Source organism: Lytechinus pictus, chromosome 5 (genome assembly GCF_037042905.1).
Source record: "Lytechinus pictus isolate F3 Inbred chromosome 5, Lp3.0, whole genome shotgun sequence".
NCBI lineage: Eukaryota > Metazoa > Echinodermata > Echinoidea > Temnopleuroida > Toxopneustidae > Lytechinus > Lytechinus pictus.
The window spans coordinates 8,663,067-8,734,305 of record NC_087249.1 but is presented as its reverse complement, the minus strand read 5'-3'; the positions used below and the strand labels follow the sequence as shown (position 1 = coordinate 8,734,305).

The window sequence follows — 71,239 nt, the reverse complement described above, 5'->3', positions numbered from 1 at the left end:
AATTTTCAGCCTGAAGTGATTTTTTTTATCAGTTAAACCCTTTCTCTATCTTTTCATCAATTTCTTTCTAGAAATGACTTGATGTCAAAACAACTCTTTTAGTAAACATTTTATTCCATTCCATCCATTCCTCGATTTCTATAATTTTCTATTGATGACTTGCTGTCATACTTTTATAGTTCTTTGCTTCAGCTTTGAGTATTGTAATCAGTCATTGTAAACATCTTTAACGATTTTCTTTCCCTCTTTCACAAAAAGAAAAAGAAAAAAAAAAAAAAAACCTAAAAGACAAGTGAAGGTCTTTCAATCGAAGAAAAAAAAAAAAAAAAAAAAAAAAAAAAACATACTTCCTCACACACACTCGCACACCCACCCACACACCCTCACACACACACACACGCAAACAGTTCAAACGCTTCTTTTGGGATGGACATATATAAATTTAGAAATAAGTTCCGGATATTTTTTTCTTTTCTTTTAACTCCATCATAGATTTCGCTAACCACAAGACTGTAGGTCTATGCCAAAAATGGCTAAAAGGGTTGCAATTATCGGTGCTGGAGCTAATGGGCTGGCTGCCATTAAGTGTTGTCTGGACGAGGGTCTCGAACCAGTGTGCTTCGAGAAATCGGGTGATATTGGAGGCTTATGGTGCTATCGAGAGGAGCGGCATGATCACGCTAGTGTTTTCAAGTCGACAGTAATCAACACTTGCAAAGAGATCACATGTTACAGGTGAGGTTTGATACGACTTACATCACTTTATTTGCCTAAGGCCCAAATCATTTTCCGACCTTTAACTCTCATCGAGAACATTTCGAAATGTTCTAGAATGAGGAGTGAAGAGTTACAAATACCGTCGTCAGTAATTGGGGTCCTGTCAATGTAAGAACATAAAACTGTTTAAAAATGTAATTAAAATGCTCTTAATTCCTAGCTTCTGCTTTATCGGAATTCCTGGGCTCTAGACATGCATCCCTGGCGACGCCATGTGGAGCCATTTTCCACTCAGTTGTTTCCCTCGCATGTTTATTATCATAATGGTCTGAATTAATATGAATGTTGATTGTTCATCCCAACATTGTATCAGTGCTCTGGAAAATTGCTTGACTTGATTTAGCTTAAGCCGTTTTAATATTACGCTAATTCATAATTTTTCTTCGATTCTGTACCTTCAATCCAGTGACTTCCCCATTCCAGACGACTTCCCAAACTTCATGCACAATAAACTAATGTTCAAGTACCTTCAACTCTTCTGTGACCGATTTCATCTCCGGAAGTACATTCACTTTCACACTAAAGTGGACTCTGTCGTTTTTGGGGATGACTACAAAGAAACGGGCCGATGGAAAGTTACAACAAATCATCAAGATGCTTGCAACAGGTCCGTTACTGAAATCTACGACGCTGTTCTTGTATGCACAGGACAATACTCTACACCATATATCCCAGAGTTTGTAGGTGAGAGGGTGATGTAAAATATTTGCCTCTGGGTGATGTAATTTTCAACTATTTTCTCAAACAATTAATGTTACCCGTGCTAATTGTATTGAACGAACTATAACACACAATCCATATTTGCAAAGGTCGCGTGATTTAGTGGTTAGAGCATTGGACTCAATTGATTGCAAGGTTGTAAATTTTAAATCCCAGCTCGGCTATACGTTCTCCATTTAAACTAAACGCCTCTAGCCTCTAGCCTCTAGCTATGACTGATTAAGGTAGGGTGGTGACTTATGTGTCATACAATATACGCCGGCTCGGACTGAGTCCAACTCTGTAAATGTGACTAGAAGCCGGCATCACGTCGGCTTCACTCCCGTAGTTGGTACGTGTAACACCAAGACTGGCTTGACCACAGAAATAGCGAACAATAAATATAGGTATAATAACAAACTGTGCACATGGTGCAAGAACAACATGTTGACATGAACGTCATGTGACTCGTGTCACGTGAATAGACAACGTGAAACCAGCGTCAGTGTAGACATTGCAGGCCTTAGACCATGTGTAAAAGGGGATGATGATATCGAGGAGGCTGCAAATAATTGCAGGTCATAAAGGCGGCTTCTAAGCTGACCTACAATGTTTCCTATGTCATTGGGTATGTCTTGGCGTTGATGCGGCGGAAAGCTGCTTTGCGGAGTTACTCAGGAGTTACTTTAACAGAAACAGATCTAAGGCCCCTGATCGATACACATGCGTCGGGTTGGAAGCCAGCTGCGATGCCGGCTTTGCGGCTGCCTTCACACCTGCAATTTGAAGCTGCCTCCAGATCACTATTCTCTTGTACATGAATTTTGATGTAAACATTTTTATTGCTCTTTCACGATTAGTTAGTTATTTCTAGTTCAATGGTCAAGTCGGCTTAAGTCCACACTAACCAATTGCAGGACTGAAGCCGATGTGACGCTAGCTTTAAAACACATCGAGAGATGGACTCAGTCCGGGGTCAGTCACCCACCCTAACATCAATATAACATGATAAACTTGAAGTCAATTTCCCCAAAGTGTCACCCCGCTACTGATCAACTGGGGGTGCGTGTCTCAAAACGATTTAAGTGTGACTTGAAGTCGCACTTAAATTCCCAGTAATGCTTGGTATATTAAAGGTCAAGTCCACCTCAGAAAAATGTTGATTTGAATCAATAGAGAAAAATCAGACGAGCACAATGCTGAAAATTTCATCAAAATCGGATGTAAAATAAGAAAGTTATGACATTTCAAAGTTTCGCTTATTTTTAACAAAATAGTTGTATGAACGAGCCAGTTACATCCAAATGAGAGAGTCGATGACATCACTCACTCACTATTTCTTTTGTTTTTTATTGTTTGAATTATACAATATTTCAATTTTTACGGATTTGACGATTAGGACCTCCTTGCCTGAAGCACAAAATGTTAAAATAATGGAATTCCACGTGTTCAGGGAGGAATGAAACTTCATTTCACATGACAATGACGAGAAAATCAAAATATTTCATATTTCATATAATAAAAAACAAAAGAAATAGTGAGTGAGTGACATCATCGACTCTCTCATTTGGATGTAACTGGCTCGTTCACATAACTATTTTGTTAGAAATAAGCTTAACTTTAAAATGTCATAACTTTCTTATTTTACATCTGATTTTGATGAAATTTTCAGTGTTATGCTGGTTGATTTTTTCTCTTTTTATTCAAATCACGTTTTTGTTGGGGTGGACTTGTCCTTTAAAAACGTATCACTTTATTCATACTCAGAGGACGAAGACACACATAGTTGCGGCTATGCGTATGTCACGTCGGCACTTAAGTATGACTTAAATCACACTTAAATCACAATTAAATCTTTTTGAGAAACACGCCATAAGTATAATATACACAATATGGTATAACATATCATTTTTATGGTTTGTGTTTTGATAATCATATTCAAGGAATAAACGAGTTCAAGGGTCGAGTTCTTCACACGCATGATTACTCGACACCCGGAAATTTTGAGAACAAGCGCGTCTTGATAATTGGAGTGGGTAACTCTGGTTGTGATGCTGCAGTGGAATTGAGCCAACATGCATCAGAGGTGAGTAGGCCTATTTATATTATGATAAATGTTCAAGCCCAACCGACTAACCATAACAAGCCCAACCAACCAATGCAAGCCCATCCAGCCAACCAAAACAATGGACCTACAAAAAGATGGATTGAATAAGTTCACTAATGTGTGACTGTCATTGTCATCTGAATGATATTCTCTTAATATTTGTTTACATTGATCCCATTGCGGCTCGAATAATAACACATTTTATTGCACAAAAATCGTCTGCTTCTCAATGTTTACCGCTCTAAATCTGAATCATAAAGGCCTATTTTGATACAGGACATCAGCTGTCAAAGACAAAGGCCATGCCTTCAATCTGCAAACTTACGCACATGCATAATTAACTCAATAGCATTAAGAGATAAACGATCTCTACACGCTGTGTGTCATGTATATCTGGGCCCCGTCTTACAAAGAGTTGCGATTGATCCGATCATTCGCAACTATGGACGGCCAACAAAGTCAACATGTCTTATGCATGTTCAAAATATTTTCTAGCTATGATGTATATTCATGCATTAATTGTTTTCTTAAAACTTCACTGTGCTTCTCTTTGTTTAAAAAGGACATTGTGCAAATTTCCTGTAGAAAAAAATTATGACACTGATGGATTTCCATAGAGTTACGATTGATTGGATCAATCGTGACTTTTTGTAAGACGGGCCCCTGGAATATTAGAAAGAATCCCCTGGTAAGCGTTGGATTATTAATGATAAACAATCCTTCAGAGTATAGCCTCTATCTTGGAATGTTACTTTCCCAAACACATGGAACTACGATCAGACGATTACCAATCGTCCGGGCCAATTGTAAACAAGGAACTACATATTGATTTCCGTTCCATAGTTACCGTCCTTTACCTTACCATTTCCACATTTTATGTCATTTAAATTGTCTACAAAAATATACCATAATATGTAAATTTCTTTACATGTTTATTATCATTTCTGTCATTGCATATAATTTTTATATGACAATGATTAGTATCATAATTGTTTGTTATAAATGTTTTATTCTTTGGGAAATAAATCGAATTTGAATTCGAATTCGAAAGTTAAAATGAAATCCGTGTTATTTTCAAGTTTTGAACAGTATAAAAGAATCAAGCACATGAGCCCGTGTTATAGTTTGCATATTTTTATCATGAATAATGAAAATATGCGAAATATAACACGGGATCATGTGCTTAATTCTTTTATACTGAGCCTCGAAGGAAACAAATATGAAAGGGTGGTAAAATAAACACGGCACATTTCGAGGTAATTCTTTGAGTTTTCTTTGTGTGTTGTGAGCATAAGTTAAACTTTTCCTTATTTTCAACCAACGCAGATGAACTTTCTTGATCGTAGGGCATACGCCTTGCACTTCGTTACGGGAATGGGCAATTTTTGAATAGATTATGTCATATATAAAAACATGAATATGAACATATTCTTTTCATCGTGTATTTTTTTCTTTCTCCATCTCCTCCTGTTTCTAACAGTTAGGGGCTAAGAAGGATGATTTCAGAGTGCGCGAAAAGAATTCGACTTCGAATCATGTTACTCTTTTTAATGGGAGTAAATATTTATAATACAAAACTTTCGCTCTCGTACAATATAATAAGCAGTATTCCGAAAGTTATAAAGTTCTAGTAGGACTACACTTTGGACTTCACTGTGGGAAGAGGAAAAATAGAGTGTGCATCGCAGAATATATTTATATATTCATAATGTCCCACCCCCCGGCCCCCAACCTCTCTCCCCCTCCCTTGGCCCTCTCTCTTCCACTCTCTTCCCATTTTCAGGTTTATTTGAGTGCACGTATAGGGATGTGGATAGTCTCCCGTTTTGGAAATGGAGATATATTTTTCCATTATAGACTGTTGGATCTCCTTCCCCATCCAGTGAAGGAAAGGGGAATCAGGGCTTTTGTGGAGTAAGTTATATATTTTTTAAAATTCTTTGACCAGCAATGGCCGGAGGCAATTTATTATGATATCGTCTGTCCAATACAAATTTACGTTGTCGTTCGATCTAGCTGAAAAGACTGGAGTTGCTCAAAAGGTATGTCTTTGTGCATAGTAAACTACAGGAATAGGAGATCTGACAAAGACCCTCGGGGATTTCAACGCTAGAATGATATCATGCCCATCTCCTAATTTTTTTCGCACAAAATGCAGACTGCCGGTGTTGTCGATTTATGAAAATAAAACTGGCCTAAAAAAAAGGTTTTGTACCGGTAATTTCGTACAAGATGACAGAGCATGGGCGCTTTTAAGATTTCACACTTACCATTTATTACTCATTTTAGTGTTGGAAACTAAATTATCCCTGAATTTAAAAGGCACTGCATATTTTAAAGCTAGGATCGATCGTGCTTTGCAGCGAATTACGCTATTAATTTATGTCCCTATACGGTATATCCCTCAGTACGAGTATGATAACAAATAATTTGGCTTATTTCAAAACCTACAAACAGGGGGACACTTAAGTATGAATTTGCGTACTACTCTAAAAAGGTCCTTAATTTACAAGATTGCAACGATGTTTGTCAATACATGCATTCTCCATGTTAATTACTATGCTATATTTCCAATGATGTATTTGTTTTTATAGGAAAAGAGTGGATCACAATTTTCTTGGTATCCGACCCGATCACTCAGTGCTGGGCCAACAAGTAACAATAAACGAGGTTCTCCCTACTTGCATTGCTAATGGATCGGTCATTATCAAGCCAGATGTAAAACGCTTCACACCAACTGGTGTCGTGTTCAAGGATGGAACCATCGAAGATCTGGATGCTGTTATCCTTGCAACTGGGTACGTCTTTAAATTTCCCTTTCTTCAAGATTCGGTGGTGACGGTAGAGAAGAACAAGCTTCCACTCTACAAGTACGTGTTCCCAATGAACCTCCAACATGCTACCATCGCTTTCGTGGGATACATCAAACCTGCGGGTTCTGTTATTCCCATATCAGAGTTACAAGCTAGATGGGCAGCACGAGTCTTTAAAGGTCTTGCAAAGCTACCCTCTACAGAGGCGATGAAAGCCGACATGGTGAGTAAAGAAAAAGCTATGTCCAAACGTTTCATCTCCTCCCAGCGCCATACACTCCAAGTGGATTTCATCAAGTACATGGATGATGTTGCAATTGAGTTTGGGGTGAAGCCAGATTTTGGGAAGATGTTGCTCCGTGATCCAATCCTAGCTATGAAGTGCGTTTCCGGTCCATTTACACCCTATCAGTACCGTCTAGTTGGACCAGGTCAGTGGAGTGGTGCCAGAAATGCCATCATGACAATCTCAGAGAGAGTCGGTAAACCTTTACAGTCCAATAGGCTCCAGATACCTCAGAAGGAAAGTTTTTTCTATCATGTCAACAGTTGGTTGATATATTTCATTGTTTTTCTTGTTTCTGTTTACATTATTTGGCAATAAGCCTCTTTTTCCTCCTCAGGGGGGGGGGGGGGAGAGACTGACTTTTTTCCTATAGTGTGTAAAAAAAACATATTACGATCTGATTGTCATATTTTGCATGATTAGCCCCCACTTAAAAAACGGTCGTTTTTTTAAATGGTCCTAATTATTTCTGCCGGCTGGCTTATCTGACCGACTTCCTAAACTCAATACTTAAGGGAGAATAAATTACTCTGAACGGGGTGGGAGCGCAGTGGTCTAGTGGTTAGGACTCTCGTCTCTCAATCAGAGGGAAATGGGTTCGAATCCCAGCCATGGTGTGTTTTCCTTCAGCAAGGAATTTACCCACATTGTGCTGCATTCAACCCAGGTGAGGTGAATGAGTACCCAGCAAGATTAATTCCTTGAAATGCGCAGAGCGCTTGAAGGCTGCTTGAGCTAAAAGCTGGGGTTATAATAATAATAACAACAATGCGCCTCGGAATAGATTTTTTTTTCCAGACAGACGGCGCAATATAAATTCATATTATCATTATTATCAGGTCCATCCAGTTCACTAATGATAGTCAATGTAGTCAACTCTCTTCAACTGATATTATGTATAGTGATATTTCTTTCTTATTTTCTAGTCATAAATGACCTTATTCTAGTAAACTACGACTATAAATGTTAACATGACTAAAATAACAGTCAGCTCACCTGCTCATCTGAACTGATTTGTTTTGAAGTGCATTTTTGAAGCGTATTGTATGATCTTATATTTCATTTAATTTCATTTTAAAAAGGGCATTACCAAGAATTCAGAACAATTATTAGATACAAATTACTTGTAGATTGTTGTTTACTGGTTAGTAATTTTTACTAATTTGTTTTAAAAGTACATTTTTGAAGCATATTGAATATAATTTTCATTGTATATTGTATGATCTTATATATTCACACCTTTTATAAGAAAAAACGGGCATTACCAAGAATTCAGGAAAATTATTAGATAGAAATTAATTGTTGTAGGTTGTCTAATGTTAAGTAATTTTAACTCATTGTTTTAAAAGTGCATTTTTGAAGCATATTGAATATCATTTTGATTGTATATTGTATGATCTTATATATTTACACCATCAAAAAAGGGCATTACCAAGAGTTCAGAAAAATTATTAGATATAAATTAATTGTTGCAGGTTGTTGTTTACTGTCTAGTCATTTTTACTGAATTGTTTTAAAAGTGCATTTTTGAAGCATATTGAATATCATTTTCATTGTATATTGTATGATCTTATATATTTACACCATTTTATAAGAAAAAAATAGCATTGCCAAGAATTCAGAAAAATATTAGATGCGGTATAAAAATTAATTGTAGATTGTTGTTTACTGATTAGTCATTTTATGATTTGTTTTAAAAGTACATTTTTGAAGCATATTGAATATCATTTTCATTGTATATAGTATGATCTTATATATTAACACCATTTTATAAGAAAAAACGGGCATTACCAATAATTCAGAATAATTATTAGATACAAATTACTTGTTGTAGATTGTTGTTTACTGTTTAGTCATTATAACTCATTTTTTAAAAGTGCATTTTTGAAGCATATTGAATATAATTTTCATTGTTTATTGTATGATCTTATATATTTTCACCATTTTATAAGAAAAAACGGGCATTACCAAGAATTCAGTAAATTATTCGATAGAAATTGTTGTTTATTGTTTAGTCATTTTAACTCATTGTTTTAAAATTGCATTTTTGAAGCATATTGAATATAATTTTCATTGTAAATTGTATGATCTTATATATTCACACCTTTTATAAGAAAAAACGGGCATTACCAAGAATTCAGGAAAATTATTAGATAGAAATTAATTGTTGTTGATTGTTGTTTACTGTTTAGTCATTTTAACTGAATTGTTTTAAAAGTGCATTTTTGAAGCATATTGAATATCATTTTCATTGTATATTGTATGATCTTATATAATTACACCATTTTATAAGAAAAATGTAGCATTGCCAAGAATTCAGAAAAATATTAGATACGGTATAAAAATTAATTGTAGATTGTTGTTTACTGTTTAGTCATTTTATGATTTGTTTTAAAAGTACATTTTTGAAGCATATTGAATATCATTTTCATTGTATATAGTATGATCTTATATATTAACACCATTTTATAAGAAAAAACGGGCATTACCAATAATTCAGAATAATTATTAGATACAAATTACTTGTTGTAGATTGTTGTTTACTGTTTAGTCATTATAACTCATTTTTTAAAAGTGCATTTTTGAAGCATATTGAATATAATTTTCATTGTTTATTGTATGATCTTATATATTTTCACCATTTTATAAGAAAAAACGGGCATTACCAAGAATTCAGTAAATTATTCGATAGAAATTGTTGTTTATTGTTTAGTCATTTTAACTCATTGTTTTAAAATTGCATTTTTGAAGCATATTGAATATAATTTTCATTGTAAATTGTATGATCTTATATATTCACACCTTTTATAAGAAAAAACGGGCATTACCAAGAATTCAGGAAAATTATTAGATAGAAATTAATTGTTGTTGATTGTTGTTTACTGTTTAGTCATTTTAACTGAATTGTTTTAAAAGTGCATTTTTGAAGCATATTGAATATCATTTTCATTGTATATTGTATGATCTTATATAATTACACCATTTTATAAGAAAAATGTAGCATTGCCAAGAATTCAGAAAAATATTAGATACGGTATAAAAATTAATTGTAGATTGTTGTTTACTGTTTAGTCATTTTATGATTTGTTTTAAAAGTGCATTTTTGAAGCATATTGAATATCATTTTCATTGTATATTGTATGATCTTATATATTAACACCATTTTATAAGAAAAAACGGGCATTACCAAGAATCCAGAAAAATTGTTAGATAGAAACCAATTGTTGTAGATTGTTGTTTACTGGTTAGTCATTTTAACTGATTTGTTTTAAAATTGCACTTTTGAAGCATATTGAATGTCATTTTCATTGTATATTGTATGATTTTATATACTTACACCGTTTTTATTAACAAAAAATGGGCATTACCAAGAATTCAGAAAAAAATATTGAAAACTATTTTTCATTGGACTCATCATTCAAATTACGATTCTTTTTTACCATGTGAAAGGGCGGGTATAATGGTTTGAGTGTAAAGCCTCACCGCCCTTTCACACGGTAACGAATTCATATCCATTCAATCATACCCCTCTCACTGTTTTGACAGTTAATGTTATCAAAGGACCATGACTTGGTCAGTTTATGAAGTGAAGTAAAACTTGAGAAAAATGAGGGTCGGACGTACAAAAGGGTTGATCATTTTATGGAATTGCCCATCTGTAAATAAGTATCAGCCCAACATCATCATAATGTGTGAAAATAAAAATGAAAATTACTACAATAGAAAACATCACAAGCCATAAAGGGGATTATTATAACATCTAGCAATTACCATTCTACATGAGGCAAAGTCACAGCTTTTTAGTAAAAAAAAAGTTGCGATTGACTTGTTAATAGAAGTTCGAAAAAGAGATTTCTAGTCTCTCATACCCCTTTTCCACTAGGGCCAGGACAGCGTCAGGACAAGGCGCGGAATGTAATAATTGCAATCCGCGACCCTTCCGCAACCTGTCCGGACATTTCTGGGAGTGTCCGCACGCTGTCCTAAACCCTTCCTGGTGTTCGGGAAATCAAAATTTGTCCGCATCCAAATTTTGGTATCGACCAAAATTTCGACGCGGATATTGAATTCCTGATACCTTCGGGACCTTGTCCTAACGATGTCCTGATGATGTCCCGCCCTTCCTAAACCCTTCCGCGTCTTCCGGAAACCATCCGCGATCAGGTCAGCTTCAGGTAGCAAAGAAGAAGCCATGCGGAATGTTTTAGGAACTTGCGGATTGGAATAAGAAGGCAAGCGGACAGTTTCAGGAACGTGCGGACAGGAATAAGAAGGCAAGCGGACTGTTTCAGGAACGTTCGGACTGGAATAGGAAGGCAAGCGGAGTGATTCAGGAATGTGTGGATCCAATGCTAATTAGTATGGAACGAGTACACAAGTAACAAAAGCCATTTGTGGTCGCTAGATGGGGCAACGGGATAATACAAGACAAGAAAATTACAAAAAGTAACGAAGTACGGGTTAGCGTACAATAACTTTCGCATCCAACCGGGTACCCATTTAGCACCTGGGTCGAGAGTGGCAAGGTGTGCAATACGTCTTGCCAAAGGACGGAATATAGACCGCGGTGGGAATCGAACATACGACTCTCCGTTTACAAGGCGGGAGTCAGAACCACTACACCACGACTCTTTAAAAAAAAGGCCTTCCTGAAAAAAGTTGTGCACAGAACATGTTTCTCATAAACATAAAATATGAGCGCGAAGCGCGAACTTACTTCTTTCATCAAGGACGAAAAAGAAAAGACGAAAAGACCTAAGTAATTTTCGTAAAAATGAACAGCGTGCACAATCTTCTTAATTAAACTATTGAAAGTATGAAGAGCGAAATGAACCATTAATTTTTACAAATTGACCTAGCTGAAACGCTGATATTCTCCCCGTCTGTCAATTTCTTCACTCTTCTTCCTCTTTTCCCCTTTTCTTTGGTTATTCCATTTTTCTTTTTTTTTACGCAGCCAATAGGGCGTAGCGATCGCATTCGGCCTTCTGGAATTGCCCATTTACATTTTCTTTCTTAGTCTATTTCAATTGGTACAAGAGGAGACAAAGGCGATTAGACACTGGATTCACAATTTCGTCCAAAAACTAAAACTGATATTTCTAATCTTACACATTCATAATAATCATTTTCTTTTCATAATCGCGATTTTTTTTCCCTACTTGATTCTATTTCACCTCTTTTCATTCATCTCCTTTGTTTATTTCTATTTCGTTTGTGCTGTTTGTATATCTCTTTAATACTGGGAGGGGTAAGCCAGCAGCAGGGAGAGGAGGGCCGTATCAGCACGGCATCCCCCCTTGTTTTTCTTTTCCACCATGTCATTTTTTAAGTTTCCCTTTCCATTTCACTTATTTTTCTTCTGTTTGTACATTTTAAAGGGGGAAGCAAGACCACCTCGCCCCTTGATCCGCATGTGCCTGTCGAATGCAATTTGCATCCTAACCTGTTTCCTTCCCCTTTTGTAATATATGTATTAATTTGTGGAAAATTATTAGAAAGTAATGTTATAAAGAGAGCCCCCGGACTTTGCTATGAACATATGCAGTCTTTTTAAAGTTACCTTAGCTGAAAAAAAAAATCAAGATCCGAGATAATTTATTGTCATGTATAAAAATGCACAAAATCTGCTTTCAAAAAGTGAACACTACATTACACCGACTAACACACTTTCCTTTAGCCTACATACTTCGACAATCAAATAATGCGAGCGCGAAGCGCGAGCTGAACAATTTTTAGATTCCGACCTAAATACTGGGCATTTCTAAGCACCTTTTAAAATCATGAACAGGATAGGGGTATGACTATACACTTGATGTGAGCGCGAAGCGCGAGCCAAAACGAAATTGACATCTCACGTTTTGCAAATCAAGAAAAGGATGGATAATTGGATAATATTCCTACATTAATAATTTGGTAATCTGATCTGAAACTGGAACTGGAACAAGATTCGTATCTAAATAAACATGCGTGCGTGTGTTTAGATTCAGACCTAGAATCTGGACTTTCTAATTACATTCTTTATTATAATATCAATAATAAGAGCGCGATGCGCGAGCTAAAAATATTTGATTTTCCAATCTAAAAAAAATAAATTTAAGCGCAATTACGAATTGCATATGGATCGCGCTTAATAAATGATGCGAGTGCGAAGCGCAAGTTGATATTTTTATCATTACATATATTTTAAGTTGCGACCGGGACATTTTAAGGAAATTTTTGTCTTTATATGACTATGATGACTATCTTCCTAAGCGAGAGATGAATTTGAAAAAAACGGACAATGATTATTAGGAAATCATGAAAATATTATTATCTTACTTATTAATCTAATAAGCCTAATGAGGGTGCGAAATTGATATTAAGGTCAGAAAACTGGACAATTTGTAATCATGAATAGGATGCATGGGTTAATATATTTTTAACAAAAATAATGCGAGCGCAAATTGCGAGCCGAAAAGTTTGATAAACTGTCATGAAAGAGGAATTTAAAATAATTTGTTACAATTGATATAGGTATGCATAACTCCCCAATCAAAATGCAAGCGCGCAGCTTTAGCTGATATTATTCACAATCAGACCAGCTTAAAAAGGGATATTTTTCGAAAAATTATGTAATACACGAAGAGAATAGTTACTTGACAAATCAAATAATGCTAGCGCGCAGTGCGAGCGGAAAATGTTGATATTGAGACCATAAAATATAGTCATTTTACAGAAAACTATAAAATCTATTTATAAATCAAACAAATTGAAAACTCAATGTCCGATAAATTTATTGTATATTTACTTAAAAACTTGATATTTTAAGCTCAATATAAGTCTATTGAGCAAGTTATGTATCTCATAGATTAGGCAATGCGAGCACAAAGCGTGAGCGAAAATTTAACATAGTGACATGAAATTTTTCCCCCTTCATCTTATTTTATTCACTCGTCTTTCTCCTCTTTTTCTTTTTTGCTCGTTCCAAAAAGTGGGGGGGGGGGGGGGGGGGCATTTGATATCAAATGCCCCCTCCCTTTTCAAAAAGTGAGGGGACGCGTCCCCTGTCCCCCTGGGATTTCCACCAATGTATGCAATTTGATTTGAAATAAAAGAAAATCCTATATAGTCTTTGTAGTCGAAAAATGTTTAAAAATAGCGTAATTTCATGACGAATTACTTTATTCTCGCCTGCTCCCAAATCGGATTTAATAACAAAATCAAGGTTTCTTTTAAAAAAAACGCACCCCAAACCCCAAATAACACCCCTAAATTCATAAAAAAATAATGAACGATAATTTTCTTGGAGTATTCGCAAGTTGTCCGAAAATTATCCTGATTGTCCTAGTCCTTGAATTTACCACTCGTGACGTTGTCCTAAATGTCTCCGGTTCTGTCCTAATACAATCTGCCTGCTGTCCGCGCCGAACGCCGACAAATTCATTTAGATAATCTTGTCCTAGGACAGTCCCAGGAATGTCCTACGACAATACACAGACAGTCCTGGTCGTGTCCTAGGACAAGATCATTTGCATAATCTTTTACGGAATTTGGTTGCGGACAGCATGCCGAAATGACAAAAGTTGCTTCCGCAACCCTTCTTGGTCTTGTCCGCGCCCTAGTGGAAAACCGCCTTTTATTCGGAATCAGCAGGAATCAAGCAGAAGTTGGAACGAAAAAAAAATATTCAAAAAATCTAGAATTTTTTGGGAGGAACTTGGACATTCTAGGCGCATTCTAAACATTCTGACTGCATTCTGAGTGCATTCGAATTATTTTTGTCATTTCTTTTGGCCGTCCCGAAGGTTTTGGTCATGTTCAAAGCATTCGAGGGGTATTTTCGAAAGGTGTTCGAAGTAGATTTAAATGCTTGATTCGGAATAAGTGTGATGGGGGCTTTAGTATTCAAGTGCCACGTGGAACCATACGGAATGCGGTTGAAATGGTTTGGAGCAGTGAGACCAATGAAATTGTTCGGTTTTCTTAGACATATTTGATATATCATCTAAAAATGATGAGATTCATCATTTGTATTCAAAAAACAAAATCAACCATCCACGTTGGCAACGACTTTCAATCTTGTCAGTGAAGCGGCAAATTAAAGAAAAACAAACTTTCTCATTATCTGAGACAGGAAAGAAAGTGCAGTCACATCATTATGTTGGTATTATTACATTCCACCACATTAAATTGAGTTTTGTAATTGAAAATGACTGAACGAGGAGCAGAGAATAACAAACTAGTTGAAGCTACATATAGATGGATGTTGAGAGATACATATTCAGACGTCAAAGACGACAACGGTATTCGCTTTCAACAAGTTTATCTGACCTACGTGCTCCAACGATCCTACAAATTTTATTCAAAGTCTTGAAACAAGATGCAGTCCACACGATTCGCCATTCCTCTCTTCATGGTACTAATCTTCATTGTTTACCAAGCTTCGTCATCTCATGGTAAGTAAATAATCACAATAAAATCTTCTTTAAAAAACACCAACACGTTTCATTACGGTAAAGGAGAATGAAACCCTGGAAACAAGTTAAGGTTGTGTAAAGACAGAACAAAAATACAAAAGGTAAATCAATGAAAGTTTGGGAAAAATTGAACAAATAACAAGAAAGTTAGGGACATTTGAAAGTTGAGATCACTAATGATATGGAAATCCTCCATATGGTAATTTTGCCAAAATATGTGATTTCTCGCTTATACAACTCCCTTTTTACTTTTCTACATAATCATTTTACTTAAATTTGTATTTCCTGAAGTCTATCCAGATCTCGGATGTTCTTTTTTCATGGGTGGACATGGGCCAGGGGTCTCGTAAAATACTTCATGGACAAAGAGTTTCTACTATTATTAGCAGAGGAGTCGATCATGGGGGGGGGGGGCGATCGCCCCACCAATGAAAATATTGGGGTGGCAAGTATATCGTTTTGCCCCCCCCTATAATTTCGTAAATGCAAAAATAAACAAAAAATGTAATGTTTTAGAAAATATGTTAGACCATGCATTCTATTCATAGTTATAAAAGTGCTAAAAATGTCAAGTTTTCAGGCCTTAATATCAACAAATTTCGCGCTCTCATTAGGATTATTTGACTAATAAATAAAATAATAATATATCCACGAATTCCTAATAATCCAATTGTCCCTTTTTTCAGATTGGAATATCGACAAGTTTCATCTCGAGTTTAGTAAGAAGAATAGGAAGATAATCATCATTTTCATATATGATGACTATCTTTAAAATATCCCGGTCCTAAATCAAAATAATACTGATAATATATCAGCTCGCGCTGATTAATGTAGGAAAACACCAAATTACCCATCCTTTTCATGATTTCCAAAACATTAATAGAGTCTATAACTGTCAAATTTTCGTAATTATTATTTTCATAATTATTATTTTCACAATTACAAAGAGTGCCTAGAATTATAAAGATTTTCTGCTTGCGCTTCGCAACTGTTGAATTATGTTTTGTCTTCATGGGTAACTGCAAACGATCCTTAACATGTCCCTTTTCAGGCTCAGAACGTATATAAAAAAATTGCTCGCGCTTCGCGCTGGCAGTAATTATTTAGTTACATACGCATCTTGTTCAGGATCACAAACATTGCTCACAATGTTCAAGGTTTACATATAAAATATATATTTAATATGTTTGTGTGTGTGAGTTTGTTTAATTTGTGCAATCGAGCGCCCCCAAAATTCCCCCCCCCAAATCTGAAAAATGGATCGACGCCCCTGAAGGGGGGGGGGGGTGTTCTTAGTAGCATTAAATTTATTGATATATGTATACATTGCATATGTTTTTGAGAAAATGAGAAAAAATAAAAACTTAAAATTCAACTGAATTGATACTGAAATAGTACTTTCGACATTTGAATGCTAAAATGCCCATAACTTTCTTTTTATTCATCCAATTTTTCTAAAGTTTTCATTGGTATTCTTGACTTTTTCTGTTTTCGAACAAGTTACTAGTAACTAGTTTCCTAGGGTTTAATTCTCCATTGAGGGGAACAATAATCATTCGAATCCTGAATACTAGTATTCCATCTATTGTTTAAAAAAGGTCAAACTGTGACATGAAATGTTAATGGTTAGATTGCGATATGATAATTTTCTCACTCACTTTTCATTGCATTCATGGATCAGATCTCACTTCAAGCTTTATATTAATGAAGTAATTTCTACAATCTTTTATGAATTAAACTTCTCATTGGTCGGTACGAATGAAGTATCTAAGCTCATCACAATCAACCACTGGGTACCTTGTAATTCAAAAAATTTAAAAAAAAATGGGGAAGATCCTACGCTCATACATACCCCACATTGTGTAATAGCCTATCTGAAGAAATAAAATAATGTGTATCTTTAAGAAATCTCCTCAAAACCATTCTATTCCATTCACAGCTCTTTACAGGTCTCGGGCACTCTTCAGAGTGGATTTTTGCCCTTTATAAGTCACATTTTGATTATATATATATCATTCATTAATAGCTAGTTGGACATTTGCTATTAAAAACGAAATATATATAATTGGTATCAGATTTCTAAGCAGGTATGATGTTTATTCTCTTTATTCTATTCAATTCTGCTTTTTAAAAGTGGAATCGAAATTCAAAAGTTTTGAATGAAATTTGAGACTTTTCCGTTCATTTCTTGTCATTTCATTATTATTTTCATTCTATAAAAAGATCTGAAAAACAAGGGTTTCTCCTTGGTTAAAGTCACAATGGTTTCCCTAAATTTACAAAAAAGTGATTCCATGCTAGAAAAATCAGCCATTTTCACAACATTTTTTAACCTGCTCTCCAAACAAAACAAGACACCTGGATTCGTCTTGTGGTAATAATAAAGTACAAATCGGCAGTCATGCAAAAAAATGACAACCAATAAAAAGATGTTGTCCATGGGTGAAGTAGAAGTGAAAATGTTGTACGTCGTACGGGACATTTCTGAGTCCTGTATACGACTCAGAAAATTGTATAGAGTACCGAAGTGATGACGTCAGTTGCCATGGTTCCAAAGCGGCCTGGTTCTAAACAAATGAACCCGCCGAATGAAAGCTTGTGTTTCTCATTGGAGAAAATGGCTGCTATTGGAATTTGATCAATTGCAACCTATTTTTTCAGACGAGCCAAAGTCATTTGCAAATACAAATGTGTACAGGCGAAATGAGACGATCGTCAGCTGTGACTCTGTTTAGAACCAGTCCGACATGACACCATGGCAACTGACATCACACTTCGGTACTCTATTGCTCAAGCATTCAGCTAAGAGACAAGAAATTGTTGTGGAAACTTCCCGTACGACACGTATGAAATCGCCCAAAAGAGGAATAACTGCCTAAACTCTTCATCAACCGAATTGATTGGATTTTATTTTCAAATCTGAAAATGTATATCATTTTCTATTATAAACAATCGTCTAAATTTCTGGGCGAGGGTGGGTTAAAAAACGGGAAGGTGGAAATATGGCTGGTAATCGTGTAGTTGAGTTATTTAAAGGAAAATGAAACCTTTGGTAAAAGATAGCTTGTGTGAAAACAGAAAAATCAAAGAAACAGATCAACGAAAGTTGAAATTGAATAAATAATAAAAAAGTTATGAACATTTGAAGTTTAGATCTTTATTATAATGTAGATCCTCCACTTGGCAATGCGACAAAGATGTGTGATGTCACATTTGAATAACTTGCCTATTAATTTTCTATAAATTTCACTTAAACTGCCTCTTTATTACATCTATCAGTAGATCATGTATTCTTTCTATAGTAGGGCATGTAATAAGACTTTTAAAGAATACATTATGAATAAAGAGTTTGTATCATTAAAAGATAGAGCAAAAAAAAAACTTTTTGGACGTATTTTATAGTCCATTACAGGGAAAGTTGTCCACATGTGATATCACAGACACACACATCTCATCCGCAATGCCAACAAAATGATCTCCATAGCATTAGTATTTAGTGATCGCAATATCCACATGCTCATAACTTTCTCATTATTTGTCCGATTTTTCTCAAACTTTCTTTGTTATTATTCTTTGATTTTTATCTTTCCACACAAGCCCACTTGTTTCCAAGTTTTCAAATCCCCTTTATTGGATAATTTAAGGATGCAACTCAATAACATAATGAGTAGGCATATTCGTATTCAGTTTCTTTTATAAGAATTTCAATTGTTATACTCCGTTCTTATTCAATATGTTTGATTTCTGTTCGACATGTAGGTTTCAGTGATTCTGTTGCTAATGATTTCGCCGAAGAAGTAGAATCTGGTAAGTTCTGATCCTAGTATCTAAATTTTTACGTCACATCATTGCATTGAATTGAATTTACTGATTTATTTCATTTCTTTATCAATTTTTTTCCATAATACAAATCAGAAAACATAAATACAAAATCAATACAAATCAATCACAACAAAGCGCTTACACTTGCAAATTGATAATGAAAAATAATAAACAATTACAATAAACAAACATCATAGATAAATCAACCCTTTTAAAACGATTATGAAAAGTAGTACATGATAGGAAAAGAAATGAAAAAAAAACCGACCAGAAGCCAGGATTGTATGACGCTGATCTCTTGAACAGTACGGAAGTATTAAAACGAACGTAAATAGGAGATTATAGAGTGTGAGCAGATATTGGATTTCAAGGATGATAAATGCATGGCCATGTATTATAAAAATAACTGAACATTGGTGCTTTTGTGGAGCTATGATTAAAATGAAATAACGAAGAAATGGGAAAAATTAACAGACGGAGGATACAAACAATAAGAATAATGAAATGGACAAATCTAACAAGGATATTAACAAGAAGAAGAGGGAGAGAGGAAGAAGTGTGTGTGCGGATGAGGGTCTGCCAAGTCTGATTCAAACTTTGATCTACAAGTGGGTTTCCACGCAAAGACTAGCACATACAAAACTTGCTGTTTTAGGGCATTTAGTACACAAGGCATGAGTAAGCTGAACATTCAGACCCTTAACTCCAGTGAAGGGTCTGCACAGCAGAATAGCATATGCCTGTGCCCGGCCCCTGAAGCTTTGAGGTTTAGGTTTGAGTCATGGTCACTTCTTTCGTATGGTGCACTGCAGAAACACCGGTGTTTTTTAAAACAACACCGATGTTTTTGCAGTGCACCATCTGAACCCGGTATCTAAATCGGAAGACACCAGCGTCACCAGGGAAGTGTTGAAAACAACACCAGTTCAGACTCAAACCGACATTGGTTTAACAGTAATTAGTGTTGTTTAAATGCCTATCTGGTGTTAATCTAAAGCCGAAGTGATGGTGTTTTCCTATATACATACCGAGCGGATGTACCAGTATTTTTGTAGTTTGGCGTTCATTCAATTCAAATCTATTGTTTCACTATCTACCTTCAATTTTCCATATTTACAGTGATGGTACAGTTGGTATTATGATCACATTTCAAGAACATTTATAAAGATCAACGTGGACAGTACAATTAACAATAATCGAAACAAATATAAATGATTGAAACGGAGTGCGGGGCAACTATAAAGCAGAGCTTGCATGACGTAGGCAACCGTAAAACAGGATACCTTAAACGTTGGTCCCAGACGTAAATATCATATCTGGGTGATCACAATTATATAGTCTGACGTTGAGTCTGGCATCGAGTTTGGTGTTGACGTTGGTGTCGATGACAGTATTATGATGACGGTAATGATGAAGTCGACGCTAGTCAAGTTGTCAGTCAGGGCGAACGTCAAAGGACTTCGACCATGTTAGACGGTCAACGAATTGATTTCAGTATCCCCTACAAGTTTCCAAGTCGGGTTCCATATTTAAAGGACAAGTCCACCCAAATAAAAATTGATTTGAATAAAAAGAGAAAAATCCAACAAGCAAAACATTGACAATTTCATCAAAATCGGATGTAAAATAAGAAAGTTATGACATTTTTAAGTTTCGCTTAATTTTCCAAAACAGTTATATGCACATCCTGATTGATATGCAAATGAAGGGACTGATGACGTCACCCACTCACTATTTCTTTTGTATTTTATCATATGAAATATTCAGATTTTCTTTCCCTTGTCATGTGAAATTGAGTTTTGTTCCTTCCTGAACATGTGGAATTGGCATTGTTTAACCTTATGTGGTTCAGTTAAGTTCGTCCTAAATGTCAAATTGGTAAAAATTGAAATATTGTATAATTCAAACAATAAAAAACAAAAGAAATAGTGAGTGATGGACATCATCGACTCTCTCATCTGCATGTTACTGAGTTGTGCATATAACTGTTCTGTGAAATATAAGCAAAACTTTAAAAAAAAAATGTCATAACTTTCTTATTTTACATCCGATTTTGATGACGTTTTCAGCATTATGCTTGTTTGATTTATCTCTATTGATTTAAATCAACATTTTCATGGGGTGGACTTGACCTTTAAAGAAATCGAGAAAATAGAAAAAAATCCGAACAGTAGATTATATAATACAGTAACACAGAATTAAATGTTTTGGTATATTCCGATACTTAAATTAATTCTTAATAATGTATTGATCAGGAGGCATTGCATTATAAATTGTTTAGTAAGTTAGATCTCATGATATCGAATATTTGATCCTTGAATTCAACAATTGATTTCTGTTCTGTATTGAGTGATATTATCCATATTTTATGTTCTGCATTTGATCTGATGGAACCGATGTAACCATTGTTCCGAGGAACATTTGAATTTGAAGATTGGAATTAAAATTTGATTCCGTTAAAAATCTTTGTCAGTTGTAACTTTGTCTGAGTTCTGTATTTAGAAGTTGCCACTGGACCAACAAGCTATCACACGGTCACCCTCGATCCCCTTGGCTGTGACACGGTAGACTGGCTTTAGCTATGTTAGCAAGGATAACAAAAAGCGAATTGAATTAAAGATGGGGGACATTTTAATGTATTTCTCGATTGCTGCAAGTATTAAAAAGACGCTTTGTAACAGGCAAGTATATGATGAAAGGTCAAGCTATAAGCGATTACCCAAGGGTTTGCAATAACGAATTTTAGAATGGGAAAGTCGGCCAGCGTGATTCGTTATTATGCATGAAATGTGCCAGACGAGGTGAACATTCAGTCAATTTTCTTGTTTTTTATTGTCGACATTCACTATTTTTGGTCTAATTTCAGTGTTTGAGTGTCTAGACACCTTATTAATCTTAAATCGATCTTATTTTTCATTTATGTAGCTGAGTACGGGAACGTGGAGCTTCAGGAATCTCGTGAGTATTTTATTTTTCAGTGCAAGTAAATACCAGTTTATGTCTGCTGGATGGGCAATTATAGTGGAAATCAAATTCAGAGCAGGACTTTGTAATACTGGTATCCAAAAGATAAATTGGCATGCATCTTCTGAATTTCGTTGTTATTTGCTTCCATGGTTTTAGGTGCAATATTTAACGAAAGAGAGAAATCAAAGCGAATGAGTGAGAAAGATAAAGGGAATGTTGGACAAAAATGATGGAGAAGAAAAAAACAAAGAAAAATAGTTCAAAAGACAGGGGTGGATAAAGCCTGCGCCAATAGGGGGGGGGGGGGGGGCGGAATTTTTTTCAGCCATATTTTCCCCGATCGGCCACTCGAAGATGATTTTTGGTTTCTTTGAAGGGGTACTCCTAATAGTCACTTCTTAGCTTTATTCTTATGAATAAACATTAATATATAATATCATAATATCCTTATTTATACAATGCGAGCGCGAAGCGCGAGCTAAATTTTTTTGGAAATCTTATGTATTTTTTCAATTTTTTTTAAACATTCTGGGCAATGTTTGTTATCCTAAAAAAGATGTGTATGCAAATGAATAACTACTACGAACGTGAAGCGCGAGCAGAAATGAACTGATGGAAAAGGTACATGTTAAAGACTGCTTGCAATTAGCCATGAAGACGTTACATATTTCAAAAATCAAATAATGCAAGCGCGAATTTTCGAGATTTAGACCTACTTAACGAGACACTCTATTCAAGTTTTGTAAATCATGAAAAGGATGAGTAAGTGGGCATCTTCCTTAAATTGAAATAATGCGAGCGCAGAGCGCGAGCAGAAAGTCTTTATATTCGTTTTGAACTCATTATCGAAAAGGCACCTGTTAAGGACTGCTATATTGCACTTAGTCATGAAGACGTTACATATTTCAACAATCAAATAATGCGAGCGCGAACCGCGAGCTGAAAAATGTTCGCATTCCTACATAAAGAATGTAAAATTTTAATTAATGTTTGTAATCGTGAACAGGATAGGTATATAACTAAACAATTTATTGATGCGAGCGCGAAGCGCGAGCGGAAAAAATCGAGATTTAGACCTAAAAACGGGACACTATATTCATGTTTTGTAAATCATGAAAAGGATGAGTAATTGGAAATCTTCCTACATTAATATTGCGAGCGCAAAGCGCGAGCAGAAATTTTTGATGTACGTTTTGATCTAACAAAAAAATGATCTGTTAACGGCTGCTTGCAGTTAGCCCTGAAGACGTTACATATTTCAATAATCAAATAATGCGAGCGCGAAGCGCGAGCTGAAAATTTTGATATTTCTACCTGAAGAATGGAAATTCTGAGCACTTTTTGTAATCCTGAAAAAGATAAGTATGTAACTAAACAATTGATGCGAGCGCGAAGCGCAAGCGGAAAATATCGAGATTTGCACCTAAAAATGGGACACTCTATTCATGTTTTGTAAATCATGAAAAGGATGAGTAATTGGAAATCTTCCTACATTAATATTTTTGAGCGCAAAGCGCGAGCAGAAAATTTTTGATATTGTGAAATGAAACTGGATAATGATTTAAACAGAGAACAAGCTGCATATCTGAATAAACATGCGCGCGCGTGTTTCAGATTTAGACCTAGAATCTGAGTGGGCATTCTAAATAGGCCTACCTTTTTTATCATGAAAATCGATGAAGTGAGCGCGAAGCGCGAGCTTAAAATATATTCCGATCTGAAAAGGGTCAATTTAAGCTCTGTATTTCAAGCACTTTGTAGGAAAATTGTGAGGTGGATATGGATCACATTTAAAAAAAGAGCTTATATGTTTTATTATTATTATTTTGAGTTTTGACATAGAACCAGGACATTCCAAAAGCATTATGTCATCATATGAAAATGAGGACTATATCTTCTTATTTCTCTTCCGCGAGATGAAACTTGTCGATATTCCTTTCTGAAAAAAGGGACAATTTGATTCTTAAATTGATATCTTATTTATTAATCTAATAAGCCTAATGTGAGAACGCGAAAACTGTTAATATTATGGCCTGAAAATTGGACATTTAAAGCACTTTTGTATTTATGAATAAGATGCATGAGTTGATATATTTTCAACAATCAATGCGAGCGCAAATCGCGAGCCGAAATTTTAATATTCAGACCTTAAAACAGAAAGTTTTACAGAGCACTTAAAAAAAATCAGTTTGTAAATCAAACAAAATAATGAAAGTTCAATTTCCGAGCTGAAATATGTTTTCTATGTTGACTTCAAATTTTGATATTTCAAGCTCCATATTGATATGTAAATCACCTAGCAGGCAATGCGAGCGCGAAGCGCGAGCGAAATTTTTTCATAGTGACATGAAAGATTTAAAAAATTTTTTTCCTAGTCTTCCCCTCATCTTATTTTATTCACTCGTCTTCCTCATCTTGTGTTTCCTCTTCTTTTTTCTCCTCTCTTTTCCCTTTTTTTTTCTTTCTTTCCTCCCATTTCTTTTTTTTTTGCTCCGCCAATGGGGGGGGGGGGGGGGGGGCCCTCGGCCCCCTGGATCCGCCTATGAAAAGAAGAAATGATCGACGAGAATAAAATGAAGAAATGCAATTGGGCTTACATGTATAAGAAGGTGCTTTAATTTCTTAAAGATAAAGTTTACCAGATATCCTGCCATTTTAACTTAAAGCATATTAGAATTCTAAAACGCGGGTTAAATATATATACAATATATATACATTATATATATTAAATATATATACAATCATGGACCTACTACTCTGACAGAGTAGTAGGTCCATGGTACAATAAAGCTCAATAATGGCCAAATAAAACATATTTTACTCTATTAAACAGTTCACAAAATTGCATGCCTTTAATATTTGCTGTGATACATTTTCGTGGTGGTATTTTAAAGGAGTTGTTATCATTTCAAGACAGTTTACATTGATCTGACTGCTTAATGTAATGATATTAAATCATATTTAGTTACCCATAATCAAACAATGAATTTATTTTTATATTTAGTTTAAGTCATTCCGATAATCTTCACTATTTTTGGTAGTATCATTACTATCATTATCATTAATATCAATATTAGCATCTTTAGTGTTATATTTATGATATTATTATCACCATCATCATTATATTATCATCATTATTATCATTATTATTATTATTATTATCATTACTATCATCACCATCATCATCGTCATCATCACCATAATCTTTGTCACGATCATATTACAATGTATTCAAAGGCCTATTATTAGCAGTAATAATCTATGCACATGTATGATACATGACTATTTCCGTCTTAAAGAGAGTTACTTAATCAGAAACAGAAAATTGATGTCAATTTATTCCAAACTGCTGTATTCAAATTCTGTTTGGAATAATGTGTGAATTTGTACTCTTAATTTCTTTTCCACTTTAAAGGTATTAGTATTAGTATTACCATCCTACTTTCTTGTATCTTTTCAGTTGAGCATGTTGAGGAAAGAGATGATTGTAAAATGCCCGGTTTGTGGTGTGGCTAGGTAAGGACACAACGTGCAGTTTTGCCGTAAAGTACCTATTTAGTTGAAAAAATGGGCAAGTTCATTTGCGAAAATTTGCTCTACAGTTAAAAAGCACACTGTAAACACGCTGTTAAAAATGTGAAGCAACGCTGTTTAACATTTTTTTAGCCCGTCACTCTAACAATTATTGTTTAAACTTTAAACATGTTTTAAAAAATTTAAACAATTGTTTAAAAGGGTGACGGGCTTAAACAGCATTTTTAACATCGTTTTTACAGTATAGACGGCTTAGCTTATTATGGCTAATAACATGGGTGATGGTCCTGGAGATCCGTCGTATGTTGAATTTTGTACAGCGTCATCTGAAAGAGGATGATATCGCTCTCCCGTAAAGTGTACGGTCGATAGTGCGTCAACTTTCGTCGTTACTATAACGCGACTCGACATTATGCTAAAGTTTTTTTTCCTATTTTAAATCATAATTTATCAACAAAATTTACCATATAATGTTGAATATTATTGATGTTATTAAATATAATTATAATGACAATGATTTGTATTGTAAATATTTGTTATACAGTATATGTATGAAAATAATTTGTATTATTCTTTATATTCTGTTGGAAATAAATCTGAATGTATGAGGACATGGCAAGTTTACAGCCTAGAAAGTTTAAAGACACTTATAGATAATATAGATTTGTCATTATTTTTTTTTACATGAACGCGTGCCATAATTAAATACTCAATTTTTGATCGATTGCTTTATCAAATTTTCTTTTTACACAGGAGATATTGGAGGACCGAATGGGGACTTGGAATGGGATTATGATTGACATATGTCATAATGTCTTCAATCACAATGTATAATCCTGAATGCATTCATGCTCCACCATCCAAATCCTCAGTACTGCATTAAGCAATGTCATTATTTTGAATCAGTGTTGTCAATCACGAAATATTAATCATGTTCACTATGACAAACGAGTACGATTTACAACATTACATTGCTTTTTTTCTTCAAATCAATAACATCATTATCTCGATCATGCCACTCGTTATTATTGTTGCAGACCTACAAATTTTCAGCTTAATTACAACATTAATTCTTTTAAATACACAGACGCCCGAATATTATTAGCAAAATTGACATGGAAACACGTGTTATGCATTAAAATGATATAGAAAGACGAAAAGTTATGTATTTCTTGTCATTTCACATTGTCATATTGCCGACGTGAATATTTTGTTCAACTAACATTCTGGTGTGTGCTAACGTATAAAGTATTCCAATGTATCGCCATCTAATGCGCAAACTTTCACAGTGTGCTGATATGGTACCACATTCATGCCTTTAATTCTATAGCATGGTAGTGAGATATTTTTTAAAAAATGATCAAATTTCAGACAAACCTAAAGAATACGCCTGTTGCCGCAAAATAATAACTTTATACCTACTGGGAATACTTGTGTGTGTGTGTTGACGTGGGTATGTGAGCGAGTTGTCATGATGATCTACTTCTTGGGAAATTTTCTTGCATTTTACCCATCAACCGGGGACGTCCTATACCCCTGGGGACGTCCCCGGTCCGTAAAACCATGCTTATAAATCTCATATTCGATGGCAGATTACTATGGGGTGAGGGTGTGTGTGGGTGTGTGAGGATGTGAATGTGAGAGGGTGTTGGTGTGGATGTGTGAGCGAGTTTGTAATGATCTACTTCTTGGGGAACTTTCCTACCCTCAGGAACGTCCCCGGTTGATGGGTAAAATACACGAAAAGTTCCCATCTCATTTCAAACCGTTTCATCCAGTGAAAATTATTCATAGAAAATTCCTGTTCTGCTAGTTAAATTCAGGTTGTGTGTGTAGGGGGATAGGAAGTGTCCCCAGTTAGTATATGCTCACGTTATGTCCGCAAATGAGTCGGGTGATTCATGGACCTATTACAAATAATAATTGATGGGTGTCAGCTGCCAGCGCTCTGTTTATAAAAGGATTAGCGGTGACGGTCTTCGGCCGAAAGGAGGGGATTCGTTGAATGTCCATTTGTAATAGGTCCATGGGTGAGTGGAATAAATTCAATTTTTTTTTTGGCGAATGATTCTCCGATGGTCAAATTGCAATTGGGTGTATGTGTGTGAGTTTCGTGGTCAAGCGGTCTATAGCCACCAGACGCATAAGTCCGGATTTCAATCTCCGTCCATGGCACCTATGCTCTTAAGCAAGACATTTAACTCTTGCAGTTCCAAGGAGTTTCAATCAAACTAAGCCGGCACATCTTTAATCGTAACTTCATTGCAGACATTGCAGATAAAAAAAAAGTTGTGGAAAATTTAGTATTCTTTCAAGAGATACCTAATTCTCGAACTTTACTTCATTTTAAGATAGATTATTGTGAAATATAAATGAGTTTCCCTTTTCTCTATTGTTTTTTTTTTGTTTGTTTATCAATTGCTTACTATCAGTTCATGGTAAATTGAGAATGGGTCCTTCCCCAATATTCATTCTTCAAAAGAAAAATCCAATGGTAACATATAGGACTATTGACTGAAATATTTTTAACTATTCGATTTATCCTGAATAGTCTGATGTTTTTTCACCACATATTTTCATTTTTTGGGGGGTAAAATGTGTTTGATTAAAAGAAGATGAATGGAATGCTATTAGTATCCTTGGTAACTTCATGTGTATTGGTTTTTATCTGGTTGTTTTAGAGTCTGTATGTGAGAGAGAAAAACAAGAAAGGGAAGGAGAGAGAAAGAAAGAGAGAGAAAGGGGTAAGAGGGAGAGAGAAGGGGGGGGGGGTGAATAGTAGAAAGGCAGTGAGAGCGAGGTAGGACGTGTTGACATTGTAGTATCATGAGCAGAAGCGGTTTTTCTTACGACATGATAAGATGATGATAATTCCTATATAGATTCACACAACGGACATCATTGTGAAAGTCATGTAGATTCATCAGCGTGATTTCACTGTACTTCCTACGCGAGCGGACTTCTGCGACGCCAGGTGCTCTTGGAAGACTTTTTTGCCACGTCGTTAAATAAAAACTGTTTAAAGGTCAAGACCACCCCAGAAAAATGTTTATTTGAATAAATAGAGAAAAATCAAATAAGCACAACACTAAAATTTCATAAAAATCAGATTTAAAATTCGAAAGTAATGACGTTTAAAAGTTTCGCTTATTTTTCACAAAACAGTTATATACACAACGTGATATGCAAATGAGAGAGTCAATGATGTCCTTCATTCACTATTTCTTTTGTTTTTTGTTGTTTATTTCATACACGATTTATCAAAACGTTCCCATTGCACCTGCCTTCCTTGTTATTTCCATGAAATTATCCCTATATGACTCCCACTTTCTGGGTGTATATTCCCTTGCGTTTCCCTTGCGTTTTGTCTAATATTCAGGGGGCTGAGAAGGGTCTCTATTAATTGCATTTCACGCATTTCCGTAATATCTATAAGACTTTTAGTGACATAATTATGTATAACAAGACAAGACCTTTCCATCAATATAAGATTTGTCTATAACTATCACTTATCCTGCATTTTCTTCGGGTGGCTACTTGAAAAGAGTCGAGCAAATCGAAGGTAAATCACCATGACTTTCACAAGGGTGTCCGTTATTGCAATTCTATAGGAATTATCATTATCATGAGGTCGTTATCTTAACTGTCCAACGAAAATCGTTTCTACCCATACTATATAGGATGCAAAATACTCTCTCCTTGTTTTCTGCCCTTCATGCTCTCAACCCCTTTCCACAACCGCGTAGCCAGGATTTAATTTTGGAGGGGGCGGTCCATTTTTTGTGTGGAAAGAAAAGTTTCAGAATGAATAAGTTATATGACGTAATGAGGTAAATGAATAATTAATTCTGTAACATGATACCACTAGTATCGATAAAAAAGAATCGGGGAAAACGCTCTTAGCCTATGTAAAGGCCGGATTATGAATATCTTCATGCTCATGAATGTCAATGAGGGCTTATTTTTGTCTTCAAATGATCGCGGTAGGCGGAGCCTAATCTCATTTGTTTTGTGTTGAACGCGCACGCAGCTTTCGGTCTAGTAATATATTATATGGTCTTTGGTGCCAGGTGCCAACACTTACAGAGCGCGCAAACCGCGCTCCCTAGGGGGGGGGGGTGCTGGGAGGGGGGAGGTTCCCCCTCCCCGCGCGGAGCGCGAAGTATTTGATATATCATCAAATTCAAATCAAAAGAAGGCGTCTCTTGCGTCTCAAGTACCCTTATCAACTCGAATTCAATTGAATTGCTGTGATTAAGAAAACAACTTGCTTTCAAAAGAAATTATGAGCTTGAAGATTTGAAATAAGATTGAAGAATTTGAAATAATTCCTCTTATCGCGCGAAGCGTTGAAGCTAAAACGTTTTCTAAAAATTGAGAACAGAAGTGGTAAAAAATGCCTACCTTGGTAACATCAGATTTGATTTAAATTTCGTCAACTGAAGTTAACTCAAGTAGCAAAACAGAGTAGAAGACGGGTATATGCAAGAAGGAAAATAATAGGCCCTATTCCTTCCTTCCCGCGAATGGCGTTGAAACTCTGAATTTTAGAAATTTACCTGAAACTTTAATCTGTTATAATTTTGACATTTCTTAGACTATAACTCGATTAAGAAGAAAAACGAGCTCAAAATGTGAAAGGGATGATGCAAGCTAGAAGAGGGATTTAATTTTCATTTCCCATGCTCGCTAAGCACCGAAATCTTTGTGATTTATTTTGGAAGAAATAAAATTGTGTAATTTCGCTCATATTAAGCGCTTCCTTTTGTTTGATTAAGAAACTTCAGTGATATTAAATTTTTTAAATCAATGGCACAAAACAAGACAGGAGATAGATGTGCAACGATATAATATCGTACATACTTTTGCATATAGCACGGCACGAATTTATAATGCCTCCCCTTTCGAGCAGATATACTTTGCCAAAAACTGCTTGCTTAAAAGCGAAAGAAATATCATTTGGGTTGTCGGGAAGTGACGGTAATGTTTACCCGCTCCGAACAGAAGAGCCGACATTTTGTGTCAATGCAATAAAAAAAAATGCTTTTCATAGTATACTCCTTACACCCATGTATAATTTATAATTTCTGGCAAGAATATACGACTCCCACAGCCGGGAAGGGGGGAAACGGAGTAGAAAAAGGTGTGGGAAACAAAATGGAAAGGCGATTTTGATATGTTTTCCGCGCGGAGCGCGGAAGCAAAATTTTGTATGAAGAGAGAATATCAACTTTTCGTTTAGGTTTTTTATTCTTTTGACCAAAAAAAGGAAGAAAAAACAACGAAACTATACCTTTCTTCCCTTTTCTCCTTTCGCCTTTTCTTTTTCTCCTTTTCCTCTTCATTTTTTTCTTTTGGGGGCGTTTTTATTGGGGGGGGGGGGCGACCGCCCCCTGGCTACGCGCCTGCCTTTCCACGACCTTCATCCCCCCTCCCTTCTGCTCTCTCTTTGCCCTCTGCCTTTCTCTCTCCCCCTCTCTATTCTCTCTCTCTCTCTCTGTATCTCTCACACACATACGGACTTTCATATGTCTGGTGTCTGGTATAATGCACCTACTTGACAACGGCACACATGAGCACGCACCCAGCCACAAACATACACCATTGTAATTTGACCATCGGAGACTCATTTTTATCAGTAATCGCCAAAATGGGAACTTGCGTTTGCAGTCTCATTCACTATTTTAAAAACGTAAAGTGTTTCCCTACACACCCGACTCATTTGCGGACACAACGTCTCCCTAACCAGAAATACTTCCTTCCACTTCACATACAACTAGAATTTTATTGGCAGAACGGGAATTTTTACAAATAATTTTATTTTACTATACAGTGCGTCCCACAAAAAACGAAACCGAGATTCATCGATGAATTATCATAACTTAATTACAAATACAATAGACAAATTACCTACCATTGTAAAGCTTAGAATCTCCTCTTTCATCTGAAATTACTTAGATTATATCTAATTCACGCATGAGTGAGCAAAAACAATTTGAAGAGGGGATACCAAAAAGTAATTTGGCGGGCTGTATCTGGGTTTCAAAAAGAAAACCACATTTTTAGAAAGTTCAATATCTGCTCTTTAATTTGATACCTCAATTACAGAAAATGGTCAAGAAATAACAAAGTTCTGGTTATTTGAAATAAGGCTTGAATTTCAATAATTTCATAAAATGAAGAGGTTTTACAGGCTAGCGTTCAAACTCACTCGACACTCCGTTTTGTTGACGATCAGCCATGCAAAGTCTTTTATTAACCATGCGATAGCTTCTGTGGGAAACCGGTGAAAACACGTTTATTTAATGAAATTATGGAAATACAAGCATTGTTTCGAGGGAGCATAACTTTTTTACTTCTTGACCATTTTTTGTGATTAAGGTATCAAATAAAAGAGCAGATATTGACCTTTTTAGGCATGTGATTTTTTTTTTAAATTCAGATACCCCCCGCCAAATTAGTTTTTGGTATCCTTTCTTCAAATTGTTTTTGCTCACTCATGCGTGAATAAGGAATAATCAAAGTAATATCAGATGAAAGATGAGATTCTAAGCTTTACATTGGTAGGTCATTTGTCTATTTTATTTGTGATTAAGTTATGATAAATCATCGCTTAATCTCGGTTTCGTTTTTTCTGGGACGCACTGTATATACGAATTGAAATGAGATCGGAAAGTTTCTTGCATTTTACCCATCAACCGGGGACTCCCCGAAGGTAGGACGTCCCCGGTTGTGGATAAAATGCAAGAAAATTTTCTCAAGAAGTACGTCATTACAAACTCGCTCACACTACTATCCACACCCCCACACACACATTTTCAAAGTATTCCTGTTTGGGAATAAAGTTATTAAGTTGCTGCAATATGACGTATACTTTACACTCACATAGGCCTTTATATGGGGTAACATATCAGCACACTATGTAAGTCAGCACATAAGAAAGCGATATATTTGAACACCTTTTCAAAAATATGACAATTTGAAATAACAAGATATACATTATTTTTCATCTTTGTATATTATTTTAATGGATTACACATGATTTCATGTCACTCTTGCTAAATATATTCTGGTGTCTGTGCATTTAAGAGAATTAATAATGTAACCCGCCAATTTGTAGGTCTGCAACAAAAAAATAATGATTGTTATGATTGAGATAATGCTGAAATTATTGAGAGTTTATTATAGGACAAGTCCATCCCTACAAAAAGTTGATTTGAAAAAAAAAAGAAAAATCAAACAAGCATTACACTGAAAATTTCATCAAAATCGGATGTAGAATAAAGAAATATTTATATTTTTAATTTTCGCTTAATCTCACAAAACTGTTATATTCACATCCTGGTCGGTATGCAAATGAGAGGACTGATGACATCACTCACTCACTATTTTTTGTAGTTTATTATATGAAAAATGAAATTTCATAATTTTCTCCCCGTTGTCCTGTAAAAAAAGGTTTTATTCCTCCCTGAACATGACTTTGTGGTAATACCATTGTTGATTAAAATAAACATTTTTCTTGGGTGGACTTGACCTTTGAGTTAGTAAGTAAGTTAAGCTGATGTTGTAATCGTATTTCTCGGTCATAGTGAACATGATAAACATTTATGTGATTAACAACGCTGATTCAAAATAATGATGCACTACTGCAGATTTTGATGATGGAATATGAATGCATTCAAGATTATCGATTACGTTTGTCGACATTATGACATATGTCAATCCTAATCCCATTTTCAGTTTTCATTCGGTCCTCCCGCATTTCCTGTGTAAAAAAGAGAAAATTTAATAATCAATCGATAAAAAATTTGATACTTAATTAAGGCTTTTACCAGAAAATCATGACAAAATTATATCTAAAAGTGTATTTAACCTTTTTAGGATTTATACATCCACTGTCAAACGCAATTTGACTATCGATCAATGCGGCGATTTCTAGATATCGTCAGAGACCCCTGATTGGCATACTGACCAGATTGTACATATAACTGTTTTTGAAAATAAGCGAAACTTAAAATGTCATAACTTTCATACTTTACATCTGATTTTTATGAAGTTTCCAGCGTTATGTTGTTGGATTTTTTTCATTTAAATATATACATTTTTTTTTTGGGGGGGGGGTAAACTTGCCCTGTTTTGCAGAAAGGAAGCGCAATTATTAGAAAATCATGGAAAATTCCCCTAAAACACCCCAAAACCACATCAGATTGTTGTTATTTCGTGAGTACTAGCTGACACACCACAGGTGCCAGGTACAAATGGTATTACCTGTGCAATTTTTACCTCTGACTTTTTTTTACTTTCTGCTATTTCTACCCCTGCTATTTTCACCTTGTGCAAATTTTACCACTGTCATTTTTACCTTCTGCAATTTTCACCTTCTGCAATTTTCACCTTCTGCAATTTTTCTCCTGCAATTTTTACCCCCGCCATTTTTACGTTCTGCAATTTTTACCCCTCCCATTTTTGCCACTGCAATTTTTACCTTTTGCAATTTTTACCCCTGCCATTTTTACGTTCTGCAATTTTTACCTCTGCCATTTTTACATCGAACCACACCACAGGCCGGGAGGACAATCACTTTCCTCAACTGCAAAGATACAAGAAAATAAGATGGTAATAAGTTTAAAGTGGAAAAAAATATTACGAATACAAATTGATACATTATTGTATTCCAAACTGATTTTGATTAGTTAGGAACACATTGATATTAATTTACTGTTTCTGATTAAAGATCTCCATTAATAACGGAAATGTTCAAATAGGCCTATATTATTATGTGTAAAATGGTTACTGCAACCGCTAATAATGGGCTTTTGAATACATTATTATGATACTGATCGTAACAATGATTATGATGACGATGATGGTGATGATAGTAATACTGATAATAATAATGATGATGATGATGATGATGATGATGATTATAACGGTTAAGGAACACTAAATATAATAATATTAGTATCAATAATGAAAGTAATGATACTAATATAGTGAAGATTATTGGAATGGCAAATAATGATAAAAATATTTATGGGTAACTCTTATGATTTAATACCATCTTATTTGCAGTCAGATCACTGTTAATTGTCCTGAAATGATAACAACTACTTCACAATACTACCACGAGGATGTATCACAGCAAACACTAAAGGCATACTATAATACTCACCAGACTCTTCAAGTTTCACATTCCTACGGTCCTCGCGCACTTCAGCTACATTGATGAAAAATAATATTAACATAAAGATTAATATGGTGTCTCAACACTCACACGCAGAGCAATCTTCATATCGGCAGGAAGATGCCTACTACCAAGAACATCAGCAGTATAAAGAGTCTCCTCTTTTGAGGACAATCTAATATCCGTAAATTACTCCTGATGGAGTGGTACAACCGTATAAGGCGTCAAACTGCAGAGTCGTAATAACACGGGTTCGAAAATTCGAATCACTATATCGACAGTGTTAATATTTTTTATAATAACATTTTCCGGTGAGATCAGACCTAACAATAGTGAATATCGACGATAAAAACCAAAAAAAAAAAGACTGAATATTCACTTTGTCTGGCACATTTAATGCATGATAACGAATCTGGCCGATGTTTCCAGGTTTAAGTTCGTTATTGGAAACCATTGGGTGATCGCTCATTGCCTGACCTTTCATGACATATTGTCTGTTACAAAGCGTCAGACACCCAGAAATCAATTAATGAAAATAATCCCCCCTCTTCAGTTCAATTCATTTTGTTTTACTGTCGTGCATAGTACAAAATTGATATAGTTTGACTTTCAAGTATATATAATAGAGATAGTTTCACAAAGCGATTACTTCCTGACGATATCCCATTTACCTCACCTGGGCTGATTGCAGCACATTGAAGATTAATTATATTCCTGAAGGGTCTATGCCATGGCAAGGATTCGAAACCTAGATCCTCTGTTTAAAAGTCCAGAGACTAATCGACTGGGCCATATATATAATATAATATTACATTCGCAATGGTGGCGTTTTCAATGATGGAATAAACGCAAAAGTCACCGACCGCTTTTTTCATTCACTAATTTGCTGTCCTTTGTATTTAATCCAAATATTTCCCTTTCGTTTTTTTTATCACCCCCTCTTTTTTCTGTTATATAAATTTTATGATTGATACCTGCATACGTACGTCACAGTGGATACAGTGGATTAGTCTGCGTTCCAGCCGAAAGTTTTAACCATTATGAACTGTGTGCGGGTGTGTGTGTGTGGTTGAGTGTGATTGTTATCATTATTTCATTTTATATTGCAAATTTGCAAACACATAATACGTAATAATACCATGATGATGAATAACAGAATGATACATGTTTATTGCATAGAAAAGCGTTACGCATGGAAAAAGACAGCAATAAAAATAATAAAGGTGTTGCAGCATAAGACTGAGACGTTAACTACAATACCTCTACTATTTCCACACTTCCATACAAGTGCATACAACACCCCCCCCAAAAAAAAAAACCAAGGTGAACTAGATTTTGATTCGTCATGCGGACGAATTAGGTGGTCTGTCGTAGAAAGATAAATACTAGTAGATAAACATACATAGTTATTTACATAATTATTTAAACAAAAGAGTATATAGAAGATTGAAAGATAAATAGACAGTCAGATAGACATACATATTTAAACAGATACACATAAGTAAGATAGATAAACATACATAACAATTGAAACACGTAAATATATATTAAATTGAAAGATAAATGGATCGATAGACAGATAGAAAAATTCAAACAGATAGATATACGAACGATATATAGATAGATAGAACATAGCTAGAGAAAATCGGATAGATAGAGAGACATACAGACAGACATACAGATAGAGAGATAGATCGAAAGAAAGATAGATAGATAAATATAGACATATAGAAAGATAGATAGACAGACAGATATATAGATAGATAGAGAGAGAGAGAGAGAGAGAGAGAGAGAGAAAGAGCGAGATACAGACAGATAGATTGATATAGAAAGTATAGACATTTTCAAACAGATAGATATATATTAGAGAAATAGATAGATAGATAGATAGATAGCCAGACAGACATACATATAGAAAGATATAGATAGATAGATAGATGGATGGATAGATAGATAGACATATTTAAACAGATAGATATATGTATTAGACAGAGAGAGAGAGATCGATAGATAGATAGACAAATAGATAGATATACTGTAGGCCTACAATGTAGGTAGATAGACAGACAGACATATGGATAGATAGATAGAGTGAGAGAGAGAGAGAGAGACATATTCAAACAGATAGATATATATATTAGACAGAGAGATATATAGATATGTCATGTAGGTAGATAGATAGACAGACAGATAGATAGATAGAAAGATAGATAGATTTATAACATAGACAGTGGATAGATAGACGGATATGATAAGATAGATATAATATCAAAAAAGTAATTATAATCTGTTTTATTTTGCAATATATTAGCTATTATTTATTAGAATTCTTATTGATCGTGCGCAAGATAGTAAATTTTTTTTTTTTAAATCATGTTCACCCTCAGACTCGAACCCCTGCCCGCATGATTGAATGAGATGCAAGTCTGACGCCTAACCGATTGAGCTAGAATATTTCCCATAGACTTTACACGTAAGCAAAATACGAGAATCTCAAATCCAATTTTGCAAGTGAAATACGGGCATGATCCAGGCATCTGATCTGAAAATGAAGGCAACATTCCAAAAGCTTAGAATCTCAGCTACAACATACTAAAAGCACAGGGATAATTGACAAGAAAAAAATGGAGATAAAGCTCACGAAATAGGCAATAACTCAGAAAGAATAGGACCTAAGGTACAACATATCCAAAATTGGGCGAAAATTGACCAATATTCACGGAGTTAGAGCCACATTTGCATAATTGTAATGACGTCATAACACGCAAAATTGATATTTTGACTTCCGACGCCATTTTGATGACGTCATAATATACGTTAGGGTCCAATGACACATGAAATCATATCTATGATTCATACTCTATTGAAATATGAAAAAAAGATTGGGGGTCCCGTTCGTTCTGAAGAGCTACAGTGAATTTTTAATAGGCATGTTTTTGCCCATATAGAGCCTATGGAAAGAGCTCGCGCGCACGCGTGCTGCAAACTTTAATGGGTGCTCATTCCCTCATTAATGATTGTAGAGAGCTGATCGAGGTATCAATGTGATAAAAATCATATCAATAATAGATACGCATAGAAAAAACAGCAAATTTATGATGCGTAACGCCGTTACGCACGAAAACGCGCGCATACGTGCGCGCACGCAAAATCTTGAAATGCTTGAAATGACCTGAATTTGACGCGCGCGTCATGACCTTTACTGCTTTACATGACCTTTGATGACATTGACAGACGACCTTTGACCTAAAGTTTATTTGATTGACTATTGATTATTCGTTAAATGTAGATCAAATTAAGAATTTTACAAAATGGCGCGTAGATGACGTCATCATGACCAGGTGACCTTGAAAAGCTACGTATGCCGTCTCTATGATAAATTCTATACATGACGAAAAATTCAGCAAAATTGATTGAGCCGATTCGGAGAAAACTTGGCGACAAACATAGGTGCGAAAAATAAATAAATAAACTAGATTTTAATTCGTCATACGGACGAATTAGGTGGTCTGTCGTATAGATAGATAAACAGAAAAAAATATTTAAACAAATATTAGATTGAAAGATTTAAACAGACATACATATTCAAACAGATACATAAAAGATAGATAATTATGTATATAGATGGATGGATGGATGTAGTGATGGATGGAGAGATAAATGATAGTTGGTTATATTAATAAAACATAGATAGACAGACAGATATATAGATAGTTAGATAAATAGATAGAAAGAGATGAGACAGACAGACAGATAGATTGATATAGAAATATAGACATATTCAAACAGATGGATATATATTAGATAAATAGATAGATAGATACCCAGACAGACATACATATAGATAGATAAATAGATAGATAGATAGATGGAGACAGGCAGATAGATGGATAGGTAGATAGGCATATTTAAACAGATATATATATATATATATATTAGAGAGAGAGAGAGAGAGAGAGATAGACAGATATATATACAATGTAGGTAGATAGACAGACGGACAGACATGTGGATAGATAGATAGAGTGAGAGAGAGAGAGAGAGAGAGAGAGACATATTCAAACAGATAGATATATATTAGACAGAGAGATAGATAGATAGATATGTCATGTAGGTAGATAGATAGACAGACAGATATATAGATAGAAAGATAGATAGATTTATAACATAGAGGATAGATAGACGGATATGATTAGATAGATATAATATGAAAAAAAGTAATTATTAGGTGGTCTGTCTCTGACAGATCACCTCTTGATTTCGTCAGAATTTTCTTTATTTTTATTTTTATTATTTATTTCTAATGGCCATATATTTGTCACCAAGATATCTCGAATTTGACCATGTCGATTTCATTGAATTTCATTTCATATATAGGATCTGTCATGGAAACGCCAAAAAAGGCTTTTCAAGGTCATCAAATCATGATGACGTCATCTAGACGCCATTTTGTAAAATCACATTATCAATCATATCTCCATTATCAATTATCAAAAATCAATCAAATTTACATGACATCAACTTCAGGTCAAGGGTAATTAATTAATGTCATCAAAGGTCATCTGGAGGTCACGACGCGCGCGTACGCGCGCGTCAAAATTTTAAAATGCTCAAAATCACTTTTTGACCAAAGTAGAGTACGTTTTAGGTCATTCTAAGCATTTCAAAAATGTGCGCGCGCACACGTTTGCGCGCGCGATTCTGCGCGTAACGCCTTAATGAAACGCAGAAACACCGTTTTTTTTTATATCATTGCATTGATAACATAATTCTGAGCAGTTTGATACCTTGATCAACCCTCTACGACCATTAATAATGAAATAAACACCTGTTAAAGTTTACAGCACGTGTGCGCGCGAGCTCTCACTATAGGCGATATATGGGCAAAAACATGCCTATTAAAAATTCACTGTAGCTGTTTAGAACGCATAGGGACCCCCCATTTTTTTTTTCATTTTTTGATAGAGTATGAATAAGAAATATAATTTCATGTCTCATTTTACCCTCAATTATATTATGACGTCATCAAAATGGCGTCGGAAATCAAAATATTAATTTTGCGTGTTATGACATCATAATAATTATGCTATTTTGGCTCTAACTCCGTGAATATTGGTCAATTTTTGCCCAATTTTGGATATGTTGTAGCTTAGGTCTTACTCTTCCTGATTAAAAAAGCCTTCATTTTTCATTTTGATAAACGGATCATCCTGAAAATTGCAAATAATAAAGGCATGTCATTTTTACTCATTTTGCGTGTAATCTCTATGGGACATGACTTTTTCTCAAAACTAGATTCTACATTCCTCTTTTTCGTGAGCCATATCTCAATTTTTTCTTGTCAGTTATCCCTGAGCTTTTAGTATGTTGTAGCTGAGATTCTAAGCTTTCGGAAATGTTGCCTCCATTTTCCAATCAGATGCCGGGATCATGCCTGTATTTCACTTGCAAAATTGGATTTGAGATTCTCGTATTTTGCTTACGTATAAAGTTTATGGGAAATATTCTAGCTCAATCGGTTAGGCGTCAGACTTGCATCTCATTCAATCATGCGGGCAGGGGTTCGAGTCTGAGGGTGAACATGATTTTTTTTTTAACTATCTTGCGCACGATCAATTATAAGAATTCTAATAAATAATAGTTAAAATATTGCAAAATAAACAGATTATAATTACTTTTTTCATATTAATCATATCCGTCTATCTATCCGCTATCTATGTTATAAATCTATCTATCTTTCTATCTATCTATATGTCTGTCTATCTATCTACCAACATTGTACAGTATATCTATCTATCTGTCTATCTATCTATCGATCTCTCTCTCTCTCTCTGTCTAATATATAAATCTACCTGTTTTAATATGTCTATCTATCTATCTATCTATCCGTCTATCTGCCTGTCTCTATCTATCTATATGTATGTCTGTCTGGCTATCTATCTAATCATATCCGTCTATCTATCCGCTATCTATGTTATAAATCTATCTATCTTTCTATCTATATATCTGTCTGTCTATCTATCTACCTACATGACATATCTATCTATCTCTCTGTATAATATATATCTATCTGTTTGAATATGTCTCTCTCTCTCTCTCTCTCACTCTATCTATCTATCTATCCATATGTCTGTCTGTCTGTCTATCTACCTACATTGTATATCTATCTGTCTATCTATCTATCTCTCTCTCTCTCTCTCTGTTTAATATATATATATATGTATATATATATATCTGTTTAAATATGTCTATCTACCTATTCATCTATCTGCCTGTCTCCATCTATCTATCTATCCATCTATCAGCCTGTCTCCATCTATCTATCTATCTATCTATATATCTATCTATCTATCTATCTATCTATCTATCTATCTATCTATCTATCTATCTATCTATCTATCTATCTATATGTATGTCTGTCTGGGTATCTATCTATATATTTATCTAATGTATATCCATCTGTTTGAATATGTCTATCTTTCTATATCTATCTTTCTGTCTGTCTCATCTCTCTCTATCTATCAATCTATATATCTGTCTGTCTATCTATGTTTTATTGATATAACCAACTATCATTAATTTCTCCATCCATCACTCCATCCATCCTTCCATCCATCTATATATATAATTATCTATCTTATATGTATCTGTTTGAATATGTATGTCTGTTTCTCTATCTATCTTTCAATCTAGTATTTGTTTAAATATTTTTTTTCTGTTTATCTATCTATACGACAGACCACCTAATTCGTCCGTATGACGAATTAAAATCTAGTAATCTGTTTATTTTGCAATATTTTAACTATTATTTATTAGAATTCTTATAATTGATCGTGCGCAAGAAAGTAAAAAAAAAATCATGTTCACCCTCGGACTCGAACCCCTGCCCGCATGATTGAATGAGATGCAAGTCTGACGCCCAATATTTCCCATAGACTTTACACGTATTCAAAATACGAGAATCTCGAATCCAATTTTGCAAGCGAAATACGGGCATGATCCCGGCATCTGATCGAAAAATAAAGACAACATTTCCGAAAGCTTAGAATCTCAGCTACAACATACTAAAAGCTTAGGGATAAGTGACAAGTAAAAATGGAGATATGGCTCACGAAATAGAGGAATGTAGAATCTAGTTTAGAGAAAAAGTCATGTCCCATAGAGATTACACGCAAAATGAGTAAAAATGACATGCCTTTATTATTTGCAATTTTCAGGATGATCCGTTTATCAAAATGAAAAATGAAGGCATTTAATCAGGAAGAGTAAGACCTTAGAGTAAAGACAGCAATAAAAAAATAAAGGTGTTGCAGCATAAGACTGAGACGTTAACTACAATACCTCTACTATTTCCACACTTCCGTACAAGTGCATACAACACCCCCCCCAAAAAAAAAAAACAAGATGAAAAAGCTAGGAGTAAAGATGTTTCATTCCTTCGTGTTTGATTTATTGATATGGACATACATGTATCGATATTTATTTTTAAATAAAATCTAATAAAAAAAAATCATGGGAAAACGTTTAAGGTGTTTCTTTCTTTTGAACAGTTTCCAACGTCATTCAAGCTCTACTTTATAGTTGGCCCCACAATCCGTTTCAATTATTTATATTTTGTTCTGATATTTTGCTTTTAATATTTTAATGTCTACGTTCATCTCTATACACGTTCTTGAAATGTGATCATATTATGCTACGAGGCTATGCTAACTGCATCATCATTGTAAATATGAAAAACTGGAAGTGGATAATAAAACAATATTGATTTGAATGGAATCAACGCCACCATCCGCAAGACGTGACCAGGATTCGAACCTAGAAAATGGCAGAGCTTCAGGGATCTGGGTACATGCAGACAGTCCTTACACAGACCCTCATTCTTATTAATATCCTTGTTAAATTTGTCAATTTATATCGTTATTCTTTTGATCCTCCGTCTGTTCATTTGACACATTTCTTCGTTATTTTGTCCCTATCTCTATATCTCCACAATAGCACCAATGATGTGACGTAAAAAACAATTAGATAGTATAGGATTAAAACTTACCAGATGCTCTTTCCTCATCCACATCTTTGGGAACAGTATATACGAAACCTACACGACGAACAAAAGTCAAACATATTGAATAAAACCGGAGTAGGCCTATGACACTTGAAATTCCTGTAAAAGAAACTGTATACGAACATGCCTACTGTACTCATCATGTTATTGAGTTCTATCCTGAAATCGTCCCTTAAATAACTTCTCAACTACATGATTTATACCGGCCAAATTTCAACCTTCCCGTTTGATTTTATCCCACCCAGTCATTTAGACGAGTAGTAATAATAGAAAATGATAATACATTTTCAGATTTGAAAACAATACCCTATCAATTCGGTTGATTGATGAATAGTTTAAGCAGTTATTCGACTTTGTTTTACATTTTAGGGAAACAATTGCGACTTCGGGGGAGAAACCCTTGTTTTTCAGATGTTTATAGAATGAAATATTTAACAATGAAATTACACGACATGAACGGAAAAGACTCAATTTTTTATTCAAAACTTTTGAATTTTAATCCACTTAAAAAAAAAGAATGGAAATGAATAAAAATAGTATACTTCATTTTGTTTAGAAATCTGATTCTAATCTGATAGTCTTGTTTTAAATAACAAAGTGAATGTCAAACTAACTATTAATAGATAATAAGTATAATCAAAATGTGACTTTAAAAGTCACATACCACTCTGAAGAGTGCCCGGGGCGCATTAAGAGCTACAAATTGAATTAAAATAGATTTGAGATGTTGAAGACTCAAAAGAGACGGTTTAGTTTATGTCTTCAGGAAGGCTATTGTTCCTCAATGTGGGGAATGTATGAGCAAAGGATCTTCCCCTAAACTTTTAACTTTGAATTACGAGGATTGGATTTCCATACAATTGAGATTGATTGCATCGACTTAACTCTTTGTAAGACATGACCCTGATCTCTGGATAGACTTGAGAAAATTACAATTGAAGTAAAATGTGTAAAAAAATAATCGGGAAGTTGTACAAGCGTGAAATCACACATTTTGGTGGCATTGCCAATAAGAGGATGTTCATATCTTTAGTGATCTCAAATTTTAAATGCTCGTTACTTTCTTATTATTTGGGTTTTTTTTCTTCCAAACTTTCATTGATTTATTTTCTTAATTTTTTTCTGTCTTAAATCAAGCTTACTTGTTACCAGGGTTTCATTCTCCTTTACCGTAATGAAACGTGTTATTTTTTTATTGTGATAATTTACTTACCATGAGATGAAGAAGCTTGGTAAACAATGAAGATGAGTACCATGAAGAGAGGAATGGCGAATCGCGTGGACTTCATCTTGTTTCAAGACTTGAGCAAAGGTTGCAGGATCGTGCGAGTACAGGGTCAGATAAACTTGTTAATAGCGAATACTGTTGTCGTCTTTGACGTCTGAATATGTATCTCTAGACAATCCTCTATTTGTAAGCTTCGACGAGTATGTTGTTTTTCATGCGGTCATTTTCGATTACAAAATTCATTTATTTTGGAAGAATGAAATAATACCTGCAGAATAATGATGTGATTGCACTTTCTTTCCTTTCTCATATCTTGAGAAAGTTTGTTTTTCTTCTTTTATTTGCGGCTTCACTGAAGAGATTGAAAGTTGTTGGCAACGCCGGGCGATTGACTTTGTTTTTTAATAAAAACTATGAATGTCATCAGTTTTAAAAGATATTTCAAATATATGTAGGAAAAACGAATAATTGGATTGATCTCACTGCTCCAAACCATTTCCACCGCATTCCGTACGGTTCCACGTGGCACTTGAAGGCTCAGCTGCTAAGAGACTAGAAATTTCTTTTTCGAACATAGTAATATCAATCACAACTGTTTGAATTTAAAAGTTGTTACTTTGCCACATGTAGAATGGTAATTGCTAGATGTACTAATAATCCCCTTTATGGCTTGTGATGATGTCTATTTTAGTTATTTTTATTTTCACACATTATGTTTATATTGGGCTGATACTTATTTACAGATGGGCAATTCCATAAAATGATCAACACTTTTGTACGTCCGACCCCCATTTTTCTCAAGTTTTACTTCACTTCATAAATTGACCAAGTCATGGTCCTTTGATAACATTACAGACTGTCCAAAGAACAAGGACTCAGATAATTTCACGAAGGTCCCACAAATAGGGGGTCGGACGTACATTGCCCAGATGTGTGTGTGTGGGGGTGCTAGGATGAGGTAGGCCTATGTATGCGTGCGGGTGCGTGAGGGTATGTGCGGAGAGGATGTGTGTGGTGGTGTGTGTGTGTATGTGAGAGAGAGAGAGAGAGAGAGAGAGGGGGGGGGGGTATGGTTGAATGGACATGAACCAGAGTGTGTGTAATTGAATGTGAACGGTTTTCAGGTTGGGAAGTGAGTTCTAGCATGGACCTATATAGGTCCATGGTTCTAGTAGGATCCATGGTGGGTCAATAATATATCTTCCTGTTTAAGGCAGGAGCTTTATATGCCTGTTTCGTTTTCTGTTACTGTAGCTCCCGCAGGAACTACAGCTTTCCGCTGGTATAGCGCCAAGCTGTTATAACTAATGACATATAGGAAACATTATACGTCTACGTTAATAAGTAGCCTACGTTATAGACGGCACAATAATTACTCCCAGGTCCTTTTTTTTTTTTATTCAAAGTGGAGACAATGACAGAACGGGGATTGGAATTCACATCCTCACGATCTGAGTCCAATATCCTCTAAACACTGACCCACTGACCCACCTATATACTGCGAGGAAAGACTTTTATAAGTAGTCACTTAGCTTACATTACCAAGGATTAATCATAAGTTATATCATGTATATCGTGTGAGATATTTCTTGATTTCAACTCCAGTTTGGTAATGTAGGCTGATAATGAACTAATCAATGTTACTTTGTATATATTCTTTGTTACTTTGATTTTTAGTCGGAATTACTATTTGTTACCAAATTACCAAGTTTCTATAAATACGTTTAATCATACCGTACACATTAAGAATTCTTTGAACCCTAAATGAAATACAAGTACCAACCATTTGGGGAGCAATCTTGTAATCTAAGTGGAAAAAGGTGGAAAATGCACCTTTATTATTATTATTTGCACCAATGAATGCTTGACTGCACTGTCTGCACATTCAAAGGTGCAACTTTGCACCTTTTAAGGTACATAATACTTGCCGTTAAAATAGTTCAAATTTGCACCTTGATTACATGACACATGGTTCATCACTGTACGCTATAGGGTGCTTAATACAGCTACCTGCACCCTTAAAGGTGCACACAAAAAGCAGCTGGGGGTATTTCAAGAAATAAGAGATAAAAGGTGCGCAATATAAAGAAAAATAAACCATGGTTTGACCCTGAATGCAAAAATAAAATAAAATTTATCAAGAGTTACTGTAGGAAACTGAAACTCAAACCCTGGGACACAGAATTAAGACAAAAAAATCTACATGAAAGGAAAGCATTTAAAAAGATGACGCGTAAAAAGTATAGAAACTACAAAAGGAATGTCTTAGAGAAAATAAATAACTTAGAGAGAAAAGATACATCTAGTTTTTGGAACATAGTGGATATCTTAAACACAAACAAGAAAAGAAAACCAGTTCAAATATATCCCCTGGTGAATGGTTTGACTACATAAAACAATTAATGAACAAGAATCATGAAAACCAGTATACTGAACAACCTGAAAACATCCAGTCAGATCCTACGTTTAGGGATAACAGAAGTAATGTATTAAATTTCAATGTAAAAAAAACAAGAAGTACTGAATGCCATAAAATCACTGAAAAGAAATAAATCCTGTGGGCCCGATAATATCCTAAATGAAATGCTTACCATCTCCTGTAATTTTAATGTTGACGTAATAACAAACATTTTTAATGCAATTTAAAAAACGGGAATTTATCCAGAGAGTTGGAGGAGGAATTTGATTAAGCCAATATTTAAATCAGGGTCAGTCGATAACCCTGATAACTATATAAGTATCTCTCTAACGAGTTGTCTGGGCAAGCTCTTCGCTAGAATTCTTTACAATAGACTGAATGATTACAAAGAAGACAACAATATAAGATGTAAAGAGAAGATAGGATTTAGAAAGTGGAACCGTATACCACTGACCATATACTTACCCTTAAATCCATAATAAATCAGGCTTTCAAAAAAAATACATATGTACATGCATGCTTTGTTGATTTTAAAAAAGCGTTCGACTCGATAAACAGGAAGGCCCTATTTCAAAAATTGAAAAAAAAATTCGTATGTGGTGATTATTTAAATATTTTACAAGATATGTATGTAAAAGTTAAAATTTCTGTTAAATTACAAGGACGGACGCCTTATTCTAATACATCTGTAGGACTAAAACAAGGATGCATACGTAGCCCAATACTGTTTTCGCTATACATCAATGACTTAGTCGATAAATTTGATGACGAGTGTAGGCCTGTGAGTTTGGATCAAAATAAAATATCTTGTTTGTTATATGCAGATGATCTTGTAATACTGTACTTTCCGAGACCGCAACTGGGCTCCAAACATGTTTAAATAAATTAAATGATTACTGTAATAGATGGGATCTTAAGATTAACATGAAAAAACACAAATAATGATATTTAATAAAGCCGGACGGGTAATAAGAAAAAAAATGTTCCTTACAGATACTGCCCCCGTCAATATAACAGATGAATACAAATATTAAGGACTCATATTTAAACCCTCTGGTTCCGTCACGATAGCTATCAAACAGTTAATGTGGAAAGCAAAGAAAGCCACTTTTTGTATTAGAAACACCATACCAGACAATAGAGTTGCAGCACTTCCACATTTAAAATTATTTGACTCATGTGTAAAACCCATCCTATTATATTGTACTGAAATTCGGAGTTTACCAACGCTCTTACGTGAAGATAAAGAAATAGAAAAACTGTATAAATCATTTCTTCCTGAAAAGATACATAACCAATACTTGAAAACGGTTCTTGGCGTTCATAGATCAGCGACTTATAGTGCTATTTTGGCCGAGTTTGGGCGATATCCCCTATATATCTCAGCTCTAAAACATAGCATCGGATACTGGCATCACGTAATTTCAATAAAAGATATCAGTCTTGTAAAAAGAGCATATGATGTGTCGCTTCATTTTAACAACGGGTTCCAAAATTACATACGAATATTATTAAAACAAATCGGTTTCCTTCATGTGTGGGAAAACCAGGGAACCTTCTAAAAAAGAGCACTTCTGAAAGCAATTGTGAACAAACTCAATGATCGGTATATAATATCATGGAAAAACAGTCTTAACGATAACACCCAACATTCCCATGACCAATGCAATAAACTAAGAACCTATAAAACACTGAAAAAAGATTATAAGATTGAAAAATACCTATTATTAGATATTGAAAAGACTCACATCACTAATTTTGCAAAGTTAAGAATAAGCAATAGTAATCTTATGATAGAACAAGGTAGATATAATATGATTGCTGTAAACGATAGAATATGCCCTGTCTGTTCGACTTATGTAGAGGATGAATTCCATTTTACTGTACTCTGTAAGGCCCTCGAAGAACCCCGAAATAAATTATTTAACAAGTTAAAGGAGGTACTGCCGGAATTTATGAAAATAACTAACAGAAACAAATTCCAATTGATATTAGGTACACTGGCGTAAATCCGTGTTGATGGGTGGGGGGGGGGGGGGTGATTGAAATATTTTGGCATTTTTTTGCAATCATGTTTTTAGATATGCAAGGAATTGTCAATGATATGTCCATATGGCAAATACCGCTCCAATATTATTATCTTTTTTACCCCATGATGGTTTTAATGGTTTTATTAGAGATTACATTTGAAATGAATTCATGAATAAATCATCCACTTCAAGCTAACGGATATCCACACACCCATCATGCATATTTCTCTCTCTCTCACACACACACACACACACTCTCTCTCTCTCTCACGCACATATACATATGTCATCAACATTTACAAATCACTAAGTTTATTCAAATGATGGCATCATTCTACACTATTAATCAAAGGAGAGTCATGAACACGATATATATAAAACAAGATATAACTTCCTACTTTCAGACAGCGGTGCTTTAATAATAGGTCTATCTGTACATTCTTTGGCAAAAAACAAAACACGTCATTATAATCACCATGATACTACTGCTGGATAATCTCATCGATAAAAAGTGTAATAATAGTAAAATAACAACAGTGAAGAACAAAAGGACACTAAACAAAACAAGGGGATAATACTATTCCCTATTCATAATAATGATAATAATAATAATAATTATATAATGATAATAATAATGATAATAATAAAAATAATAATAATAATGATAATAATAATAATAATATTAAGTAGGGCCTATGATAATAATGCTATAAATAATAACGATAATGAGATGCAAGACATTCACAATCACAGGTTTGTTGACACTTTGTTGGTCTTGCTGGTCATGTTGGTCGCTGCTAGGTTCGGAGGTTGAGGCTTCTTCTTTACTGGCAGTTGTAGACTCATTTGATACATTTTCTGCCACATCTTCCTGTGGATCCTCCTAATCTCTTCTCCTGAAGAAAGACGCTATTTTGCTCAATTTACGTCGTTTTGAACCGGACTGGGACATGATGCCAAAACTATATTCCCTATTACGAGTTGTCAAGTTTAATGAAATCAAACTAACATACATGCATTACATCAAACTCATTACAACAGCCTTGTTGCAACCGATAATGTCGCACCAACGCATAATGTCGCAGTAAACGCATAATGTCCCGATAATGTCGTAGTTTTTCTAACGCATAACCATGTAACGTCACATGTCGCAACGCATAATGTCGCAGCAAAGTGTCAACGCATAATGTCACATGTCGCAACGCATAATGTCGCAGCGGTATTTTCTTCAGGACTCGAGCTACAGATAAGATATAATACATGCTTTCACTAAGTATTTTGAGACACGAGAAAGAGAATTTGGAAATCAGGATTACTCTTTGTATGGATATTTATCGGTTTATTGCCATTACGTCTACTGCCTTTTTCCCCACTATCGCATGGTCTGATATCATTTCGTCTACCATTACTTAAGCATTAACTATCAAAATAGTCCAATAACCATTTCGTCTAATTACCATCTCGTCTAATAGCCAGTTGGTCTACTAACCGTTTTGTTTATTATCATTTAGTCTAATTGTATTTTTTTTCAATTGGTCCAATATCCACTTTGTCCAATATCACCACGTCTATTACCATTTGGTCTAATAGCCAATTGGTCTAATAACCACTTGGTCTACTCTCATTTCGTCCATGTTCCATTTGGTCTGACTTCAGTTGGTTCGCTATCACTTTGTCTAAACCCATTTCGGCTAACAATCATTTGGTATCGTTGCCATGGGTCCAATCACCAATAGGTCCAATCACCATCTCGTCCAATCATCATTTCGTCCAACAGGCATATTCATTTCATCTTATAACCATAATGGTCTACTGGCACTAGACCTCTACGGTGACTCTATGTATCATTGCCGACTTGTTGCAGTACTACTCCTGATTTGTGGTTCAGATCAGCTCGCGAGCGCAAAAAAAACCCTTTACCATCCGCCGACAGGGCATAGGCGGATCCAGGGAAAGGCCCGGCTCCCCCGCCCCCCCCCCCCCGCATAAAAAAGGAAGGGGAACGAAAGAAAAGAGAAAAACGGGGAAAGAGAAGAGGGAAAATGAGGAAAAATAAGAGAAGACAGAAAAGTGAACAGTCAGTCCGCAAGCCCTGAAAAAGTAGCTTCTTTTATCCAAGTGATATTCATGACAAGAGGGTTTTTGCATAGTCAATGAGCTTGGTGCGAACCAAAACACCTCTTTTTATTTTATTATTTTTATATGTATGGCAATTGATTCCATGGGTCAGATCAAAGTCTCTAGCCGAACCCATTTCGCATATGTACACAGCGTATGCAATACGTTTGCATGCGGGTTTCTTTTGTTTCTTTTGTTCACTCCTTCTCAGAAGTTCATGGTCTACGGAATCGAAGGCCTTGCGAAAGTCTAAAAAAACCATCCGTGTCAGCAGACCCTGATCCATTTGTTTGTATACAAAATCACTTAGGTAAGCCATAACAGTATCTGTACTATGATCTTCCCGAAATCCTGATTGTTGAGGTGCAAACATAGAATGGGCATTAAGGTAGTCTGTCAATTGACTATTTATTGATCGTTCAAATATCTTCATTACTATAGGGATGACCGAAATGGGTCTAAAGTTATTTGTACTATTGGTGTCACCCCCTTTATGAATAGGAGTGACATTTGCCTTCTTCCATTCATCTGGTATTTGTCCGGTTTGAAGGGATAAATTGAATAAGTGAGTTAGATGAGTTGAAATAATAGGTGCTGCTGTTTTTAATAGTTTAGGGGGTAATCCGTCAGGTCCAGAGGACTTTGAGGCTTGTATTTTGTTCAATTCAGCAAGCACAAATGCTTCAGTGATTTCCTCAAAGTGAAACTCAGTATCATTTTTTTCAAGTCTAACATTCCTACATGAGGTCGGATTGTCGGGTTTCGGACCAGATCCAGAAGAAAGGAAGAAGTTATTAAATGCCTGGGCTAATTTATTTGTATCTAATTCCATTGTACCATTGATACATAATCCAATTGCTTGTTTTTTCGATTTCTTATTAGGAGTCACATCTCTAAGTACATTCCATAGTTGCTTAGGGTTTCTACGATTGTCGACAATGCTATTATGATAATACTCTTTTTTCAATGTCCTTCTCAGGTTATTTACATAATTTCGCACTTGTTTATACTCAACCCAATGAGAAGGATTACTACTCAAGTCAGCTAATTTTTGAAGCTTGTCCCTTTTATGAGAAAGATTACTGTATTCATCATTTACCCATGGTGTTTTTTGACCTCTCATGACATGTGATACAATGGGAGCATTCTTGTTACATATATTTAAAAAAAATACTTTCCATGATTCCCAAACAACATTTGGATCTCTTTGCGACATACAAAAAGTCCAGTCGGCATTCTGTAGATCGCTTAGGAATTGATTGATATCAAATCCTTTAAATGATCGATATTTTATTGTACGAGGAGGTAACTTAGGTTTGAAGAGTTTACGTGTTGCATATATCAGATTGTGATCACTTATCCCCAGTGAAATGACATTACTTTCAATTATATTCTGTGGGGCATTAGTCATTATAAGATCTATAAGGGTACCACTAGTTTGAGTGATTCTAGTAGGGCGCTTTATGATCTGTTTCATACTGTTCTGATCACAGAGCTTCTTTATCACCTTTGATTCTCTGTTACACATCATATTATAGTTAAAGTCACCCAAGACAATTATTTCAAGATTAGATTCCGAGGCTTTAGCTAATGTTTGTTCTATACCACTGAGGTATTCTACATTTGACCTTGGTGCCCTGTAGAATGTACCAATAAGTAAGGATTTTGATTTTTTGAAATTGACCTTAACCCATAATGCCTCTATTTTTCCAATTTCCAGATCATATCTACGACAATAAGTAATTCTCTCTGAGATGTAAACTGCTACACCGCCTCCTTGGCGGTTTCTATCCAATCTTTCCAAATTAAATCCCTGTAAGCATATTTCAGAATCATTTACAGTGTTATCAAGGTGAGTTTCAGATAAAGTTAGAATGTCAAATGGCATGTTTACAAATGTTTCTTTCATATTATCAAATTTTACAGGGAGGCTACATACATTTAAGTGACCTATCTTTAATCCGTTTTTAGAATCTGAAAGTTCTTTCATCACTTCATCTTCTTCATTGTAAGTTCTTTCATCACTTCATCTTCTTCATTTGCATTCCTTCACTGCCCTTTCAATAATGTTTCAATACCAGACATTTTATGGAGGTCATTTTACTTATTTTTGTGTGCAAATATTCTTCATCGCCCGTTAATAATTGTATTAGATAATCTTTATTTTGTTAACTATTACAACTGTAGTATTTTCCGAACTCGAATTTTGGGCCATGATGGTATCAAATCTAAAAAATGCTTTATATGCTTAGCTTACAAAGATTTTGTTTTAAAATGGCAATATATTATATTTCATAATGGTGGATAATATGCGTGATTTCCCCTTTTATCATCTGAATAATGATGATTTCTTATTACTAAATCATCAAGATAAAAACAATGTTATCTCAAATCATTATACTCCATTTGATAGATTTTCTACTGATATTCTTACAAATGATTTTGATGAACTTCAAGTTGAATTCGATATTCATGATAAAGCATACAATCTTTCCTCTTCTCCATATTATACAGAAAATTCATTCAAAGACTATGCTAAATTGATTGGAGAAGATGATGTTTTTATTTTGCATTTGAATATAAGAAGCGCTAACCAAAACTTCGAGAAATTACGATTATTATTAGAAAATACACAGTTTGCCAATCCCCCAATTATTGCTCTTACTGAAACTTGGTTCACGGAAACCCCGAATTCCTTATGCACCCTCCCAAATTATGATATTGTTATAAACAATAGGAAAAATAAAATTGGAGGTGGACTAGCATTATATATTCCGTCTTCATTTGATTATGCAATTAGACATGAATTTGAATATATGAATGAAATCATCGAATCCTTATTTGTAGAAGTAAAAATTCAAAAAGATAAGAAAACTCTAATAGGTGTCATCTACAGACCTCCTCAAACTTCTTGTATAGAAGATTTTTTACTTGCTACTAATGAACTTTTGCAAAACGGAGAATTGATAAATAACAATTGTATCATCACTGGTGATTTCAATATTAATCTCTTGACCAGTAATCACTCTTTAACAAATGATTTCCTTGAATTAATGTTATCTTCTACTTTTTTGCCTATTATTTCTAGACCAACCCGTATTACTGATCATTCTGCTACGCTTATAGACAATATATTCTGTAACTCTCATCCTCTTCCGAAAGCTGGCATTGTAACGACAGACATATCCGATCATTTTCTTATTTTTACCCATATCCAAACAATGCAATCACTCGCAAAAATGGAAAAGAAATATAGGATCTGTCGCAACTTTAGTGATAAAAATATTGAACGCCTTCAAGAAGATTTAAGCTCTGTTGATTGGTCTGACGTTTATAACTCGAATGTGAATGTCGATGACTCATTTGACATATTTTGAAATCTTTCAATGACTGCTTAGATTCTTGTGTTCCTTTAAAGAAATATCGAAATTACGATTATAAACGTGTTCCAAAGCTCCCATGGGTTTCAAAATTGATATTAAGGTCTATAAATCGGAAAAATAATCTGTATGTTTCTTATATATCAAATCCAAATGATATTTCAAGGAATAGATACACGTCTTATAAAAATACCTTAACAACTACTCTCCGAATAGCAAAAAAAGAGGTTTTATTCAGAAAAATTAAATTCATATAAAAACGACCTTAAAAATACATGGAAAACAATAAATGGGGCCCTAAACAAAATTAACAAATCTAGTGCTGTTCATAAATTATGTGTAGATGAAAATATGGTTGAAGATACTCATTCTATAGCAAATGAATTTAATACATATTTCTCTCAAATTGGACCAAAGTTAGCTGGAAATATTATGCCTGTAGAAAATTCGTTTAAGAACTTTTTGGATAAACAAAATGAAAGTTCAATATTTCTTACTCCAGTTCATAGAGAAGAATTTAATACTTGAGATTGTATTGAATTTGAAAGCAGAAAAGACTCCCGGTTATGATGGCATTACAAATAGAGTTGTGAAAAACATTATACATTCTCTTGCTGATCCTCTGCTTCATATATTTAATTTATCGTTGCAGCTTGGCCAGGTCCCAAAGAAGATGAAAATAGCTAAAGTTATACCCATTTTCAAGAAGGGAGACCAATTAATTACTAGTAATTACCGCCCAATATCTTTGTTAACTTCGTTCTCAAAAATTCTTGAAAGGATAATTTATAAAAGGACAGTTGCTTTCCTTAAGAAATATAGTATTATATGTGATAATCAATTCGGTTTTAGAGAAAAACATAATACAACTCATGCTATATTGACATTAATAAATAAAATATCTACTTCTTTTGACGATTCTGATCACACCGTAGGGTTATTCCTCGACTTCTCAAAAGCGTTTGATACAATAGATCATGAAATACTATTATGTAAGCTATCAAATTACGGTATCAGAGGGACAGCTTTACAATGGTTTAGGAGTTATCTTACTGATAGAATTCAGTTTGTTACAGTAAATGAATCAGAATCTTCAACAAGGCCAGTTTCCTGTGGAATTCCACAATGTAGTTTTCTTGGCCCTTTGCTATTTGTACTTTATGTTAATGATATGAAAAATTCATCTCATGTTCTCTCATTTATTCTCTTTGCTGATGATTCCAATATTTTCTTTACACATCATGATCCACATGTACTTGTGAGCACTATGAATGCAGAATTTAAAAAAGTAACAAACTGGATTAAAGCCAACAAACTGTCATTGAATCTGCAAAAAACTAATTATATGCTTTTTAGTCATTCATTGAAACATCTACCGCATCAAATACTTTTAGATAATACTGAAATCAAAGAAGTGCAAACAACAAAATTCTTAGGTCTTACTATTGATCACAAGCTTACGTGGAATGCTCATATCAACAATATTTGCAAAACTGTGGCAAGAAATATTGGAGTCATCAATAAGCTTAAAAACGCTCTTCCAGCACGGGCGCTATCCATGTTGTATTGTGCATTAATTCTACCATATCTTAATTATGGAATTCTGGCATGGGGTAATGCCTCTCAAACGAGACTCAATAAAGTCTTGCTACTTCAGAAAAAAGTACTGAGAATAATATGCAATATGTCCTTTAGAGCTCATACAGATGAATTGTTTCGTCATAAACGTATCCTTAAAGTCAATGACCTGTACCGCTTGCAACTATTCCAATTCATGTATCAGCTAGATAGAAATAGTGTACCTAATGTCCTACAAAAGAAATTTATGAAAAACAATACTTTACATTCATATAATACGAGACATTCAAATGACTATCACTTACCCAAAAGTAGAACAGTATTTTCTAGCAAAACTGTATTTTTCACAGGACCAAAACTCTGGAATTCTCTGGACAGAGTAATAAAAGAGGCAGCTAATCTAAACCGATTTAAATTACTCATCAAAAAATTTATTCTGAATTCTTATTGATTCAATCAAATATTTTGTGAACCTCATACTTACCCACGGTAGTATTGATTATTTTAAAGTCAATATTTAATTTTGTATATAGTGTAAATACATTTGTGTTACAGTGTTTATATATAATTTTATAGAATTTTGCTGATTATTTTACTCTACTTATATCATATTACCTTGTATAAAATTTTGATAGGGGGTCTACATTTTACAAGCTTTGCTTTTTAGTAGGCCCCTCCACTTTTTTCATTTCATTGCTACGTTTCAATCCTGTTAGTTATGCATTTTTTTCAGTGTTAAAATGATTTATTATAAATGTACTTTGATGATTGTGGAATATGAATATATCAATAAATAAAAATAAAAAATGGTGCTACTGATTGATTGATTTTGTTTGTCAGGTATCTTAATATATACCATGCATGCATGGCAAGATAGCCCATAAAAGTTATTGCAACATGGCATACTGTGACATTTTATGATCGGAATGCGAATACGCGCGTAAACTACATTTTTTGACATTCCATCTTAATCCCTTCCCAAAGACCCCAACATTGATGAATTAGAAGAAACGGGGGTTTCTCTTCAATGTTATAATAAGGACATAAGTATTTCGGTTGGAAATGGTGAACAGGCTCTTTATTTGCATTTATGATTCAATAATATTGTTTTATTTGTTAAGCGGTATTTTAGGAAGAATTTTTACCAATAAAACAATTATCTCTTGTGATTTTTTGTCATTTCTTTCGTAAAAAGTGGGGGGGGGGGGGGTGTTTGTACAGGCCATCCCCCCCCCCTCCTCGAAAAGTGTGGGGGTATATCTCCCCATCCCCCCGGGATTTACGCCAGTGATTAGGTAGCAATGACATGGATATCAGCAAAATATGTGTTATAGGAATAAGTTATATGTATGCGGAGAGACTGAGGATGCTTGAAAGAAAAAAAATATATTATGCTTATGTATTTGTATATATGGGTGTATTACTGTTTAGGTATTTTATGTATATGTGTGTATATTTATGCTTTGATATGTATCTCGCATCCAACATTTCATCCAAGATTTGTATTTTTTTCTGTTTTTTTTTTTTTTTTTTTTTTTTTTTTTTTTTTGAATACCTCGTTGTTACTATGTTATGCTTATTTTGTATTATTTCCTGTTCTTTGTTTTCGATGATGATCCTTAAATGTCAGGATTTTATATCAATAAACTTTTGAATTTGAATTTGAGCATAATTGCACTCATTAGCACCCCTTGGGGTGATGCTATTGTACCAATTAACCCCTATATTCCGGCAGCCATACCCTGATTTGGGGGCTAAGGTTGCATTGGAATGCCACACTGGTGAGACCTTCTATTGAGGAATCGTCATGCTGGAACTCTGTCAGCATTGACCAACTTGAGATATAGGCCTATATGCGAATATCCAAACTGGCCGCCGGCGGCAATCTTGAATTTAGGATTTACTCACGTTTCAAAAGATGGAGTATATTGGTTTTAGCCTTAGGGGTTTAGAATCCAAATCTGAGGTTGTGTTGGGGATACTACCATGTTTTGATTTGTAAATAACGGCCATTTTTAAAAGATGGTTGCCATAATTATTACATGCATTTAAAATATTTACTTTGTACATGAAGAAAACTTATTTATCATTTATTTCCTGGTTTCCATTTTGGACAAGATGGGAGGATCATTATAATGAAAAATATTGAAACATTAATTGATCAGTAATTAAGTGCATTAAGTAGGATATCTGTGTTGTCACTATGTATGGTATCAGGCATATTAATCATTTCCAATTTATTCCTCTGGAATGACTGTTTTCATGTAAGTGTGGTTTTTACTGCGTTCTTGAAGAAATATCTGTGATACTGCCATATACATATGATGATCTAATTACTTCTTAGGATTTCTCAGAGTAACCTAAAGTGTATGGAGAAGGGGATTGCCAAAATTGCTCTAAAATTGTTTCATAATTATGCTTGATTATTTTTGCTTATCAGAGCAGCTACACAGTTCAATATTACCTCTGTTCTACCTATACAGTTGATGAAAGAAACTTATCGAAACAACTGTTTGACCTCATTTGAAGAACATGAAGATAATTACTGGTTTCGATAAGTTTCTTTCAACGTCAGATGCAACACGTTTTAACAGCTATAGGCCATGCAAGCAGATAAGCAGATATGGTATAAAACTTTGTATCTGCTCTGACAAGGAGCAAAAAGCATGACTGTATATGATTTATTTCAGAGCCCATCCATTCACCTAATTAATGTAATTTTACTAGACTACTGAAAACGTCTTTCGTCACCATGATTCGGGCACTTTAACATGTCATGAGTCCACTACATGAATAAAATACTGTGCAAGCCACATGATATTGTTATGCAAGGCATGTCACTTGAACTTGTGCAGTGTAGTTTGAAGTAAAGATGTTTGGTGGAGCTAGCTGTAATTCTGCTTGGACTGTAATTGGTATGAATCAGGGGGGGGGGGAGCTTCAGTTTCTGTGTATCATAATAATATGTTGGGTCTTAGAATTTTGAACTGTGCTCAAGAGCCGTGCTCCTGAACCAGGCTTGAAGGTAGGCTCGTTTTGCATTCTCGATTGTAGGCAGAGAAGACAAATTTGGTCCCCGAATTCGGCACGGTCGTTGCCCCTGCATATTGCCATCCGATTTTTTTTTATCGCTATGTTCTCCAACGTTCCTCTAGGGTTACCATGCCCGTATTCTGGGGGGAGGGGCTCGGGTAGGCGAAAAAGGGGGTGCCAAAAAGAGGAAGAAAAGAGACGGATAGAAAGGAGGAAAAAGAAGAAGAGAAAGATATGAAAAGGGGGCGAGGGAAGAAAGAGAGAAGGAAAAAAAGGAGGGAAGGGGTCGCCTAATTGATTTATGTTTTACTTAGGGGCGCCGAACTGATGTTCTATACCTACGGGCGCCTTATTAAAGTTCGATAAAGGGGTGCGCCGAATTGATAATTTACCTAGGGGTGGCGAATTGATGTTCAACATAGGGGGGCGCTTAATTGATGTTTTGCTTAGGGGCACCAAACTGATGTTCGACATAGGGGGCGCCGAAATGATCTTCAACCTCGGGTGCGCCGAATTAATGTTCGATATAGGGGGCGCCGAATTGATGTTCGACCTAAGGGGTGCCGAATTGATGTTCGACATAGAGGCACCGAATCGATGTTCGACATAGGGGCGGCAATTTGATGTTTGTCCTGGGTCGCCAAATTCATGTTCAACCTAGAGAAGGGGGCGCCAAATTCATGTCCCACCTTTGGGGCGCTAATTTGATGTTTGACCGGGGGACACGCCAAATTCATGTTTCACATGGGGGAGGGGGAGGGCAAACTCATGTTTACTCGCATTAAAGGCTTAGCTAAATGTCCATCCTGTTCATGACTACCAAATGTGCTTAGAAAGTCCAATTTTAGGTCAGAATATAAAAAAATTTCATCTTGCTCTTCGCGCTTGCATCAATTGATTTAAGGTAACGATCCTGTTGATGCTCTGATAAGTGCTTAGAATGTCAAACTTTGGGACGTGCGTTACATTCAATAAAAAAGTGAATTTATTCCACAACTGAATCATTTGCGGACTTATAGTGTCGCTAACTTGGGATAGTACTCCGACCATGGGAGCAAATCTCTCCCCAAAGGTAGGGGGACCAGGGGCTGGAAAATTAAAAAAGAAAAAAAAAAAGAGGTTATCACCCAAAAAGAAAGGTAATCTCGTCCAAAATACATGTTTTATTTCGATTTTGAATGATGCATTTCTTTTCATCATAAGATACCAAAAATCGTAGGGGGCATTGATATTGTGTCCCCCTACTTGAATTTAACTGGCAGAGCGGAAACCTTTTACAAATCATTTGAACTATATGAAACGGTTTGAAATGACATGGGAAATATTCGTGATCTTCAAACATCAACCAGGGAGGCCCTCGAGAATAGGAAAATTTCCCCAGGAAGTAGATAATTACAAACTCGCTCACACGTCCACACCAACGCACACACCCACAAAACCTCACTCACACACACACACACACATCCTCACACTATTGTTATCTGACCATTGGAGATGAGATCTATAACCATGCATGGTTTTCCGGACCGGGTTCGAAATAAGAGGGTAGCACGTCCCCGTTTGATGGGTAAAATGCAAGAAAATTTCCCAAAGAAGTATATCATTACAAACTCGCTCACACATTTATCCACACACACACACATTTTCAAAGTATTCCTATTTGGTTATGAAGTTATTAGTTTGCTGCAATATGCCTTACACTTAACACTGACGTCGGCCTTTATAAGGGGTAACATATCAGCACGCTGTGTGAGTCAGCACATAAGAGGGTGATACTTGGGAACACTGTACGTTAGCACCTGACAATGCATATTGTTATTTGGACAACATAATTATATACACGCCGAAAATATGACAATTTGAAATAACAAGATATACATTATTTTTCATCTTTGTATATTATTTTAATGGATAACACATGATTTCATGTCACTCTTGCTAAATATATTCTGGTGTCTGTGCATTTAAGAGAATTAATAATGTAACCCGCCAATTTGTAGGTCTGCAACAAAAAAAAAAATGATTGTCATGATTGAGATAATGCTGAAATTATTAAGAGTTTATCAAAGGACAATTCCATCCCTACAAAAAGTTTATTTGAATAAAAAGAGAAAAATCCAACAAGCATTACACTAAATATTTCTTCAAAATCAGATGTAGAATAAAGAAATAATCATATTTTTAATTTTCGCTTAATCTCACAAAAAAGTGATATTCGCATCCTGGTCGGTATGCAAATGAGAGGACTGATGATCATCACTCACTCACTATTTTTTGTAGTTTATTATATGACATTTCATAATTTTCTTCCTGTTGTCCTGTAAAAAAAAAGTCTTATTCCTCCCTGAACATGACTTTGTGGTATTACCATTGTTGATTAAAATAAACATTTTTCTGAGGTAGACTTGACCTTTGAGTAAGTAAGTTAAGCTGATGTTGTAATCGTATTTCTTGGTCATAGTGAATATGATGAACATTTTGTGATTAACAACACTGATTCAAAATAATGATATAATGCAGTACTGCAGATTTTGATGATGGAATATGAATGCATTCAGGATTATCGATTACGTTTGTCGACATTATGACATATGTCAATCCTAATCCCATTTTCAGTTTTCATTCGGTCCTCCAGCATTTCCTGTTAAAAAAAAGAATAAAATTTGATAATCAATCGATCAAAAAAATTGAATACTTATATTAGACTTTCACCAGAAAATCATGACAAAATTATATTTAAGTGTCTTTAATTCACGAAAACCCAATTTGATACATTATCAATCGTACGCGGCGATTTCCAGAAATCGTCAGAGACCCCTGATTTGCATACTGACCAGATTGTACATATAAATGTTTTGTGAAAATAAGGGAAACTTAAAAATGACATAACTTTCATACTTCACATCCGATTTTTATAAAGTTTGCAGCGTTACTTTCTTGGATTTTTCTTTTTATTAAAGTAAACTTTTTTTTAGGGTGAATTTGCCCTTTTATGCAGAAAGGAAGCGCAATTATTAGTAAATCAAGGAAAATCCCCCTAAAACACCCACAAAACCACATCAAATTGTTATTTCGTGAGTACTAGCTGACACACCACAGGTGCCAGGTAAAAAAGGTATTACCTATGCCATTTTTACCTCTGCCCTTTTTTACTTTCTGCTATTTCTACCCCTGCCATTTTTACCTTGTGCAAATTTTACCCCCGCCATTTTTACGTTCTGCAATTTTACCCCTGCAATTTTTTACCCTGCAATTTGTACCCCCGCCATTTTTACGTTCTGCATTTTACTTTCTGCAATTTTGACCCCTGCCATTTTACCTTCTGCAATTTTTACCCCTGCAATTTTTACCCTGCCATTTTTACGTTCTGCAATTTTTCACCACTGCAATTTTTACCTTCTGCATTTTTTACCCCTGTCATTTTTACCTTCTGCAATTTTTACCCCTCCCATGTTTGCCACTGCAATTTTTAACCTTCTGCAATTTTTACCCCTGCCATTTTTACCTTCTGCAATTTTTAACCCTGCCATTTTTACCTTCTGCAATTTTTACCCCTCCCATGTTTGCCACTGCAATTTTTAACCTTCTGCAATTTTTACCCCTGCCATTTTTACCTTCTGCAATTTTTACCCCTGCCATTTTTACCTTCTGCAATTTTTACCCCTGCCATTTTACTCCAGCCATTTTTACGTTCTGCAATTTTTACCTCTGCCATTTTTACGCCGAACCACACCACAGGCCGGGAGGACAATCACTTTCCTCAACTGCAAAGATACAAGAAAATAAGATGGTAATAAGTTTAAAGTGGAAAAAAATATTACGAATACAAATTGATACATTACTGTATTCCAAACTGATTTTGATTAGTTAGGAACACATTGATATTAATTTACTGTTTCTGATTAAAGATCTCCGTTAATAACGGAAATGTTCAAATAGGCCTACATGTATTATGTGTATAAATGGTTACTGCAACCGCTAATAATGGGCTTTTTAATACATTATTATGATACTGATCGTAACAATGATTATGACGATGATGGTGATGATAGTAATACTGATAATAATAATGATGATGATGATGATGATTATAATGGTTAAGGAACACTAAATATAATAGTATTAGTATCAATAATGATAGTAATTATACTAATATAGTGAAGATTATTGGAATGGCAAAAATGATAAATATATTTATGGGTAACTCCTATGATTTAATATCATCTTATTTTGCAGTCAGATCATTGTAAATTGTCCTGAAATGACAACAACTTTTTCACAATACTACCACGAGGATGTATCACAGCAAACACTAAAGGCATACTATAATACTCACCAGACTCTTCAAGTTTCACATTCTCACGGTCCTCGCGCACTTCAGCTACATTGATGAAAAATAATATTAACATAAAGATTAATATGGTGTCTCAACACTCACACGCAGAGCAATCTTCATATCGGCAGGAAGATGCCTACTACCAAGAACATCAGCAGTATAAAGATTCCCCTCTAATATTCGTTAATTACTCCTGATGGAGTGGTATAACCGTATAAGGCGTCAAACTGCGGAGTCGTAATAACACGGGTTCGAAAATTCGAATCACTATATCGACAGTGTTAATATTTTTTATAATAACGTTTTCCGGTGATATCAGACCTAACAATAGTAAATATCGATAATAAAAAACAACAAAAAATTGAATGAATATTCATTTCATCTGGCACATTTAATGCATGATAACGAATCTGGCCGATTTTTCCAGGTTTAAGTTCGTTATTGGAAACCATTGGGTGATCGCTCATTGCCTGACCTTTCATGACATATTGTCTGTTACAAAGCGTCAGACACCCAGAAATCAATTAATGAAAATAATCCCCCCTCTTCAGTTCAATTCATTTTGTTTTACTGTCGTGCATAGTACAAAATTGATATAGTTTGACTTTCAAGTAATATATAATAGAGATAGTTTCACAAAGCGATTACTTCCTGACGATATCCCATTTACCTCACCTGGGCTGATTGCAGACATTGAAGATTGATTTTATTCCTGAAGGGTCTATGCCATGGCAAGGATTCGAAACCAAGATCCTCTGTTTAAAAGTCCAGAGACTAATCGACTGGGCCATATATATAATATATTATCACCCGTATCAGACATCTGAGCTGGTCATTTACAAAACCGTATTTCCCTGTATTTTATTATTATCAGGAAGGGATAGGTATAATGTTTGTATTTTCCTCGGTCTCAATGCGCGTATTGACTTTGCATGCAGAGACGACGCAAAATATACCTTTGTATTTTCCCTGTTCTCACATCCGGGCCTTTGAGGATGCGAATGAAGTGATACGCTTCATAATGTTCCGCGCACCAACGATCTACGTCATAATAAAGACAACGCTGGATCTGGGCGCTTGCAAGTACGTCATAATGGTAAAGTGCAGAGCCTAGACACTGATATTATCATGACACAACAGAACTCTATTCTTAAAAGATATCACTGTTATCATGATTTTTGCTCTAGATATCTGATTTGGATGATAATAAAAATATTGACTGCCCTTCTTTCGGGAAACATCAAATATATTGCCCTTAAAAGACCCATATTGCCCTCGTCTAAAGACTCGGGCCAATATAATTCTTTTGCTGGCAATATATTTGATGTTCCCCTCAAGACCAGTCAATATTATATAATTATCACCCGTATCAGACATCTGGGGTCCGTTGCAGAAAGAGTTGCGTTTAAACGCAAGTCAAAAAATCAATCGCAAGTCCCAAATGCGCGCTGTTGATTGGTTGAAAATCAAGTTGCGCATGATTTTTAGAGTTGCAATCGATTGCAACTCTTTCTGCAACGGCTCCTGAGCTGGTCATTTACAAAACCGTATTTCCCTGTATTTTATTATTATCAGGAAGGGATAGGTATATTGTTTGTATTTTCCTCGGTTTCAATGCGCGTATTGACTTTGCATGCAGAGACGACGCAAAATATACCTTTGTATTTTCCCTGGTCTCACATCCGGGCCTTTGAGGATGCGAATGAAGTGATACGCTTCATAATGTTCCGCGCACCAACGATCTACGTCATAATAAGACAACGTTGGATCAGGGGGGCGTTTCATGAAAGGACTTGTCGGACGTTTTATCCGACAAGTCCCATTTTATCCGACAGTTACCATAGGAACAGTGCCTCTCAGCCAATCAAAATCATGGAAAGATGTCAGATCTGACAACTTGTCGGATTAAAATGTTGATGAAACGCTCCCCTGGGCGCTTGCGAGTACGTCATAATGGTAAAGTGCAGAGCCTAGACACTGATATTATCATGACACAACAGAACTCTATTCTTAAAAGATATCACTGTTATCATGATTTTTGCTCTAGATATCTGATTTGGATGATAATAAAAATATTGACTGCACTTCTTTCGGGGAACATCAGATATATTGCCCTTAAAAGACCCATATTGCCCTCGTCTAAAGACTCGGGCCAATATGATTCTTTTGCTGGCAATGTATTTGATGTTCCCCTCAAGACCAGTCAATATTATATAATTATCACCCGTATCAGACATCTGAGCTGGTCATTTACAAAACCGTATTTCCCTGTATTTTATTATTATCAGGAAGGGATAGGTATAATGTTTGTATTTTCCTCGGTCTCAATGCGCGTATTGACTTTGCATGCAGAGACGACGCAAAATAGACCTTTGTATTTTCCCTGTTCTCACATCCGGGCCTTTGAGGATGCGGATGAAGTGATACGCTTCATAATGTTCCGCGCACCAACGATCTACGTCATAATAAAGACAACGCTGGATCTGGGCGCTTGCAAGTACGTCATAATGGTAAAGTGCAGAGCCTAGACACTGATATTATCATGACACAACAGAACACTATTCTTAAAAGATATCACTGTTATCATGATTTTTGCTCTAGATATCTGATTTGGATGATAATAAAAATATTGACTGCACTTCTTTCGGGGAACATCAGATATATTGCCCTTAAAAGACCCATATTGCCCTCGTCTAAAGACTCGGGCCAATATGATTCTTTTGCTGGCAATATATTTGATGTTCCCCTCAAGACCAGTCAATATTATATAAATATTACATTCGCAATGGTGGCGTTTTCAATGATGGAATAAACGCTCTTTTCATTCACTAATTTGCTGTCCTTTGTATTTTATCCACATTTTTCCCTTTCATCTTTTTTATCACCTTCTCTTTTTTCTGTTATATAAATTTTATTATTGATACCTGCATACGTACGTCACAGTGGATACAGTGGATTAGTCTGCATTCCAGCCGAACGGTTTAACCATTATGAACTGTGTGCGGGTGTGTGTGTGTGGTTGAGTGTGATTGTTATCATTATTTCATTTTATATTGCAAATTTGCAAACACATACGTAATAATACCATGATGATGAATAACAGAATGATACATGTTTATTGCATAGAAAAGCGTTACGCATGGAAAAAGACAGCAATAAAAATAATAAAGATGTTGCAGCATAAGACTGAGACGTTAACTACAATACCTCTACTATTTCCACACTTCCGTACAAGTGCATACAACACCCCCCCCCAAAAAAAAAAAAAAAAAAAAAAACAAGATGAAAAAGCTAGGAGTAAAGAGGTTTTATTCCTTCGTGTTTGATTTATTGATATGGACATACAGGTATCGATATTTATTTTTAAATAAAATCTAATAAAAAAAAATCATGGGAAAACGTTTAAGGTGTTTCTTTCTTTTGAACAGTTTCCTACGTCATTCAAGCTCTACTTTACAGTTGGCCCCACAATCCGTTTCAATTATTTATATTTTGTTTGTATATTTTGCTTTTAATATTTTAATGTCTACGTTGATCTTTATACATGTTCTTGAAATGTGATCATATGCTATGAGGCTATGCTAAGTGCATCGTCATTGTAAATATGAAAAACTGGAATTGGATAATAAAACAATATTGATTTGAATGGAATCAACGCCACCATCCGCAAGACGTGACCAGGACTCGAATCTAGAAAATGGCGGAGCTTCAGGGATCTGCGTAAATGCAGGCAGACCCTCACAGACCCTCATTCTTATTAATATCCTTGTTAAATTTGTCAATTTATATCGTTATTCTTTTGATCCTCCGTCTGTTCATTTGACACATTTCTTCGTCATTTTGCCCCTATCTCTATATCTCCACAATAGCACCAATGATGTGACGTAAAAAAAATTAGATAGTAGGATTAAAACTTACCAGATGCTACTTCCTCATCCACATCAGGATATACGAAACCTACACGACGAACGAAAATCAAACATATTGAATAAAACCGGAGTAGGCCTATATGACACTTGAAATTCCTGTAAAAGAAACTGTATACGAACATGCCTACTGTACTCATCATGTTATTGAGTTCTATCCTGAAATCGTTCATTAAATAACTTCTCAACTACATGATTTATACCGCCCAAATTTCAACCTTCCCGTTTGATTTTATCCCACCCAGTCATTTAGACGAGTATTAATACTAGTAATAGAAAATGATAATACATTTTCAGATTTGAAAACAATACCCTATCAATTCGGTTGATTGATGAATAGTTTAAGCAGTTATTCGACTTTTTTACATTTAGGGAAACAATTGCGACTTTGGGGAGAAACCCTTGTTTTTCAGATCTTTATAGAATGAAATATTTAATAATGAAATGACACGACATGAACGGAAAAGACTCAATTTTTTCATTCAAAACTTTTGAATTTTAATCTACTTAAAAAAAAATGGAAATCAATAAAAATAGTATACTTCATTCAGTTTAGAAATCTGATTCTAATCTTATAGTTTTGTTTTAAATAACAAAGTGAATGTCAAACTAACTATTAATAGATAATAAGTATAATCAATTAAAATAGATTTGAGATGTTGAAGACTCAAAAGAGACGGTTTAGTTTATGTCTTCAGGAAGGCTATTATTCCTCAATGTGGGGAATGTATGAGCATAGGATCTTTCCCCAAACTTTTAACTTTTTGAATTACGAGGATTGGATTTCCATACAATTGAGATTGATTGCATCGACTTAACTCTTTGTAAGACATGACCCTGATCTCTGGATAGACTTGAGAAAATGACAATTTAAGTAAAATATGTAAAAGATAATTGGGGAGTTGTACAAGCGTGAAATCACACATTTTGGTGGCATTGCCAATAAGAGGATGTTCATAATTTATCATTAGAAATCTTAACTTTGAAATGCTGGTAACTTTCTTATTATTTGGTAATTTTCTCCTAAACTTTCATTGATTTGTTTTCTTTATTTTTTTTTGTCTTAAATCAAGCTTACTTGTTACCAGGGTTTCATTCTCCTTTACCGTAATGAAACGTTATTTTTAAAGAAAAAAATGAGATTATTTACTTACCATGAGATGAAGAAGCTTGGTAAACAACGAAGATGAGTACCATGAAGAGAGGAATGGCGAATCGCGTGGACTTCATCTTGTTTCAAGACTTGAGCAAAGGTTGCAGGATCGTGCGAGTACAGGGTCAGATAAACTTGTTGAAAGCGAATACTGTTGTCGTCTTTGACGTCTGAATATGTATCTCTAGACAATCCTCTATTTGTAAGCTTCGACGAGTATGTTCTTTTTCATGCGGTCATTTTCGATTACAAAACTCATTTATTTTGGAAGAATGAAATAATACCTGCAGAATAATGATGTGATTGCACTTTCTTTCCTTTCTCATATCTTGAGAAAGTTTGTTTTTCTTTTATTTGCGGGTTCACTGACGAGATTGAAAGTTGTTGGCAACGCCAGACGATTGATTTTGTTTTTGAATAAAAACTATGAATGTCTTAACTTTTAAAAGATATTTCAAATATATTCAAGAAAAACGAATAATTGGATTGATCTCACTGCTCCAAACCATTTCAACCGCATTCCGTATGGTTCCACTTGGCACTGAGGACTCAGCTGCCAAGAGACTCGGACTAGAAATTTATTTTTCGAACTTTGTACTAGTATTAGTAATCGCAACTGTTTTAAATAAAAAAATTGTGACCTTGCCACATGTAGAATGGTATTTGCTAGGTGTAATAATAATATCTATGATGGCTTGTTATATATTTTTTCTATAAAAAGACCCCCAAAATATGAGTGTGGCATCAAAACTTTTTATTGAATGCTTGAAAGTTTTGCTGTGACACTGATTTGTCTTTTTATACATTAAGTTTTACAATTCATCTTGTTGATTTAGTGGTCTAGACTTAATTGATGTAGTTTGTAGATTTTATAGGTGTTTTTCATAAATGTTCTTTGTCATCAATTACTTATGTTAGGACCCCATTGGAAATAAGCCATCTCGGCTCCCATGGGCTATCCTGTCAATGCATTTGTTTGTATTTCATGTATTCATGTACTTGTTATAGTTTACCTGACAAATAAAATCAATCAATCAGTCATGCTAGTAATTCATATTTACACATGTTATGTTTATATTGGGCCGATACTTATTCACAGGTGTGTGTATTTGTGTGTGAGGGGGGTCTTATTGTGTAGGGTGTCAGGGAGAGGGTGTGTGCGTGTGTGTGGGAGAGTGAGGGTGGGTATGTGTGTGTGTATTAATTAATGTGAAGGGCTGTAAGGTTGGTAAATGGGTCAATAATATGTCTTCCTGTTTTAGACGGTATATGCCTACTGCGAGGAAAGACTTCATAATTCATATTCATAAATATTGCCATTTAGCTTAGTACCCATAATCAACGTTGGTTGTTGGAAGCACAATTCACATTGCTTTTCCTAGCTTCAACACCTAATCAAGTTTAGTGTTAGTGTTGATGTTTGAAGCACAATTCAGATTGCTTCCCCAGTTCGAACACATAATCACGTTTGGTGTTGGAAGCACAAATCAGATTGCTTTCCCTAGTTCCTACAATCATGTTTAGTTTTGCTCGCTTGAAGCACAAATCAGATTGCCTTCCCTAGCTCCAACACATATTAAAGTTTGGTGTTGGTGATTGAAACTCAATTTAGATCATTGCTTTCCAAGCTCTAACACATAATTTAGTTTGGTGTTGGAGCTTGAAGCACAAATCAGATTACCTTCCCTAGCTCCAACAGATATTAAAGTTTGGTGTTGGTGATTGAAACACAATTTAGATTGCTTTCCTAGCTCCAACACATAATCAAGTTTGGTGTTGGAGCTTGAAGCACATTATTGATCGCTAAACACCAACCGAGACCTGCCCCAAGACCAATCTTATTCCTACGTTGGTGCAGTGCTGGTGTGAAAATTGACTCAAAACCCAACACTAGAAATTGCAACACCAAAATCATCCAATGTGGTGTAGCCTGTAATCGAGGCAGGGGCTGTGGCTTTTGTCTTTATGAGTCTGATGCTGTTGCGTGAAACATCAGCAATACAAATTGGATGCGGAAGACTAGTTGCTGCCAACTGTATTAAACAGCATCCAACATCAGACTCTCAAAGTTTTTTAATTTAAACTCTGGTTTTAAGTTATGGTTTAACTATGGAAAGCCAGTTGTTACATAAATCTATAACAGTAGAGGTTCAATGTCTAAGCTCATTTGACTCCCAAACATTATTAATTGCCTGGGAAGGATAAGTATGACAATTGTCTTCACCATTCAATAATTAGTGAAGAGCACAATTAACATGAGAAGCATTCACTGTAAACAAAATTTTGAAACGTTTGGCTTCCCATTATTATAGCAAAGTTAGACAATGGTCTAAGTTAAACCCGACTTCAGAATACGGGTCTTAGAGGCAAAGACATAAGCTGCATCCTCCGTTTAGATTATAGCCTAAGTAGGCTGACGAATTAATTTTCTTCCAGCTATCAATAGAAAACTTCACCATCAGTATTTATCAAAGACTACTTGAATAATAACACTCACGACTGTGGCATAAATGGTCTCACTCCCCCTGTACACAAAAAAGGGGTAATCTTTATTTCATTTTATCCAGATGTGGTGAAATCTATATATTACAAAACATTCCCCTTAGGCTAGAGGGGGGGGGGGGGGTGGGCAGAAATTACAAAATACACATATAAGAAACAAAAACATGATGGGCAAGTTGAAATATTCTTAAACATTGTGACAGTAAACAACATTTGAAATATATGAATACATAAAGTAGGACACTTAATTGGGAGACTAACTTGTAATAAATGGAGCGTTGTTCTATTATATAGTTTAAATAAAGTGGACAATAACATGCAGAAATGTTCCAGAAATGCTAATGGTTTGTAAACACAAGTGTATATATATATATGTATATAAGTATATATATATTTCAGAAAAATACACTATTTACTCACATTCACTCCCAAGATTAGAAAGGGGATAATGAATAAATCCAGACTAAAATCATTTTTATTAATTGCGTTTTGTTGTATCTGATAAGATGGCTTTTTATTTCAATGGACACTGGACATCAACAAAATCGATAAATCAGTACAAAATACAATTTGCAATATTAGCACCTTATCTTATCCTAAACTAGATGTCTGTCAAACAGTGTTTAATAAGGAATGGAAAGTGTAGCGAATAGGGGAATGGGAGATACCTTTACAATGGTTCCACGACATTTGCTCTGGCGACAATTGCTCTGATGAAAAATCCGCAAGTTCAGCCAAACCTAAAATCAAACCTCCAAAACTAAATAAACCCTAATCCTACCCTTACACTATTCTGAACCACAAACTCCATTACAATCCTAACTCT

The 71,239-nt window shown here is 35.0% G+C and overlaps 1 protein-coding gene and 3 long non-coding RNA genes across 4 annotated transcripts; 2 read left to right on the top strand and 2 right to left on the bottom strand.

Moving 5' to 3' along the window:
- The first annotated feature begins 529 nt into the window (after positions 1 to 529).
- LOC129261840 (flavin-containing monooxygenase 5-like) lies at positions 530 to 7,000 on the top strand. Its single transcript, XM_054899875.2, has 5 exons — positions 530 to 735; positions 1,184 to 1,461; positions 3,420 to 3,562; positions 5,367 to 5,497; positions 6,178 to 7,000. Exons 1-5 carry the CDS (start codon positions 530 to 532, stop codon positions 6,998 to 7,000), a joined length of 1,581 nt encoding a protein of 526 aa, XP_054755850.2.
- Positions 7,001 to 14,564: 7,564 nt separating this feature from the next.
- On the top strand, positions 14,565 to 28,071 carry LOC135154117 (uncharacterized). Its single transcript, XR_010293538.1, has 5 exons — positions 14,565 to 15,120; positions 18,901 to 18,948; positions 21,889 to 21,921; positions 25,391 to 25,446; positions 26,218 to 28,071. It is a non-coding gene; the product is annotated as an uncharacterized LOC135154117 (long non-coding RNA).
- Positions 28,072 to 32,388: 4,317 nt separating this feature from the next.
- Positions 32,389 to 44,094, bottom strand: LOC135154116 (uncharacterized). Its single transcript, XR_010293537.1, has 5 exons — positions 43,924 to 44,094; positions 42,696 to 42,743; positions 34,637 to 34,681; positions 33,997 to 34,054; positions 32,389 to 33,229 (listed from the first exon to the last, which is right to left on the bottom strand). It is a non-coding gene; the product is annotated as an uncharacterized LOC135154116 (long non-coding RNA).
- A 16,289-nt stretch (positions 44,095 to 60,383) lies between these two features.
- Positions 60,384 to 68,083, bottom strand: LOC135154115 (uncharacterized). Its single transcript, XR_010293536.1, has 5 exons — positions 67,913 to 68,083; positions 66,751 to 66,789; positions 62,833 to 62,877; positions 62,203 to 62,260; positions 60,384 to 61,137 (listed from the first exon to the last, which is right to left on the bottom strand). It is a non-coding gene; the product is annotated as an uncharacterized LOC135154115 (long non-coding RNA).
- Between the last annotated feature and the right edge of the window lie 3,156 nt (positions 68,084 to 71,239).

What these genes read in the sequence shown, in the direction of transcription:
- LOC129261840 (XM_054899875.2), top strand. Translation starts at nt 530, where the DNA reads ATGGCTAAAAGGGTTGCAATTATCGGTGCTGGAGCTAATGGGCTGGCT. An exon ending in AAAGAGATCACATGTTACAG is followed by an intron (nt 736 to 1,183) that starts GTGAGGTTTGAT and finishes CCTTCAATCCAG; the next exon opens with TGACTTCCCCATTCCAGACG. An exon ending in ATATATCCCAGAGTTTGTAG is followed by an intron (nt 1,462 to 3,419) that starts GTGAGAGGGTGA and finishes ATCATATTCAAG; the next exon opens with GAATAAACGAGTTCAAGGGT.